General features: G+C 40.3%; 3 protein-coding genes and 1 pseudogene across 13 annotated transcripts in view; 1 reads left to right on the plus strand and 3 right to left on the minus strand.

The window, feature by feature from the left end:
* Nucleotides 1-4,809: 4,809 nt before the first annotated feature.
* LOC148868107 (Putative membrane lipoprotein) lies at nucleotides 4,810-6,861 on the minus strand. Its single transcript, XM_088973111.1, has 2 exons — nucleotides 6,100-6,861; nucleotides 4,810-6,008 (listed from the first exon to the last, which is right to left on the minus strand). The coding sequence occupies exon 2, from the start codon at nucleotides 5,906-5,908 to the stop codon at nucleotides 4,970-4,972; it is 939 nt and encodes a 312-aa protein (XP_088829237.1). The 5' UTR covers nucleotides 5,909-6,008; nucleotides 6,100-6,861; the 3' UTR covers nucleotides 4,810-4,969.
* Nucleotides 6,862-29,353: 22,492 nt separating this feature from the next.
* On the minus strand, nucleotides 29,354-30,841 carry LOC148868108 (acetylornithine deacetylase pseudogene; annotated as a pseudogene).
* Nucleotides 30,842-31,030: 189 nt separating this feature from the next.
* On the minus strand, nucleotides 31,031-37,312 carry LOC148868109 (heat shock cognate 70 kDa protein 2-like). Of its 3 annotated transcripts, none has more exons than XM_088969428.1 (4): nucleotides 36,806-37,257; nucleotides 36,200-36,736; nucleotides 34,261-35,994; nucleotides 33,049-33,286 (listed from the first exon to the last, which is right to left on the minus strand). In XM_088969428.1, exon 3 carries the CDS (start codon nucleotides 35,891-35,893, stop codon nucleotides 34,262-34,264), a length of 1,632 nt encoding a protein of 543 aa, XP_088825554.1. In that variant the 5' UTR covers nucleotides 35,894-35,994; nucleotides 36,200-36,736; nucleotides 36,806-37,257; the 3' UTR covers nucleotides 33,049-33,286; nucleotide 34,261. The 3 variants fall into 3 exon arrangements, with proteins under 3 accessions (XP_088825552.1, XP_088825554.1, XP_088825553.1); XM_088969427.1 differs by having other exon boundaries at nucleotides 36,200-36,271; nucleotides 36,806-37,136; XM_088969426.1 differs by lacking the exon at nucleotides 36,200-36,736 and having other exon boundaries at nucleotides 31,031-33,286; nucleotides 36,806-37,312.
* Nucleotides 37,313-54,997: 17,685 nt separating this feature from the next.
* ALB3 (63 kDa inner membrane family protein) overlaps nucleotides 54,998-72,089 on the plus strand; it is a 20,378-nt gene continuing 3,286 nt past the window's right edge. For 2 of the 9 annotated variants that reach the window (XM_088969431.1, XM_088969433.1), the window contains exons 1-11: nucleotides 55,067-55,593; nucleotides 61,035-61,145; nucleotides 63,013-63,087; nucleotides 64,642-64,702; nucleotides 64,939-65,012; nucleotides 65,104-65,208; nucleotides 66,364-66,471; nucleotides 66,566-66,669; nucleotides 67,680-67,829; nucleotides 67,925-68,054; nucleotides 69,578-69,722. In XM_088969431.1, coding sequence (XP_088825557.1) covers nucleotides 55,261-55,593; nucleotides 61,035-61,145; nucleotides 63,013-63,087; nucleotides 64,642-64,702; nucleotides 64,939-65,012; nucleotides 65,104-65,208; nucleotides 66,364-66,471; nucleotides 66,566-66,669; nucleotides 67,680-67,829; nucleotides 67,925-68,054; nucleotides 69,578-69,685 — 1,359 coding nt within the window. In that variant the 5' untranslated portion in view covers nucleotides 55,067-55,260 and the 3' untranslated portion in view covers nucleotides 69,686-69,722. Of the gene's footprint in view, nucleotides 55,594-61,034; nucleotides 61,146-63,012; nucleotides 63,088-64,641; nucleotides 64,703-64,938; nucleotides 65,013-65,103; nucleotides 65,209-66,363; nucleotides 66,472-66,565; nucleotides 66,670-67,679; nucleotides 67,830-67,924; nucleotides 68,055-69,577; nucleotides 69,723-69,817; nucleotides 70,546-70,801; nucleotides 70,890-72,089 lie in introns of those variants that run through there. The other 7 variants (XM_088969435.1, XM_088969437.1, XM_088969434.1 and 4 more) reach the window with 6 other exon arrangements.

A 72,089-nucleotide genomic window follows, 5' to 3' on the forward strand; every position in this document is an offset into this window, starting at 1 on the left:
ATCTCGACTTGATTGTGACTGACATTCCTTTGGACCGTTAATTTGACAATAAACATGTTAGTGCCCATTTGAGAGGGCTGAAGACTGTGGCGGTTTTTGGCTTTCTCCAATGTACACAGATATCTATAAGTTATACTTGATGAAAAATTCAAAAAGCTTCAAAGCACCTGAACCAGTTTATTGCTGATGTTAAATTCAGCACTTCCTCTTACTTGGATTGGATTGACCTATTCGTAATGACAATAGAATTTTAAGATCAGGTTGGGTTAGTATGAACCTACTGACCCAACCCAAACCCATGAAAAACCTAATACATATACAGTGAATCCACTTGATGCAGCCGCCTTCTTCTTTTGGGTAAAATACAAAATCCTCTAATGAAGTTTTTGACAATCATAAAAAATATTCCCTATAGTTTTATTTTAACAAATATCTCCTCTGAACTTTTGAGAAATTCGATAAAAACATCCCTTTCGTCATCTTTATAGATAGAAAACATTAGATTGATGCACTAGTTCTTTTAAATACCCATTCTACCTTTTTATAAATTATTTTACATACAAAAATACTGAAATAACCCTATTTTAATTCAATAAAAACATTAGAAGATGGTTGTTGAAAGATGTTTTTGTCAAATTAAAATAGGGTTATTTCAGTAATTTTGTATGTAAAATAATTTATAAAAGGGTATAATGGGTATTTGAAAAAAATTGATGCATCAATTTAATGTTTTCTGCCTAGAAAGGTACAAAAGGGAGGTTTTTGTCGAGTTTCTCAACAGTTCATGGGAGGTATTTGTTAAAATGAAACTATAGGGAAGGTTTGTATGATAGAAACTTCATATGAGGTTTTTGTTTTTTACCCTTTTTTTGGTTTAAGTGGGGGGAGGGGTGAAAAGAGTAAGGTAGCAAACAACATTTGCTTGTCAAATTCCAAATTCATATTTGACTCGGTTAAGGCTGATATGAATTCAATCCATTTATAATTAGAACAAATGATAACCGACCCTATAATTGACAAAATCCCATTGGTTTCTATTTAAACTAGTGAATGACCCGTATTAAGTATGGGGAATCATTAATGTTAAACTTATATTACTGAATTAATAATGTTAAATTTTTATTTATTAATATTTTAAATAATTATTAAAATTTCAATAAATATTTATTTTTTAAAAAATAACTTTTTAATAATTATTAGAATATGGATATTTTTACTTTGTTATGGTACTTAAAGGGTTAATGATTAATTGAAATTGATAGAATGCAGGCATAAGTGGTTGTGGATAACCACTTTTGCATTTTCTGCATTTTTTAGGAATTGATTAAAAATGGTGGTAGTGGGTTGTGGGATTTAGCAGCAATTTCATAGAAAATGCCACGTGTCTAGCTTTTCAGAAAAATGAGGAGCCCATGTGTTTGAATGGTGGGGGGTTGTAGCTTGGTAGTGGGATGTGGGATTTAATAGGAATTTCTCATAAATTACGTGTCTAGCTTTCTAGAAAATGAGAAGACCACTTGTCCAAACGGTGGTGGTGGGGTGTGGGCTTTAACAACAATTTCTCAAAAAAACACCATGTGTCTAAATTTGAAAAAGCCACATGCCTGCATGGTGGGGGCTGTAACCTGAAAGCCTTCCTTTATATATATATATACTTAAAACTTACACTTGTTTTATTAGTAAAGTTGGTTTAGATGGGTTGAAGACTTGAAGTTTCATAAATTTTCTTTTAATATATTTTATTCATGATATGCATTATCTTACTTTTGCTCAAAAAAGTCATTCTAGTTCATTTTATTAATTAAATAATATTTGGATTATTTTTAGTTTAGTTTATTAATGTTATTGAATATTTGATTGTAAATTTTATTCAAACTCTAACAAATTTGGATGTGCCTTATATCTTGTTTTATGTAATCCACCTGCAGCCCTACAAAAGAGTTCCAATTAAAAATATATAAACCTTTTCCCTCTACCATTTATCCTAAAATTAGGATTCAAAAATCGATAATGTTAATGGAAAGAGAGAAATAAAAAAACTGAAAAAAAATCAAACTAAATTGATGAGACCAAATCGAAAATTCTGATTAACTAAACTTGTCAGTTTGGTTTTAATTCTCTATTTTGAAAATCCGAATATATCGATTTAGTTTCACTTAATTAATATAAAAAACCAGTGGTTAACCGAACCAACCGTTATATATATTTATACATATTATATACACACATATATATATATATTATTTATTATTTATAATATAATATTATATATATTTATGATTTATAGTATATGTTTATTTAAAATATAAATTTTCAATTTCTGTTACCAGTTTTCGAAAAATCAATGCTACAGATTCGGTTTAGAATTTAGGCCCACGTTTCGGTCCCTACTACGAGGAACATAATAATTTATTATTTTCGTTTCATAGAGAAACAGACAATTTAAGAGAAAAATATACCTCCAACATAGCTAAAGTCACAGGAGAGTTGGCGTACAAGAATGTTTGAGAATTGTCGTTTGACATTGAATTAAGATCCTTAGGGAAGGGACACAATCAAAGCGTGGCGGAAACTGAAAATACATCTGTACAAGCAATTGAATCCGTCCATTCCCGCATTTCACATGACATGAGTTGTGTGCTTTACCGTTACGTGGTTGAAGAACAATAAGTAGTATGAGATGATTGTCCAATGCAAGCTCAACCCGGGTCTGCATAGGGGTGCAAATGGATCTGATCCGGTCCAATCTTATTTGGTTCAATTCGGATTACTCTTGGTCGGATCTTCATATTGGATCGGATTTGGATTATTTTCTATATGATCCAATATATTATATATTTATAAATATGTATATAATATGTTATTTATTTATTTATAAATATATTATTTATATTATATTTTATAAATTTATTATATTATTTATTTTTTTTATAAAAAATATGTATATATGATGAAAATATTTAAAAATTACTTATATTTTTTATTTTTTTATTTAAATTAGTATATTTTATTTTTTTTCTTTTAATAATTTATTAATTTTTAAAGAAACACAAATCAGATTCAAAGATTCGATAGGATTCAAATTCAAATCAAGTCCTATCAGATCTGATCGGATTAAATTCAATATAAACAATATTGGATCGGATCTTAATATACCCTTATTGAATCCAATCCGGTTCATTTGCATCCCTAGGTCTGCATCAAAATTTAGTGCGGAATGGGCTTAAGCGAAACTCTGTCTTTAGGCCCAAATTTTAAAGGTGGGCCTGCATTGAACTAAAGCCCAGCCCAGGCCGAAAATAGGCAGACAGACATTGTGACAGACACCAGGGTTCACAGGGCCGAAACTCCATTTTCAATCCTAACGTGCATGCGATGGCATTTGCTTAAAATTGAAAAGCATAAAAAGGGGGAGTAGGGGACACGGGTACAGGTACTCTGATTCTCGGAAGGTGCGCAACTTTCAGCCAATTCGCGTGATATTTCACACAAGACAATTTTCATAACAATGACATACCTTGTTGTTTAGGAAAAAGCCTTATGACATCCCCCAGCCCACGTCCCCCTATTTTCTCGCTTTCAAAATTTGTCACCTCTTTGCGTCTTCGGGTAGAGCTAATGTCGGTGGTTTTGATCTGCGTGTCTCCTCCGATGTTCTATCTGAGTTTTTCGGTGAATGAATTTTTTTTGAAATAAAAAAAGTGGGGAGAATGACTTTTCAGCCCACCTCTAGATTTTTTAGTCCCACCGTATAGTTGGATAGGTATCATGCCAATATACGGGCATATAATATACCGTCATATATTGGTGTTTAGGTGGGGTGCTTCACATTTTCATTGTTGTAGGTTTGTGAGGTGAGGTATAGTGTATTTTTTTGAAAAAATTTGTCTCTTTTTATCTATATAAATACAGAAATTAATAAATCCTTGTAACGATGCTTTATGTATGGATACGACATGATTTTGGACCCATCTGGCATGATGGGTTATTGCAGTACGGCATGGCCTGGCCCAGCCCGGTTGCGTATATATAATATCCATATATTATATATAATATATTAATATATATAATTTTATTTTTTTATTATATTATATTATTTTATGATTGTATATATTAAAATTCATATAAAATAAAATTTTAAGATATTTTTAAAATTTTGTCCTTTTTTAATTTATGTTAAATTTTCATTATTTTTTCTCAAAATTTGTAAAAAATATGACTTGACCCAACTTACGGCCTGGCCAGGCCCATGGTTCGACCAGTGAACCAGCCCGGTCTGTGGCATGACATAGGCTCGCACGGGCTCAAGCCATGGACCATGCCTATAGCCGACCCCTCAAAGTATCAGGGAGAGAAGCACAGCCCGCATTTTGCATGGGCCTCACGCAAGCCGTGCCATGCCGGTTCAATACGGCCGGATTTACGCCTCTATGTACGGGTAGCTCGCTTTTTAAGCCTCGGTAGAAATGGTGGGGACGTGGTTACATGGGAACATCATTACTCAGACTATGTTGGTTGGAGAAACAGCATAAAGAAGAATATGAAAGAATGGAGATAAAGATAGTGATGAGAAACTTAAAAGCAAGGTCATAAAGAATTATGACCAAACTTTTTTGACGACGAGCAACAGTACTACCACCACCCATGAATGATTGTAGGTTTCAGGAGAGATGGTGTTAGAAAAAATAATAGACAGCCCCACGAGTCCCCCACTGAGCACTGGGCACTCTCCCCGTCAAGTTGCAGAGAATGTTGTTGTTTACTTGAAGATAATTTGCAGAGGGTTAACTAAACACTAAACAGGAAATATAGATTGAAGAACCCAAATTATAAAATCTATACTAAAGACACATACAGGCATAATAATGAAAGATTAATTTAAAAAAAAAAAGAGAAAAGAAAGGGAAAAATCAAAGCCCATTTCATTTAATCCCGATCCATGGAACTCTGATGGAACATGGGTTTCTTGTTAGCTGGTCTGATTGTTGAAGGGGAAAGAAGACAGTGGTAGTACTTGTGACGAACTTGAATGGCTCTGTGGTAAATGATGATGGTGAGGAATCTCCTTTTCTTTGTTCTTACCAACAAAGATTGTGATAAAAGATCTTTCTTCCTCATCTGTGACGGTTGATGGAGTAGGAGCTTTCATCACGTCATCCTGAACAGGCCCAGCATTTTTCTGGGTCCTTTTCTCAGCTTCTTCCATCAGTTTTCTTCTGTACAATTTTTCCTCTGCATCCTTCAAGAACTTGAATTTTGGAGGAGGGGAAGACCTTATCCTATTCAACTCTGCATCTATTGATGCTTCGAAGAGAGGATTGAACCCATAGTGGTTATAACGGTCCATAGCGGTTAGAGGAGGAGCGAAAAGGGGCGGAGAAGATAGAGGAGTCAAAAATGGAGTCTCCAGTGTAAGGAGATCACTCAAACTCCTACTTCTTGATCCTTTCCGGCTTTTATCACCTCTAGACCTTCCGTCTTCAGACTCCAAATCCTCTGCTGTCTCTTCTTTGATGGTGAAGAGGAATCTTGGGGGGCCTGAGAGATTGTGCAACCTCATGAGTTCCGTTTCCATGCCGTCCTCTCCAAAAGATTTTAGCAAAAAATCCTTGTTTGAGCCTGAATGGAAGTGAACTTGATTCTCTGATTCATGGGCATGGGCATCAGTGACTCTCACAGTAGTCCAAAGTTCTTGTGGGTTCAGAGCCGTGGAGCTCAACGAAGATGGTTTCTTACAGCAGAATAGATAGAAAAGTTCTCTCACGGAGTTGCTATAATCATCTTCAATTTCTCTGTTGGTGGTTCTCTTCTTCCACCATAACAAGTAGTAAAGCTCTGCAACGAGAGCTAAGAGAAGACAGCCGAAAACCAGACTAAGACCGATTCCTAAACTGCTCAAAGATCTCATATTTGGCTAAATCACAGACACCAAAATCCTCATCTTCCTTGAAAGCCAATAATGTATCCCGACTTCGCCTGAAGATCGCAAAGACCAAAAAACCACCTACCTGCTAAAACAGCCGAAAGATCCAAGCTTTTATTGAAAATTACATTCTTCTAAAGACCACATGTCTTGATTATAATGCTCAAAGATCCTACCTTTTGCCTGAAACCCATATCAACAATATCACCCGTCTTTGCCAAAAACCTCAGTATCTCACCTCATAGGCCAAAATGCAAACATCTAGAGGGGGATGAGTGGATGAGGATTGAGGAGAGAGATCCTCTAACGCTGAAGAAGAATCTCATCTTTTACTTGAAAACCACTACTCCTGCAAAAATGCTTCATTCCACAAACCAGCTACAATAATGGGTGGGGCAGAGAGCCAGAGATCGGCAAGGCCTTTCAATTTTTTTGTATGGTTAGAGAGTCGCATCTCGCTAACTTCGAGGGCTTCTCACATGGGTGCAAGGTAAGGAAAAGGAAAAGGGCTATGTCATTTATTGAAAATTGAAATTGCAATTCTGCTCTCAAACAGGATGCAAAATTAAAACAGAAAAAAAAAACTGGAAAAATGAAAACCAGTGCTCATTTCTCTGCCTGGCCAATGATGCCTAATGGAGATATCAATCACGTCGACAGCAGAACTGTTATTATATACTCCCGATAATACAATAATAACGATCTCACAATAAACAAAGTTGTTAATTCGGATGACCCTAATGTCATGTCCTTAAGAGCATTGGATTCCCTGAAACTTTGATAGGTCAGAGAGAGAGAGGAAGTTTCTGCTGTTTCTACTTGGTTAGGGTCTGCCGTGAACAACGCTATAAGCCAACGATATGTTGCTGTGTTAACAATCAGCATGACTTGTGTGAATTTGGGACCTAATGTTAGGGTACAGTTGTCTGTTGTCCACCGCTGATAAACAACGCATCGTTGGCTTTATAGCATTTGGATTTTGGACTCGTTTCCATTTTCTAGTTAACTTCTGCGAGATATACGAGTCCACTTCCACTATAACGGACTTGGACTGAGCTCTAAAATTGTGGGCTTTTGGAAGCGGCACAGTGCTAGGGCCTAGGGGGCAATACTTTTGGCTCCTACCATAGTCAGAATTAGACCTGTTCATGGGCCGGGTAGCTTGACAGCTCGGCCCACACTCCAGTCAGGCTTGGTCATGTAATTAGGTCCACGGGCTTAACACAGTAAGTCTGGTTGTGTTTCAGGCTGGGTATGAGATTTGTCAAAAAAAGCTCGGCCCGGCCCGATTCAGTGTTATATATTTTATAAAATATATAATATGTATTTTATGTATTATATAAAATATAAAAATAATATAATATTTATTAAAATATATATTTATAATTTAATATATACATTTTTATTTTTTTCTTTATAATCTCTCTCTATATATGTATTTATATTTAGCCGCTAATAGTATGGGTTAAATTTCGGGCTCGGGCCCAGGCCTGGGCTTTGAGCTTTTTATGAGGGTCAGGCTCGGGTTCGAGCCTTAAAAAATTCTATTAAAATAGAGTGAAACCCCAGCCCAAACACGGCCTGGCCCGGCCCATAAACAGGTCTAGTCAGAATGTCAGATGACTCAGTCCAAAGCGAGTTCACATCTGTGCCCCACTAGGGGCGCCCCACAATGTCCTACAGCGCATCCCTGCCGTGTATTGAAAATATCTCCTGACGATAATATCAAACCTGATGATATCATCATCGGGAAATGTTTCCAATATAAGGCAGAGATGCATTGTGGGACGTTGTGGGTGCCCCATCGTGGAGCACAGATCTGAACTCGATCAAAGCGCCCAATCACCTTTTCATTTTCAGATCTAAACCCTAAACCCCTACATCTTAAATTATAGGATAAACCCTGAAATCTAAACATTAAACCGTTAAATCCTAAATCCTAAAATCTTAAAACTCTAAACCTTAAATCCTAAAATCTAAATTTTAAACAATGACTTCTAGTCATTGAATAAAATGTCTCTGTTCAGATGCTTGTCCTCCAAGCAGATAGAATCCAATAGCGGTGTTAGTAGTTAGGTGTCTTAAAATATGCCCACTTGCCCAGCCTTATAGTGTTGAATTTAAATTGACATGGGTAGATTATTCTAAACACGAACCCAACCTTTTAAACAAGCTAATGGATCACGATCTCGTATTCAGCGCGTGACAATTATATATATTGAATGAAAACAATGCTGATCATTTAAAGGTTTGTCCATATAGAAAAAATTAAAAGTGCTACATTTCAAAAGAAGTAAGCCCTTATCCATGATAATAATTGTTTAAGCAATACATAATTATATAATTAATTATTTTAATAATACACTACTCGTCACTGTACTGAATGAAATCCCAATTCAAACTAAGATGTAATTTGTACAGTACATGATATTTATAGTATTCAAATTCTCAAACCAACAAACAATTGCAAGGAATTAATGAGAGATAATGAAAATCAAATTATTGTAGAATCACTTAATTTAATGTATTTAATAATTTTCTAAACGTGCAAAACAACTTGATTTTATACAGATCTTATTCCAAGCTAACACGGCCTATTAGGATCTGTATTTTTGGTTTTAGTGGTTAACTGTATTCATTTTTTCATTCTACGATTAATTTGTTTTTTGAGTAAAACAAATTTTTTGGCCTTTCAAGCGTGATTAAACTCATAAAAATTATTCAACAGAATAAAATCATGTAGTAAATATATTGATGATTAATATGGACAATATTATACTTTTGGAATTAGGCTACAGCCTACAGCGAGACATATGTCGATGTCCGTTACCTAAATTTAATTGACAAAAGACATAATTGCTATAATAAATCACCAGTCTACCTATGGGTTTACCCAAAACTGGTTGGACACTTGGATGGTGGACCATACACCTGCATAGGTCCAAATCCGATCTTTTTTTTTCGGATAGTAGATCTGGGGTTCAACTTCATTGAACAATGGAGTGAAAATCGCAGAAATACAATGGAATTGAGATACAGTGTATGCGTCTGTTTGAAGTAAGCAAGCAAAGTACCAACCCAGACTTATTGTTATTGTAGTTTCTTTTCTTGCACTTTCTGCACAAACCAACTATTGTGTGACAGGTTTCTAGAATTAATGTACAACTCAATTCTCCTGATTGGTTGGTTGAAATACAAACAAACAAAAAAAAAAAAAAAAGGTTTTCACATAAACAGCTTTCAACAAAAAGGTTGAAAAACATAAATTGTTTGGCAAGCACAAAGAAAACATTTTTCATGCCTGCAATAACCATCAACAATGCTGACTTGGTGGGTATTGATTGAGGTTGAGGATTGATAACAGAAGGTTAGGAAGGTGGCTTTAACTTTTTGCTATTGGCCCGTAGGCAAAATCAGATTCCGTCCACACTGGAAACAAGCACAGAGGATTCCTCCAAAAGAGCATTTCAAATAAAAGGAGATCCATGATTTTCAAAACCGGGAACTTGTCAGGTGACTGGTTCTATTTTTCATCAAAATCAGATTTTGACCAAAAAATGTTGATTTGGTCAGCAAACCACTGATTTGGATGGTCGAACCATTTGAATCATTCAACAGTTTTGACCATTTTTTAACTTTTGAAATTTTTATCAAAATGGGCCATTCGACTCGGGAATCGAACCCTTGATCGGTTCATTCCTCAGGTTGTTTTTAAAAACCTTGGAGGGATCCGTCACCAATGCTTAAGAGATTGAGAGACTTAAAGCCTCTTCAGAGTTCAGATAACAGGTGAACCACCTTGTTTCCCTAACGATTGGTGTGACTTATCTTAGCTTCTTCAAAGTGCTGAAGGAAGGCCCTACAATTGGCAATTATGGGGGTTGACCAAAGCATGAATGTATATCTAAAGTATACTCAATAATTGATATTTGTAAAATAAAGAGCTTAAAAGTAATATTTTTTCATAATAATTTTATAAATGTTAATTTTTATGCTAAAAAAATTAATAATTGAATGAAGAAAAGTCCAAACATAGGTCAATAAACCCAATCCCAAGTTCCATGACCCAAGTATGAGTGCTGATTCGTTTCCTGCTTTACTTTGAATAGGGTCCGGTATTTTGGGCATATCTTTCTCTGCAGATGTCAAAATTTGATGATTTTTGAAGATATAGACAGTTAAGAGATAGAGATACAATTCATCTATTGATAACTTTTTTTAAATCAATCTCTATCAAGGCAAAAAATTGGGGGATAAGATGTAGATTGGGGTGAGCAGATTGAGGAGCCTTGTAGCACAATAAAAAGGAAAAATCTGACTTAAAAGAGGGGACGACTTCTAGAGGTTATTTTGGCATTATTTTCTCAGTCTTTCACAAAATAGAAGATAAGAGAATGACGTCAAAGCGTGGCTAAAGCTTCAACAAGGCTAGGGAGGATCTTGATTGATGAGTTTTACTTGTTATTTTACTTTAATTCCTTGAGAGATTTCAATGTTTAGTTTTGTTCTTGAGAGATTTATTTTATTATTTTGATAAACCCAAAAGTTATATTCTTCAATTTCCATATAAGATTAGTCATGCTCTTTTTATGTGCAATTTGTTAGAAAATAATTGATTGGATATATTTATTTTATGGGTTGATCCTTGTTTGCAATACTATCAATCTGATATATTGTTGTTCTTGGGTAGTTTGTAAGAATAGATCATTCTGTTCTTCATCGAAAATTGATTCTCTCGAAACAAATACTTTTATTCTTATCGTTGGTTTCAAAGTTATATTTTCCGATTGTTTGTTTGGGATGTGAAACTTGCAACTGAGTAATAAATAGGAATCAAAGTCGAGACCAGTTAAGCAAATTGATCAAGTGAATCTTGAAGCCTTGTTCATCACAATACTACTTTTCATCTTTTAATCATCGTTACTTTTATTCATATATTTTTGCTATTCCTTTTATTTTTAGAAAATCATTTTTTCCAAGTTATTCACTCTTACCAATAACTCATTTTGTTGGTTTAATTAGTTTCTTTGTGGATTCGACACCTAAACCTACGCTTCAACGATCGCTTAGCCAAAGGTTATAATTTTGGGCGAGACATGGGTGTTCTATAGTGTGGATGAGAAATTGGTGGGTGTCAACCAATCCACACCGCATCCTGTGGCAGGGACCAATCCACACCACATCATAGTCTACAGTTGTTCTGAACTGTGGGCAAATTGTGTAGATTGGACTAGTCCACACCCAAAGTGGCATTTTGTAGGCGTGGTATGGACTAGTACACACACTTTTTGATTCCATGTATCTCATATACATTTATGAATGATCTCCACCAACGTTTTAAAAAATGACCTGAAAACATAATTATTCTGGCCACTGGTTCCTGGGTCGACGGTTCGATTTGAACAGACGACCTGTTCTAACAAACAAATTAAGAAAAATGAAAATAAAAAATGGTAAAAAACCATTGAATGGGTCAACGGTTTGACTGCTCAGGTCAACGGATGGTTGACCTTTTTAATTATTTTTGGCCAAAAATCAGGTTTGGGGTAAAACGGAACCGCTTGATTGGACGGTTCCTGAACGGTCCAACCGTCTAGGCCAACAGCGGTTCAAAAACCTTGACCTACACAGTTAATCATAAATATCTAATTTTTACATTTTATATGATAAATATAATGAAAAAATGCATCAATGAATTAACATTAACCAATAAATGTAATTTTTTTTATAAAAATAATAGTAAAATAACTAAATATTTTAATATATATACATTTTAAATATTTTAAAAATATTATTTTATTGATAAAACTATTAAAATTAAAAAAAAAACAAGTAAAATAATTAATATTTTATTGACAAAAATATTAAAATGTGAAACATGGCTTCAGCCTTTTAGAGAGAAGGTGAAGTAGGGGATCAAAAATAGAGTGTGAATGGGCCCTAACCACGAGTTTTTACCGTAAATGAGAAATTGGGGTGCATAGACTGCATAACTATCAAAACGGGTATTTATCTCATAGACGGGACTGAATCACGAGATGAACATAATGCCGAACACTACCTATATTTCTAATTCTCTAAAGAAGTTGCAAAGAAACCTTGGAAAGGGACTGTATAACCACTAACGAATCTCCTTCAAGAATAATCCGATGAAGTTTGAGTTGAAAAACAATGAAGACCATGCAAGAAAGCCATAGCTTCCGCCTCCAAAGGAAAACTAATTAACCCAAACCGGTGTTTCTCCAGCACCTATTACTTCTCCATTCGAATCTCAAGATATGTCGAGGGAGGGTGTAGGAACACTTTCTCTGAAATTTTTGCTGTCAAAATAGTACTGTGTGCTGTCCCATAATCCTCAAGAAAACGTGACGTTTGCATCCACACCCGTCGTGGGTCTGGTGTAATATTTTGGGGTAATAGCATATAAAGGCAACTTTTAGGGTTTAATATCAATAAAAGTAATATATTTTAAAAAAAATTAAAAATAGATTAATTTTTTAAAAATAATATCAATAAAGGATAAAAATACTGTTTATTTTCTTCTTCTTCTTCTTCATCAGAGCTCGCCACCACTCACCAGTGTCGCCTCCCCCTACCTCCGCCTCCTCCTTCGGCAGTGTTGCCAGAGGTGGCCAGAGACAGAGGTGGCGGCACTAGAGGTTTCTTTGTCTAATGCCACTACCTCCGCCCACCTCCGCCTCTGCCTCCGGCAACGTTGCTGGAGATGAGTGGAGACAGAGGTGGCGGCGGCGGTGGGCGGTAGCAGATGGCGGATGGCGGCTTTGGTGAATAAATGGGAAGAAGAAAAAGATATACAATATTTTGACCCTTTATTGATATTATTTTTAAAAATAGTTAACGTATCTTTGAATTTTTTTTTAAATAAATTACTTTTATTGATATTAAACCCCCAAAAGTACTCTATATGCTAAAAACCAAGCGCATATCTTAGTTTCCAAATGCACCAAGCAATGAGCATCACTTCTTTCATCGATTGGAAATTCCAGTCTTGCCCCCGCTTGGTCAAACAACCATTGGATCCACTCTTTAAAAGTACAATGCACCAGATCCGAACGAATTGGGAGTCTAGATCCAAACCAAACTCTTACTGCGAATTCATACTTGAGGAATAAATGGTCGCTTGTTTCCTCTTGCATCCCACACAACGTGCAGCTGGGGTCTACGTTCTTACTCCAAACAGCTAGGCTGGCACGGAGCAGTAGTGCTCCAACTGAGCAGCACCATGCAAAGAGTTGCACTTTTGGTGGCCCACATTTTTTTCCACAACTTGTTCTCATATGATGACGAAGTTGTATCTGCTCTGTTGGTTAGTTCTTTATACATGGAGCTAACTATTAACTCCCCATTTGTAGTTTTAATCCATACCAATTTATCATTGTTGTTCTCCCCGTAAGAGCTCATGGTATTCTCTTAATTGAAATCACTGCAACTTTATCAAATAGAGTGGAATTCTCCAACCGGATTTAAAAGTGAAATAGATCTTAATTATCGGATCACAATCGATTCCAACCCAACTCAACGTGTAAATGACAAAGTGTCAATTGGCCCATTGGTAAGGTCTTTTGCTAATTGCAATAGGGATTTGGGGTCGTATTTCGCTTGGTTTAGAGGGTTTATGGGATGAATTACTGTTAGAGGGGGATTCAAATTTACAATAATCTCTCTCCTCCCTTTTTTGTTTTTGTCCTTTCTTCCCATGAATGATTTTTTGTCTCATATTTTTTGGGAAAGAAGTGGGAGAGGAGTATATTTGTAGTTTTGCTCCATTTATGGGTAGAGACTCATAAGAGGAGAAAATTATAGATATTTCATGCATGTGAGGGGGGTTGGGGATGCTTTTCACACGCGCGCACTGGGCGCGAACAAGGGCGTGGGTGTATGTGTACGTGCGATGCACTGAATCATTTATTTTTTTTCGAATTACACATTTTCAATTTTAAAACGTGTCTCTTCAAATTCAAATTTAATTTATAAATAAATTGCTTTCCTTTTTTCTTGTCTCTTCTTCCTCCTTGTGCCTCTTCAAACAGATGCATTGTTTTGAAAAGGCTATTGCCTGAAAGGACACGTTTGTGTCCATTTGGATCTGAGAGCACTCTATAAAAGGAGTGTTGGCCGACCCAATCAAGAACACACACCATTTTTCGACTTTCTTTTCTCTGAAAAATCTGTGCATCAATCTTTAGTTGTTCGTGGAGGTCTGATAAATGAGTGTGCGCCTACCAATGGCCTATGGGTTGTTTTATCTTGGTGACCGATTTGTGATCACCTAATTGCACCGTAGGGAGCAAATACGATTTTAAGGAAAATGACCAAGTGGCACGACTCAACCCTCCATTTTTCTGCAATTTTCAATTTCGAATTCTTACAACAACTTCAAACCAGTGCAACTTCGGCTTAGAAAACAATTGCCGATAAATTCCATCTGCTCTCTTTACTATTTATACAACAATAACCCCTATTGTATAGCTTCTTAAAACATAAGAGAGAGAAAGAGAACACAACATATAAAGGCTATGCTATGTTTTACCATTTTTTTCAATATCAATATATCACTTTATCACTTGGGTTTCAATAACATTTTAGTTGGTGCGATATATTATTGCACGCGCATTTAATCAGCAAGTAGCAGCCACCACCCCAGTTTCAATTAAAAAAAACCAGTTTTAAGGTGAACAACTTTATGAGATGATATAAGAGCTAGCTTGATAAAAAAAGGTGTGATATGCGATAGTGCTCTTTTTGGTGTTTTCTCGTTCAATATGTTGATATAGTATTGAAAAACGCCTATATAACAGCACCAATAATGATATTAAATAAAAATAAAAGAGTAAACATTTTATGAAAAACACAGGCATGTCAATATACCACCATTTTCTCAAAAAAAAAAAAAAACTCTCAAGAAACAACAATGATTTCAAATGCCGTCAAAATTTTAGGACCAGGTGTGAATGGGCTTATATTCGTCCAAACTTACTTCAAGGAGAATGAAAACAAAAAAGTGCATGACAGGAGAATTGAGAGACCGGTTTTTTTAGTAAAACTCGCTGTGCAAGCAACATAGGAAGCAAAAACAGAGCGTCATTTTCCTTTCATAGGACATGTTTTACTGCATCACTTGCATTGCAGTGAAGGAAGAATTCGGCTTCAGTCAGGGCAAAGCCGGTTTGAGCACCTTCTATTGCCTTGTCTCGTACTTGTGTTCTTTATTTTATGGAAAGATATTTTTAATGCAAAGATAAAAAAGGCTGTTAGAACTGTATGAACATAGCTTTGCCCTGATAGAAGTCGAACTGGTGAAGCGAGGGTATGTTTGGCTTGATGGAAAATTAATCTGACAAATCCATAGTCTTCAAAAAGGGAATATCTATAATGCCCGCCGTAAATTTTGTTAAAAACCCACTGATTTGTTAGCACTCCTATGATGCCTGTTGATTGATTATCAGTTTTTCCAGCATCATACTAAAACCCCTTCTAGAAATAGATGGTTAACCTCTTTCCCTTTAATTTGACTTTCATGTGATTTGGCCAATTGCCCCCCCAAATTCCCGCCATTGGCCTAATGGCAAAACTGGATTCTGTGTTCCTGTCTTCCTGATGCCTCATTTCATCGATTGGGATAAATTCCCCCTCATCGAACAGTACAAAAGTTGGAGCCCATGATGCTGCTTTTCAGAATTGGATGATTAGAGTCATTACTCATTAAACTGTATTTTTATCATCACGCCTTCAACACAATAACCCTTGTCATTAAGAAAAACAACAAAATAAGGATGAAAAGGTAACAGAGGGGCCCATGCCACAAGAACCTTTAATAGTTAGCACCAACTTGGTGATGTTAGGTGGGCCTTCATTTGTTTTCATATCATTTAGCATGAGGGCCCACGATGGCCCACACTGAGGTCCTTTGTTTTCGCAAGGGTCACATTGTTTTATCACCACAGAAATGCCAATGACAAAACGACAGCCAGTTTCTGGTTTAAGGTATTAAAAATGGAAGACCGTGAGGAATCTTCATGGTCTAGACCAGGGCCAGTTTGCATTTTAATGTTCTAATCTCCCCCTTCCCCAACACACACACACGACCCACTTTATAAGTTGCTTTGATCTTGTGAATGTGGCTGATTGAACTGTCCACTGAATTAAGGACTGCTTTGGACTGGCCACCGTGTTCAATAGGCTGTGTTTGTTAGAGTTTTTTTTTTTTTTGCTTTCTAAAAGGGCTTTTAAATAATTGCTTATGCCTTATTTTTTTATGGATAAATACATTTGAGCGTTTGGCTTCTTAAACCAAATGCCACTTCGGATTTTTTTAGTGCTTTTGGCTTCTAACAACTAATTAGCCCAATAAACACTTAATATAAACACTCCCAAACACAACCTTAAGCCCATAGCCACCGGTACTCTCCCTCTCTCTCAATTTAATATGTGATGATGAATATATAAATATTATAGTTGTTTTCGTTGCTTACCATTTTTGTACGTTTTTGCAACATTTTATCTACTTTAGTATTTGTTTATATTTTTTTCTTTGATCTAAATTTTTATTTATAATGCAAGGTACCAACCAGTGGGTTGGTAACACCTCCTTCAGGTTGTAGTGGAGACTTGGGAATGAACCGTGTTTGGATCTGTTTATATTTAGACTGAGTTGAACTGGTCCAGACTCAGGTTGGGTTGATTTTGATTTATGTGAATTTGGGTGAAGTGTCTTGATACGAGGTAAAACTAATTTTAGTCAATATTTAATAGAAAATTAATACATTAATTATAAATTATTTCACTCAAATGAAGAACGTTAAAAAAAGACGCTAATCCAATGATTATCCATAACTTAACCCAACCCAACCTATTTAAATTGACCCAGTGGGTGATCAACCCATTTCCAACCCGCCAAATAAATAGACGGTTTGAGTGAATTAGATACTAGTTGAGTTGGATGGGTTAAGCAGGTTGGGTGAGAAATTGGAAAATTGCCACCCCTAAAAACATGTATAAAAATTAAGGGTTCATTATGTTTGGTTTGAAAGAAAAAATAGGAAAAATAAGGAAAAGACAAGAAAACCTTTACAAACTCTATATAGATTTTCATACCTTTCCCTACCTTTTCCTTTAAACCAAACATAGCAATCTGAATCGGAATGATTTCCCCAAGGCCCTAACTATCCAACTTAGTACTTTGCTCAGGCGATCGCATCCAGTGTTATTTTGTATCCAACATTAGGGTTCAAATTTGAGTTGGGTTACGCGTTGCAATAATAGGGATGTTTGGATTCTGGCCAGCTCTTGTAAATTGAAGAAAATCCCTCGTTATCTATGAGAACCTGACTACAGACTACCCCAACCTTTACGTTTATTTTCAAGAACAGTGTAAATAAAACATGAAAAAAGAAAAAAAGAATTAGAAAAAAAAAAGCTAAAAGAAAGAGACCTGCGTGTCCCTCCATGTTCTTCCTACACCATATGCGCAAATATAGTAGGTGTTTGATACAAAAATGTTGTATTGGAACTGTATTTTAGGTTGATCAATATAAAATTATGTAAGATTTTTTACCTGAAATATTTTGAATTGATCAACACAAATTGCTATTTTTATTTAAAATGTTAAATTTATATTTCTCAGACACATAATATACATTTTTCTTATTGAAATGACACTCACATATAATGTGGCAACGCATAATTCTCATAAATTAGTATTGATCAACCCACAAAATCAACTGCAATGCCACGGTACCAAACACCTCCATGGTGATTTGGAAATAAACCAGAAGCCCATCTAAAATCTTCAAATAATTTTTCAATGCCAAAGTATTCATCGATAGCCCCCCCCCCCAGCAGAGACCTTCCCTACACTGCTTTCGCCATGCAAATCTGGCTGTTCAGAACTGTAACTTGAATTGAGACTATTTAGATTGACCATGTTTTCAATCCCCATTAACACTATACTACACCTTATATTTATCCATCGTATTTTAATTTAAAAACTGCCTACAAGGCCACAATGGCCTCTTTGGCACGTGGTTAAGGCTTTCATACTGAATTTCCTTTCAATGATACAAGCTGAAGCTGTAGAGGTGAACAAACACGGGCATTCGGTGCCCCCGTAAAAAAAAACCTATTACGTAAAAAATTCCTGCATCATTGTTGGATTGGAGATCAACCCATCTTAATACATTGCTCAGAGCATTAGATCAGACCGAGATCGTTTTGGCTGTTGGGGGCTAACAGCTGGTGAGAGAGTTTTTAGAGTGGATACGTTCACCTATTCACTCTCGTATCTTTTATCTTTCATAGTGGTATTTTCAAGAATGTTGATGAGGGCGGATTCCATACTCCAGTGAAATTATGACACCTGGCACCTCATGCCAATTAAGTATAGCTTCTTGACAACTAGGTAGCTCATCTTTTAGGGGTAGCTCGGCACTTACAGGTAGCCTGGTGTCTTACGAAGAGTTCTCCACTTAGGGGTAGCTCGGCACTTACAGGCAGTTCGGCATAGGTAGCTCGCCACATAGGGGCAGTTCGGCACCTACAGGCAGCTCTTTACTTGCAGACAACTCGCCACTTACAAGCAGCTCGTCATAGGCAACAAGCCACTCCACAGGCAGCCTGGCGTCTTACGAAGAGCTTGCCACTTAGGGACAGCTCGGCATAGGTAGCTCGCCACTTAGGGGCAGCTTGGCACCTACAGGCAGCTCGCCACTTACAGACAACTTGCCACTTACAGGCAAGTCGGCATAGGCAACCGGCCACTCCATAGGCAGCCTGGCATCTTACGAAGAGCTCGCCACATAGGGGCAGCTCGACACTTACAGCCAGCTCGGCATAGGTAACTCACCACTTAGGGGCAACTCAGCGTATTGCAAGAAGATTTCCTACCTGACAACCATACCAGCCAAATCTGGAGACTGCGCCCACGTCTCTGGCCAGGCGGCGTCGTGCCTGTTAACTCTGACAATGCCTCATGTCTGAAAGGGACGTACCCAGCAATGGTTACCTGTGCCCACTAGCTCAGCCCTGGCAAGTAGTGGCTACGACAGACCAGATCTACCAGGACACCGCTATATAAGAGCTCCGACCCACCACTATCATCTTAAAGCTCTCTACTATCAGAGTGCTAACTTAGCCATCGGAGTGGCCCCACCGGGTAAACACCCCTGGGTCCTCTGATTCAGTTCTCGCAGGTTCATTGGCTCCCGCCGACTACAAGGAGGAGCAGATCATCTCATGCAGAGGGCAGTCGAGTTGCACTACGCAAGGAGGCTCGCCAACAAGGCAGCGCACCCAGCAGCTCATCCAAATAGCTCACCACCAGGGAGCTCGTCACCAAGTAGCTCACCACCAGGGAGTTCGTCACCAGGTAGCTCACCACTAGGGAGCATGTCACCAGGTAGCTCACCACCAGGGAGCTCGTCACTAGGTAGCTCACCACCAGGGAGCTCGTCACTAGGTAGCTCACCACCAGACAATTCGCCACCAGGGAGCACCATCATCCTCTAAGTCATAGGCCACCTGGAAGCAGGTCAAATGACGAAGTATTTAGCCAAAAATTGATACATCACGAAAAAAAATTGGTACGTGACAAAAAATAGTTACATCAATTGGCGCCGTCTGTGGGAACACACTACAAAAAGCTAAGTTCTCATCTTACAAAAAGCTAAGTCCTCTCCGCCCAAAAAGCTATGTCCTCACTTTTTAGAAACTGAATCTCTCGCTTTGTAGTTTCCATTTTGTATGAACTCAAAGACTATGTAGGGAGCTAACAGCCTAAGTAGCTCTACCAACTTTACTTTTAATTCAGATGAATCCTTGTTAGTCCTCTTTGTGAGATTTCCCCTACAAAGATGAGCTCTTCGTGGCTTCCGCAGAGTTGGCAGCCAACAGACTGCACAGGCGCCCTTGCTGGTCGAGCCTTCCAAGGCTCCCGTGTGAGCTGGCGACCTAAAGTTAGTAGTGCTGCTCTCGAGGGTTGAGCTCCTAGTAACTCCTTGTAGGAGTATGTGACCGGCATTAAGAGGCTGGCGCAGTGCAATCATAGCTCAAGGGCACCCACCTCATCAGCTCGGTACCTCACAGGTAGCTCGACACCTGGCCAGCTCGGCGTCTTACAGGTAGGTCAGCACCTGGTCAGTTCGGCACCTCATAGGTAGTTCGGTACCTGGTCAGCTCGACACCTCACAGGCAGCTCGGCACCCGGTCAGCCCGACACCTCACAGGTAGGTCGGCACTTGGTCAGATCGACACCTCATAAGCAGCTCGGCACCTGGTCAGTCTGACACCACATAAGCCCCAGTCGCCTGTTTGGCATGGGCAAAGTCAAGAAGAGTGGACTACAAGTCGCTCCCAAAGCCTACGGACAACATTATTGCTAAAAAACCCCGCCGCCTCTATGGCATGAGACACAACTACTTAAGACCCAGTCACCTCTTTGACATGGGAAAAGTCAAGAAGAGTGGACTACGAGTCGCTCCCAAAGCATACAGGCCACATTATTGCTTAAGACCCAATCGCTTCTTCAGCATGGGCAAAATCAACAAAAGTGGACTATAAGTTGCCCCCAGAGCCTAAGGGCTACAGTACTGAACTGGCGGAGACCTCCTCACCTTACAGGCAACTCACCACTTACATGCAACTCCCAGAGCCTAAGAAATTGGATAAGCGCTTACTAGCTCATCAACTTATGGGCCAAAAGGAGAAATCTACTCCCTTCATCGAGTTACTCTCAACTCGAGAGTGGGGGACAAATGATGAGGGCCCTCCAGTGAAATTATAACACCTAGCACCTCATGCCAACTAAGTGCAACCTTTTGACAACTAGGTAGCTCGCCACTTAGGGGCAGCTCGGCACTTACAGGCAGCTCGGCATAGGTAGCTCGCCACATAGGGGCAGCTCGACACCTCCAGGCAGCTCTTTACTTGCAGACGGCTCGCCACTTACAAGCAGCTCGTCATAGGCAACAGGCCACTCCATAGGCAGCCTGGCATCTTACGAAGAGCTTGCGACTTAGGGGCAGCACGGCATAGGTAGCTCGCCACTTAGGGGCAGCTCGACACCTACAAGTAGCTTGCCACTTACAGACAACTTGCCACTTACAGGCAGGTCGGCATAGGCAACTGGCCACTCCACAGGCAGCCTGGCGTCTTACGAAAAGCTCGCCACTTAGGGGCAACTCGACACTTACATGCAGCTCGGCATAGGTAGCTCGCCACTTAGGGGCAACTCGACGTATCACAAGAAGATTTCCTACCTGACAACCGTATCAGCCAAATATGGAGACTACACCCACGTCTCTAGCCAGGTGGTATCGTGCCTGCCAACTCTGACAACGCCTCGTGTCTAATAGGGCCGTACCCTGCAACGGTTACTTGCGCCCACCAGCTCAGCCCTGGCAAGTAATGGATGTGGTAGACCAGATTTGTCGGGACACCGCTATATAAGAGCTCCAACCCCCAGAAGGGAAGAGGATGAATTATGGAGGTAAGCCCTACACTCTAGCTCTCTCATTTCTCTAATATCATCTTCAAGCTCTCTACTATCAGAGTGCTAACTTAGCCATCGGAGTGGCCCCGCCGGGTAAACAGCCTCGGGTCCTCTAATTCAGTTCTCGCAGGTTCATCGGCTCCTGCCGACTACAAGGAGGAGCAGATCATCTCATGCAAAGGGCAGTCGGGGTGCACTACACTAGGAGGCTCGCCAACAAGGCACCACACCCAACAGCTCATCCAAGTAGCTCACCACCAGGGAGCTCGTCACCAAGTAGCTCACCACCAGGGAGTTCGTCACCAAGTAGCTCACCACCAGGGAGATCGTCACCAAGTAGCTCACCACTAGGGAGCTTGTCACCAAGTAGCTCACCACCAGGGAGCTCGTCACCAGGTAGCTCACCACCAGGGAGCTCGTCACCAGGTAGCTCCCCACCAGGGAGTTCGTCACCAGGTAACTCACCACCAAGGAGCTCATCACTAGGTAGCTCACCACCAGGGAGCTCGTCACCAAGTAGCTCACCACCAGGGAGCTCACCACCAAATAGTTCACCACCAAACAGTTTACCACTAGGGAGATCTATCATCCTCTGAGTCACAAGCCACCTGTAAACAGGTCAAATGACGAATTACTTAGCCAAAATTTGATACATCACGAAACAAAAAATTGGTATGTAACCAAAAACGGTTACATCAAATGTTATCAACAGCATTGGCAGCCAAAGTTTTTAGCATTAGACCCAATGTTGTTTTTCAAAAAACTTTGACCGTTGAACCAGGCTGTTGAAAACATTCTTGGGAATGCCATGTCACTTTTGCTGTTGTTGGCACCCAACAGCCAAAGTTACCTGGTCCTTACTTGTCTACGTGCTCCCCACGCCCATGTGCTTCCTTCACGTTGTAAAAGGTATCCAACTAATTTATCAAGGCCAACACACGCATCACTTTACCATCCTTTTATGGTTTTATAGAATTGGCCGTGTTGGTGCCCACCTGGACAAAATGAGAGATCTAGAGACCAATGAATTCTAGCATAGTCTAAGAGTACAACACGCAGAGGGGACATCTGTCAGGAAATGAAAAACAATGTAAATGGCCCCATTGCCATTGGGCATTGCACTACTTTTTCTCTTTCTTTAGAGGAATCTTCACAACCCATGTAAACTTCCTGTTTTCCTGGTATCTTTACAATATGAACAGGGGATGTTCCTTGAGACAGGTGCTCAGATTCTTTTTGTTTATCCAAGTTGCTTTTTAAGGGCTGGATTGGCCCTACTCGATTTATAGAAATGTGCTTAGCCAAGTCAATCAAAACCTTGGACACCTGCAGCTTTGATTTAGGAAGCTATCTCGAGTTCAAGTGTTATAAGGCTATGGGCCTTACAGTACTTTTCTTTTGATAAATGGGCTTTGCGTTACTTGTCCCTTCTTTAGTTGTCAGCTATTCATGCCAGGCATCACATCATCACTGAAACTGATTCTGTGGTTTTTATGGTGATTTTGTGGTTGTGATTTGTAAAACAATCTACTGAATGGTGGCCACAAGGCCCTCGACCATCCAAAACCAGGTTGAGGTTAGTCTAGAAGGAAATGTTATATGACACAACCCATTAAGCCCTTCCAACTTGGACAGTCCAGCTACAACTCAATCCCATTCGAGTTTTTTAATTAAGGTTTTAAAAACTGACCCGGAATCAATATCGTTCTGGCCACTGGTTTTCAGGTTTGACAGTTTGATCATCCAGTTTGAATAGATGGTATGTTTCAACTTAAAAAACAAAAAATAACTAAAATGAAAAAATGGCTAAAAATTATTGAATGGATTGAATGAATTGCTGACTAATTCAACGTTTTTTGGCCAAAGACCAAGTATACGGTAAATTAGAACCAATTCCCTAAACGGTTCCTAAGCCAAACCGATCATCCAGGTCAGCAATGATTCGAAAGCACTATTTTATACAGTTCAAATTTCATACACACAAAATCCTCCTCGCACCCACCTCATAGCATGTTGCAACTGCACATCTAGAACATTTCTCATATTTGTATGTTTTCATTTTTGGGGAAATGCTTCCAACGCACAGCTTCAAGTGTTACGAGGATTTTGTAAAGAAGAAATCTGAACTCGGTTTTGTATGGATTGGGCTTTGGTTTTTGAGATCCACCATAGCATAATTAATACTTCATGTGTATACAATTACATCTATTTATTTGTATTTATATTACAATATTAATATTCTACAATATATTTATAATATTATATTCAGTGTAGAGTGTATTTATAATTTATTTATTATATAGAGCACTATATTTGCCTCCAATAATGTGACAGATCAAAAAATTTAAATTCAAATAACATATATCTTATATAATTAATACTTACTTTTACACATGAAGAGCGTGGAGGATATGGGTGTGTATTTCATTATAAACTAATTGAACGTCAGCCCAAACCCAAACCACTCATTCAACCAAAAAAGAAAAAAAAAATGAAATAAACGTGTAGTTATTGGTTCTCTGCAACTGCGACAGGGGGGCCATGCTTGGCCGCAAGCAACACGGGACCTAGATGGCAAAAAAAAAAAGACAAAGGCTGTCACGGGCGTCTTGGGTATTAATTAAACCAGAACCTTTGTATTAACCGAAACAGCTCTGATTAGTCTTTGTGCCTTACTCGTTACAGGCTTGTTAGACACTTTGACTTGCTTGCTACCTGAACGGCTATCAGCCTGTCATTCATCTACCTTCTAAAACACACATCTCAAGAAACCATATTGCCTCAAGGTAATTAACCAAATCCCAAATCTGAACTAATTAATCTCATTTCCTGTACAAAATCTACGTAATGCGTGTATTGGGGATGCGAAACTTGGCTGCCCAGAACTTTGATATGGTCAAAACTCGATCAGATCATAGTCCCGGCCGGCCAGTTTCTGTAACTCATGATCAGATGGCCTTTCGGCATCAACATTAGGCCGCAGGTCTCGCTACCAAGCTTTACCGGCGGCAGTTAAGGTCCACCTTGTGTTTGAACTCAAGCAGATCGAGGTCGATTGCACATGAGTACGACGGAATGGTAATATATAAGCTGTAATTAGGTTGGGGTGTATAAAATACATAGGGCGACAAAGCTATGAGTCTATGACCCCAGCTTTACATCCAACATTATCATAGTAATTAAGCGATGGAGAAGTGCGAACAAATAGCTAGCTAGGCTCGGCAGAGGCGCGACAAAGTGGACAACTGGAGTGAGAATGGAGCCACATATCTATGCAAGGAGCATAGAAGCTGTGCTTGCACAAGGCTAGCTGCCGAATATCTTGGTCATCAGCAAAAACCGACAAGCACACGGAACACTCGTTCAGACTCCTGTACATTATACATTATGGGTGTCCTTCCTGCGTTTAAGATCTGCAGCTAATCCCCCATTTGGATTCTCAGTCTCATTCCCGCTGTCCGCTGATCATTTCTCCTGATGGGTCGTCTGATCTTCCACCAAGTCGTCGTAAAGGATGTTGCTGACACCACATGACGAACATTAGGTTGTAAGCTATGAGCAAGACAGCAATCAATGCAATCACCACCAGACCGTAGTGGAAGTGGGTGGTGGAGCTCGGTTTCAGATAGGGTACTGCTGGAGGAGGCAGAGATGCACTGAGATCACTATGAGTGCCTTCCATGGAATGTATAATGTTTGTTTGATATTATTACCTGCAGAATGGTAGCTCTGGGCACTCGAGATCGATGTTCTGGTAATTGTTCCGACCGATGTATATGAATATGTTGGAGTAGAAAAGTCCTCTAATCTTTATAATTAGATTCTAATCTCTTTAGCTATAATAATTGAAGCGAAATGAAGGCTCAAAGACAAAATTAAGTACACTATCACGGGGAAGCCATGGAATACTGATCCAAATGAAAATAAGAGTAATCGCAGCTATGACAGATATGTTCTTGGTTATCCAAAATAAAAACATATAAATAAACAAAACAAACAAATAAATAAATAAAGATTGAACATGTTATGGCCCGTGCCTGCATATAACAATAAATTAATAAAAGGGTACGTGGTGGTTTCTGCAGAGTGGAGTAATGGTATCAGTGAATCAAATTAAGTTGGGTTAGTGCTGCATTGATGAATCCCCCAAAAGCTAAGCAAGCTATAATTAAGATCAGTTTCAATGAAACAAATCCTTGTGAAAAACAAAAAAAAAAAAAAAAGCAAATCACTTTCACAACCAAGAACAAAGGTCAAGGTTTCCTGCACAAAAGAAACCATATCGTTTACAATATGGTTCAAATAGAACAATTCTGTATTAGAGCCGAGGCGATCACGAAGCTCCTATGCATAAAGCATAAAAAGAACAATATAATGGGATAATTTCTGTTAAGCTGAACTGCATGTAGATTTAGCTTGACAATTAGTCGAGTATATCGTTTCCGTTGTTTGAGATTACAAGGGTGATGTTACCGACCGAAAACAAAAAACATCCGAGGGTAACAAGAATGAGATGGAGAGAGATGATAGCAACAAAAAGTAAAATTAAAATCTCTTCATCTCTCTTTTTAGTTAGAATCTTAGAGAGAAATGACAGCAATGCCGTAAGAAACCCCAACCCCAGCCTTCCTTATCCTCCGAAGGCACCTCAACGATACCCGAGGGTCCTGCCTCATTTTTAGAATCTGGTTCACCATCAGCTGCGTTGGCCATCCCCTGAGTAATGCGCAAAGTGGTTATGGTGCTAATGTCGAGCTCGGGGTACGTGTTCTTGATCATCCACTGGCTTAGTTTAAAACCCCTTCTGTACGAGTTCACCATCAAGTCGTCAAAGCGCGGCGAGGCGATATAGTCATCGACAGCCTTCTTCTTAGCATCCTCGATGCCCTAAGAAAAGATCTCAGTTCTCTCCCTAATATCCTCCTGAAGGTATTCGACCTGATGCTGCAAGTCCAACCTCAGGTCCGCCATGTGCTTCACCACCACTCCCATGGCCTCGGTGTCTCTCTGAGACCTCGCCAGCCTGGCGTGTGCAGCGCGAGAAGCCGCTTTGGCAGCACGGGAAGCCTCTTCGGCAGCTCGTGCCCGCCTCGAGCTCCTTTCCGCTTGGGCCGCTAAAGCATGGATGGAGGAATTCACCTACCAAAAGGAAAAATAACGACAATGTTAAAAAAGTAATAGCAAGAAAACTAATGACAAGGAGCCCGACAAGAAGTCGCTGACTTACCACCATGGCATAAGTGGCAGCACGCCCGGCTACGTGGTTCAAAGGAAGCTCGGCCCACGCCGCGGCCTCCTCAGGGTAAACGGCCTCCCTACTTTTTTTAAGAGCGTGGTTCAGCGACAGCACGCTCCTGAACTCGCCTTGGCCTCCCGAGCCTGAAGGCCCAGCCCGGGTATAAGCAGCCTCAACGTAAGGAGCCCCTGTAAAAGCAGCCTCGACGTAAGGGACCCTTGTCGCTTCTTGTACTAGAGGGGCCATCTCGGGCTCCCTAGGCGGACCCATTGGTGGAGGGCTCGGTACCTTGGGCTCCGCATCTCGAGGCAGTTCGGCACGATTCCATTTGGTAACTCACTTCCTCCTCTTCATGGCATGAAACAGGTTCCCACCGCGAGTCTTTTCTGCGTCCATCACACCTACAAAAAGAGCTCGGCATCAGAAAAACGAAAGAATGGAAAGCAAAACAAAGGCAAGCCTCTGAGCAAGGAACCTACCCGAGCTCAGGTCGGCTTGGATGAGCTTGGCCTCCATCAGATAATGGTGGCATTTTAGCCCGAGCCGGGCCCAGTCCCAGAGGCCCTTCGTTGTCTCCCTATCTAGCGTAACACCGGGGTCAGGGGCAGCCAACCCCCATCCGGTTTGGAATGGCCACCCCGTTGCACTTCGTACCACGAAGTAATCCCGTTTCCATGCCAGGACCTTGTTGGGAAGATCTTGTAAAAGCTTGAACCCCGGGCGAGGAGATAGGTAGTACGCCCGCCTACGCCTGGGAAGGGGACCCGCTTGCTTCTTAAGCATGAGAATAGAAGAGAAGATCTCTAGGTCTAAAGGCAAAATGTGTTTGCAAAAGAGGGAGATAGTCCCAACCAAATTGCGGATAGAGTTTGGGTGGAACTGACCGATGATGACGCCGAAGTGGTTCATAACCTCGACGATAAGAGGGTGGAAAGGTACGCGCAGCCCAGCGATGAGTTGCTCCTGGAATATCACGATCTGGTTCGGACCGTGTTCCCAAGGGAAGTCGCCCGAGGGTATAAAGTAAGTGTACTCCCCAGGCAGGTTGAACTGGGTGATAAGGGAGTAAGGCCCCTCAGGCGTCATGGTTGAGGACCCTAAATTGTCTAACGTCCGACCTCGACGGAAGGAGGACACCAAACTACCCGAGGCGACTCGTCCTACGGATTCGAACTCTTCCTTGAGCTCTACCCCAGGCTCCGCCTCGGGCTCACTAAGGCTATCGAAGGTCGTAGCTCAGTTCGTGGAACCTGCATCTGACCCCCTCAAGAAGCTGTCTAAGCTATCCGAGCTAGACATCGGGAGGAAAGGAAAACTAGGAAGAAAATACTGACTCACTTGGAAAAAACTAACGGACTACGGAAGGTTGATACGAGCTAAAACTTGGACGCGAGCTCAAGAAGTGAACGCAGGAGAATGGCGATGGAAAGCGACTGGGGTTCCCCCACTATTTATACCCACAGTGACTGAAAACCGATGACCCTGATCGAGGCAAATCCAACGGCTCACGATCAAGCTGACTGCACGCCTCCTAAGACCAAGACATGACTGGCCACACATCTTTGGAAACCGAAGCGGCGCCATCGCATGTCTCCCAGCATTGAAGGCAGCAATGGCGTGTTTTTTGAATTTGAAATAACACCTATCGTCACGTCTCCCAGCATTTAAAGATGGATTGACGCATTTTCTGACATTTTGGCGCTCGAGGAATCCGAAAATCTCCTGACATACGCACACTTCACGCCATCAGTCAACCGGTTTGAAGTACGGGTCAAATCCACCCGTTACATCGCGAACTCCCCGCACTAGGGCAAGACCCTTAGCATGAGGAGTAGGGGCGATTGATGGAGGAAGATTTGGCCCGACCTCTTGGCCACCCAACACGTGGAAGCAACCGAGGGTGACCTGGCAGGAGCGACAGCTCAGCACGGTAGTGTGGTCAAGACGTGAGCTCCGAGAGGAGGAACCAACGGTCTGAGCTCTCCAAAAGGAGCCTGAACTTTCCCATTGACCCTGAGCCTTACGAAGAACGCAAAGGGCAACAACTCGAACTGGCCCACCCCAGGGCAGTTCGGGCCACACTTCTGTCCGAACTCAAGACCACCTCGCACACCACTCTGGCACTTCGTCTCCAGGCCGACGAACTGAACAATCGTACCTGACACCAAAGGAGTGTGCATCCTGAGGCAGCGCGCCTGACTGACTTAGGATCTGACACTTGACAGCCGCACTTCAATGGCCACCTGCCACCGCCACCTCCAGATACAGAAACGGCTCCGACAAAGAGAGCAGTGGCCCCGAAGACTACTTGTTTTCTTCCCCGTTTCAAGCACCTTTTGCTCCAATCAGAGGCAAGATCGTTGACAGCTAGGACCAACCGGATCGCGCTCCATCACCTTCAATCTGCTGTTTGAACATCAAAGCCTCCATCGTGCAATTCTTGAATCAATGGCAACTTGGCAAGCTCTAGTGATTGAATAGGATTTTACATATGCCCAACCACATGTTTGGTTGCTTTACATGATTGAATAGGATATTCCCTTAATGGGAGAATATCGTTTCAGCAGGAATGAGAATGGGATTTGATTTCGTCCAATCAAACAGTCCATTCCGATTCCAATTCCAGACCCCTATTTCTGCAAAGCAAATAAACCCTGAAAAGTGAATGTAAATCTTTCCCTGAGGAGGTTCACTTCGGAGAGCACATATTTTGCGACAGGTCATAATGTTGGCACACATATCCCTGCACCTTTATAATCACATCTACCAAGGATTTAATCTCACAACCCCTGAAATAATACAATCAAATGGAATCTGATTCACACCTCCTCCAGAATAGCACCATTGAGATGGTTTCATGGTTGAAGGTGTTGCAAGCAAATCCATAAATCTGTTCCTTGGGATGCGGAGGGAAGCCTCTATTATAGAACCGCATCTGAATCTCCCTAAGTGCTTCAATTCCATGGCTAGCTCCAAAGGATTTATAGCCTTGTGATTGTGAGCCAGACCATGGAAAAGTTTACCTGTTGTCAGGGGTGTCAATTTAACTGGATTTTGTCCGATCTGATTTAGTTCAATGTGAGTTCATTATAAATGGACTTAATCTAGTTTAGTCCAATGAATATTTTGGATTATTTTAGACTAGTTCAAAGACTATTCGGTCTGTTCAAATTCTTATTAATTTAAATTAGTTTCAATTCAAACCTGATCCATTAATAATTATGTTCTTATCTTCTATCAATGGACCAGATATTGGTTCAATCCAATATAAATTCATTATGAACAATCATGTCCAATCCAATATGTCATATTGGCCCATTCAATCCATCTAAATATGTCCAACCCATCCAAATTGATTTTGATTTGGAAGAAGTCCAATCCAAAACCGATCCATAGACACCCCTACCTGTCGCTTTAAGTTTTCAGGATACCATACCACGAGCACCAATGCAAGGTTCATTATCTGCGGTATCGATCAAAAACAGAGGACCTTACTTAAGCTTAATTATTAAGCGCAACCCATCTTCTACAAGAGCATCAACTGAACTCCCACAGTCCCACCCCCAAATTCGATGATGAGTTCTCTTCATTTTCCATAAAGACAGCCACCACAGTTGACTTGATTACTTCCAACTCAGGTTTTGTCTTGCCCAGCATTCTCATGAGTTCAGTTACTAGTGCTGCATGCATGCCCCAAATTATCGGTTGTTCCACGACCTCGGAGTACAACTCCGTCAATGCTCAGAGAAAAAGAGGATCAAAATCCAATTCATTCGGATTGGCCGTGACAACGTCCATGTGACAACCCACAAACGAGAGGATCTTTCCGAGAGCAGTCCCCACTCCCCGGGTACTCGACCATCCAAGACGTGTCTGACTACTCCATCCTCTTCTGGTCTCAGTTCTGAATTTCTGATAGTTTTCTCTGAACGCATTTGGCGTCTCCGATGAGCTTAGAGAAAAGAGAAATAAACGCATCCTTGTCGAGTTGACCCAGTACATCCTTCACAATGGAAGACCCCACTACATTCTGGGCTTTTATTGTTAGTAAGCAACTAAACACCTTTCCTATATTCCATCCAGAAACCTCCCAGTTTCCAGTACATTCGGGGCTTTTTTGATAGTAAGGAACTAAACAGCAGAAGTGGTTCCTCAAAATGCTTAGCAGCGGGAAGAATTATAAGAACATAGAAAATCCTACTCAAGAAAAAAGAAAATGACTGAACACCAAGGAACTAGGATTTTAATCCAATCCGATTCAAATTAAATCCAATTAATTCGAATAAAATTAGTTCTTTTTCTTCGCTCTAACCCAGTGGTAGTCTGGTCTGGTCTATTCCATCAAGCATCAGCCACTTTCAGTATCTTTAGGTTAATAGCAGATAAGGGCAACTTTTGGGCCCTATTATTCATTAAATTGAGGGTAAAAATAATATCAATTAAATTGAGGGCAAAAACACTGTTTATTTTATTCCTCTTCCAATTTATTCTTAACACCACCGTTCGCCGTCATCAGCTTTTGGCAACGCCTCTAGCAACGTTGCCGGAGAAGACTCGTCAAAGAAACCTCCTTGTACTCCGCTCTCTTTAAATCTCAATTGTGAATACGATTGGAAGTAGTAAGGAGATATCCCTTGTTCATCTCTTCATTTTATTTCCCAAGGTTTCTGTATTTTCGGTTTTGTTGTCTGTGTGAAGTGTGAACAAGGAACATGGAGAGAGATATTTCATCAGATTCTGTTGCTAAGCATCTGGCCTTCTTTTGCCTACCGCTTCACTGGACCGGGAAACGAAGATGGTTTCTTCAACCTCAACATCCTAGGGGCGGCGGGTTTCCATTTCCTCACTGCATCTGGCATAAATCAAGGAATTACTCCATTTGATATCGGAATCCCACGAATTTCGACGTCAGATCCTGTGGCTTTCAGCTTCTTCAGTGACTCTCTCGCGCCTCCTCGGAACAAAAATATCATTTATTAAGATGCAGACGGAGATCAACCACCGAAATGCTCTATCAGCTTCATCAACTCGCAGAAGATAATACTCCCCAAACCCGAGCCATTCGATGAGCAACTGATGAATCCCATCGAAATGTGCAGCTTCATATCAGAAAGCTTCGATCAAACTCTACCTCTTTGCGATTGGAGATTTCGTCGGTTACCGGAGCTCCATTCTATCGAACAAGCTTCTAAGGATCTGAGAATTTCGACTAGTTCTCATATGCAGCAAAACGAGTTTGCCATCGACGAATCTTCTCTTTAGGTAAATCTCCAATCGCCGTCATCAACCGACTCTTACACACTGGAAGCTATAGTGAGAAACTTCACGTTACCGAACCTTAGTTCTGTTGCTTGGCTACAGGCGCCAAATCGAAACCCTCCGTCATCGGCTGTAGTGCACATGAGCACATTGGCTACGCAGCAGCGGAAGAAGATCGGCTATAGGACGAGGTGCCTGCAGAAGCTGATGCCATGGGACAAGAAGATGAGCATGGCGACGTTACTAGAAGAGGCGTACAAGTACATAGAATTCCTGAAGGCGCAACTTAGAGCATTGCAAACCATGCCAGGTCAATCGAGCATCGAGTGGGATGTGCTACCAGGAAATGTTTGGTGGGTTGGAGAAACTGAACCAACAACAACTACTACAGGTGCTAGTGAATTCTCCCGTGGCACAGACCATCCTGTACTCCAAAAGACAATGTGTTTTCTCATGGGAGCAGCTGCTTTTGCTAAATAAGATCACTTGAGAACAAAATATTCCAGAACAGTAGACGTTATTGTTAGGTTCTTCTTCCTGTTCTTGAGATCCTTAAAGCGGCAGTGTTTGAAAACGAGATGGGCAGAGGTGGCAGAGTTGGGCAGAGGTAGAGTCGGAGCCATTGCCGAAGGTTGCCGGAGGCGGTGGCGGACGGCGATGGACTGCAACGCTGATTTTTGCCGTTAATTTATATTATTTTTAAAAATATAATTTATTTTTTAAATTTTATTATAAATATTATTTTTATTGATATTATGACCCAAAAGTTGCCCTTATCTAATTATTAACCCATTTTTTAATCTTTAAGTCAGTGCTTGGTTTCAAGAAAGATTGGGAAAAAAAAAGAAAATGTAGGAAAACCTTTACAAACCTTATATAAACTTCCCTATCTTTTTCTTCTTTTTCCTACTTTTTCCTCCAAACCAAACATTGCCTAAAGGTTCTCTATTTCTGCCTTGTAAAGCAATAGATGCCACCTCATTCCATTGCATACTTTGTGTTCTGTAATGGCATTGAAAGCAACCTCCCTTCGGTAAAATCAAGTAATGCAGGAACGAGAAGGCAGATGCTTCCAATTTTTTTACAGTCTGTTTGGTTGCCAAGAAATAGTGGGATGAGAAGGAATGAGATAACAAAGGAAATTTTATTTTCTCATTTTGGCATCTTATGTTTGGTTGTTGAGACCAATTATTCTGCAAAATTTGTTTTCCAGTGTTTAATTGTTGAGAAAATTTTGCAAGATACTTGATTTCATTTTCCTTCAACCATTAACAACGGTGGAACATGAACACCCATGGTTGGCTCCTATATTCTCCTTCAATCATTATCAATGATGATGACAAAAGTTTAGCAAGGTTTAGATCTGCATATCATGAAAAAAAAAAACTTGTTAGATCTGCAACGATGAGAACAGAAGTTTAAGCAGATCTACAAACATTTGGCTCTCAAAAGGAAGGCTAAGAAGTCAGGGATGCAAAGAAAAGCACCGAAGTTTTAGAGAAAAAATACAAAAAAAAACTACCGCAGAGAAACCGCACACAATAAGGTCTGAAGCTCGACTTGGAAGATAAAAAATAATGAATTTTCAAGGAAAATATACAAAATGGCTAAAAAACGTGAATCAGAGATGGAGATGGAGAATAGAGGTCTTAGATTCGTTAAAGGTGAAAAGAACAGTGGTTGGAGATTTGATTGTAAGACCATGTGAATGGAGATGTCGACAGTGGTTGGAGGTGAAAGGAGGTCACCTTCAACATTTGTCTCACAGACTTATCATTGTTTTCATTTCTCAGCAGGGTTACACCTATCTGGCGAGAACCAGCATCTATAGTTTTGGAATGTAAATTCTCATCCCATTCCATTGTTTCAACTAAAACAAACGACAGAAAATAGGAATCTTATGCAAATATTCATATTATCTCATCCCGTCACAATAACCAAACATACCATTAGTTGGAAAGTTGCTTAAAAGTTGATAAGTATAAATTTCTTTCCCCAAACATTGGTTTTGGGTTAACGGCGAAATTCATTCAATCCGTTTGCAGCAAAGATCCACATAAAACATGGTGCTGCTATAACTTCAAACCACCAATGCCACAGCTCACAAGGGAAGCGAACAATTGAAATTGAAATTGAAATTTGAAAAAATATCAGCAAATTTAAGTAGACCAGACCTACTGGTTTAGCAATCAGAACATTTGAAATTAAAAAATCAAAAAGCCAAAAATGCATAATGGAGTATTTTCAAAACTAAATATAAAGAAGGGAAGTATATAACTAAGTATGAGGAGGGACGCAAAAAAAGGCTACGCAAAACTGGAAATAATAGTCGATCACCTTAGTCGACTTCCTCGATCTTGGGCACAGCACCACTTCCACCAGCCGAAGGACCATCATCGCTCATACCTCCGCCCATGTCACCACCAGCACCCTGGTACATCTTGGCGATGATGGGGTTACAGATGCTCTCAAGCTCCTTCATCTTGTCATCGAATTCGTCGGCCTCGGCGAGCTGGTTGCTGTCCAGCCATTGGATAGCTTGCTCGATGGCATCCTCTATCTTCTTCTTGTCTGCTGCAGCAAGCTTGGAGGCAATCTTCTCGTCCCTCACGGTGTTCCTCATGTTGTATGCATAATTCTCCAACGCGTTCTTCGATTCCACCTTCTTCTTGTGCTCCTCGTCCTCAGACTTGTACTTCTCCGCATCTTGCACCATTTTCTCGATCTCCTCCTTAGACAATCTACCCTTGTCGTTAGTAATAGTGATCTTGTTCTTCTGCCCAGTGGTTTTGTCCTCCGCGGAGACGTTCAAAATACCATTTGCATCAATGTCAAAACACACTGTGATTTGAGGAACACCCCTGGGAGCAGGTGGGATGCCGGAGAGCTCAAACTTACCCAACAAATTGTTGTCCCTGGTTCTCGTTCTCTCTCCCTCATAAACTTGGATCAACACTCCAGGCTGGTTGTCGGAGTAAGTAGAGAACACCTGTTCCTTCTTGGTAGGAATGGTGGTGTTCCTAGGAATCAAAACAGTCATGACACCTCCAGCCGTCTCCAGACCAAGAGATAGAGGAGTAACATCGAGAAGGAGAAGATCCTGAACCTTCTCATTGCCCTCTCCACTCAGGATGGCTGCCTGGACAGCAGCACCATAAGCAACGGCTTCATCTGGATTGATGCTCTTGCATAGCTCCTTCCCGTTAAAAAAGTCCTGCAACAATTGCTGGACCTTAGGAATCCTAGTAGATCCACCAACAAGTACAACATCGTGAACGCTGCTCTTGTCCATCTTAGCATCCCTCAAACACTTCTCAACGGGCTCCATACACTTTCTGAAGAGATCCATGTTGAGCTCCTCAAATCTGGCACGGGTGATTGTAGAGTAGAAGTCGATACCCTCATACAAAGAATCAATCTCAATGGTGGTCTGAGCAGTGGACGAGAGAGTCCTCTTTGCCCTCTCACATGATGTCCTGATCCTCCTCAGAGCTCTAGGGTTTCCACTGATGTCCTTCTTGTGCTTCCTCTTGAACTCCTGAACGAAGTGGTTCACCATTCGGTTGTCAAAGTCCTCGCCTCCGAGGTGAGTATCTCCTGCAGTGGCTTTCACCTCAAAGATACCCTCTTCAATGGTAAGAAGGGAGACATCGAAGGTTCCACCACCAAGGTCAAAAATGAGGACGTTCTTCTCGCCAACACTGCCAGCTTTCTTGTCAAGACCGTAAGCAATGGCTGCAGCCGTAGGCTCATTGATGATACGCATGACATTGAGACCAGCGATAACGCCGGCATCCTTCGTGGCCTGGCGCTGAGAGTCGTTAAAGTAGGCAGGAACTGTGACAACGGCGTTCTTCACGGTTGATCCAAGGTAGGCCTCGGCAATCTCGCGCATCTTCATGAGGACCATGGATGAGATCTCCTCGGCTGCAAACTGCTTCTCCTCACCCTTATAGGAAACCATAATCATGGGCTTGTCACCAGGGCCGGCAATAACCTTGAAGGGCCACAACTTAATATCGCTCTGAACGGAAGCATCAGAGAATCTCCTTCCGATCAAACGCTTCGCATCTACAACAGGGAATTGAATTTTGAAATAAAAAACAGGAAATTTACATTTATAGAAAACAAGAGAAGTTAACCAATAAATCGGAGTGAAAAGATATCAGGAACACTCTTATCGACTAATTGAGGAACATAACCAAAAATATCAAACTAGAAACCCCTAAAAACATTATAAGCAATAGGAAAACATAAGGCACGTTAAGAAATATACCTTACAAGAGTTAGCAAAAGACATTCACGTCCGAAAACGAAATTTGAGACCTAAGTACCTAACAATTCTGATCTACAAGCAAAATAATACACATAAATTCAAACGGGCATTCACAACGGAAAACGAAATTCGAGGCCTAACAATTCAGATGTAAAAGCCAAAAACGTACAAAGAAGTCCAAAAATAGGAATTCTAAATTATCCCATTAAATACATTTCATGTTCAATACATGATAAGCGTAAGTGCGTGCGACGGGATTCTCTGCAAGCAAAAACTCCGCATACACTGCGAAAGCATGAGAATCCAGCCGCACATTAGGAAGATTTCCGGATTAATTTAACACACATGTAGAGAAGATATTCCCAATATGCGGCTGGATACTATGTTTGCAGAGTTTTTTTGCTTGCAGGAGATCCGGGCTCGAAGTGTCCGGTGCTCGACGAAAACTACAGCGTGAATCCAAAGTATATAGGGATTAAGGAACAGGTTGAACATTCTCCAATCACGCAAGCAGAGCCCAAAGATATGCATTTTAAGCTGCACAGAGATTGAAAAGTTGCGGCATTTAGCTCTAGAAAATTAGATATGAGAAAGTTCGGGACCTACCGAATACAGTGTTAATAGGGTTCATGGCCACCTGATTCTTCGCCGCATCTCCGATCAAACGCTCGGTATCGGTAAATGCAACATACGAGGGGGTTGTCCTATTCCCTTGATCGTTGGCAATGATCTCGACACGATCGTGTTGCCAGACCCCGACACATGAGTACGTCGTTCCAAGATCGATTCCGATCGCTGGACCTTCACCTTTTCCGGCCATTTTCCGGGCTTGGGTGGATCAAAGAATCACAGAAGAGGGAAAAGAAAAAGGCACAATGGACGAGTGTGAAGCCGAAAGAGATCATGAAAGAATCTCTTGCGCTATGGTTTACAAATTGTTTGGAGATACAAAATTTGTACCTTATATACTTCGCGCTTGATTTCCAGAACATTCGAATCAAAGCTTTCCAACCGTCCGATCAAAAGCGACGAACGGGTTAAGAAACTTTCCATACTTCGGCGGAAAACCTGATATTTCAGTTCCTATAGTTGTTTTGGAGAATTTTCTCTCCCATCGCGGGAAACCACGTGCCACTTTTAATAGTATGTTATGAAACTTCAAAAATTAAATCTAAACCGTCCATCAAGATTTTTAAGAATATCTATTCTTTTAGGTTCTAATTTTCCGTCAGTTGATTGGGCTGGGCTCGCGGAGACGTAAGGCCGACTATGCATCTGCAAGGCACCATAAACAATAAAAGTCGTCTTCACACAAGTGGGAACATGCGAACCAGAAGAATTTCACACGAAGCTTCGATCCCGATAAAAACGCCCCACATAAACATGCGAGACCTTTCCAATTCACGGTTGGACTGTTCTGTAACTTGTAAACGTTTTTGGGACGCTTTCTGTACGGGTAAATGTGAATTCCGGTTATTATGGCCTGGGTCCACCAACCGCCCAATATTTGTGGATCCAATAAGAATCAATCCAATTTGGTACCTAATTGTCATAAATGTTATAATTTTTTTTTTTTGAATTTACGAATAAATAAAATACAATGCTAAATGAAATAAAATATAAATATAATTAAATACAGTTTATTTATATTTATTAAATAAACGTTTATACTTTATTTGCTCTTAAAATAGAGAAACACAATAATTGCAACCTTTTATAACAATAGATGCTACTTCAGCATAATAGTGAATAAATTCAGCCGTTTGTGGAAGTTTCAGAAAATAATTTCTACTAACGACTGTAAAGTTCACTTTTTATATTTTGAACGTATACACAAGAGTAAAAAGAGAAAAAATATTGAAATAACACCTATGTGACATTATCAATAAACATTAACATACTAAAACTAGACTAACACAACGAATCCAGTTGGCGATGTTACAAAAACCACTCGGAATCTCCTGTCCACATATTGTTTCCTCATCCGTCCATTCCCACACAATCCTAAATTCCTAATTCCGTATTGAGAACATCTTAATTAGTTAATTACGGTGGTATTATTTACCAAAAAATACGGTATTCGATTCACACTTCAATTTTTTGGTAAATTACAAAAGCCCCTTGTTAGAGGGTCAGTCACAAATAACCCTTGTATTTTTTATTTGTAGCAAACCCCCGTATAAACCCACTTGAATTTTTAGTTGACGAAGATTGTAAATGCAGTTGACAAAAGGTGTTAAATGATCAAAATATGTTTTCGGTAATTCAAGGGGTGTGAACTGAAATTTTCAAAATCATAAAAAAAATAAAAAAAGGAAAAAGGACAAAGCCATTCCCCTTTATATTCTTTGTCCATTGTCAATTTTTCTCATAAACCCTGACCTACATAAATATAATGCGAGGGAACAACTTGACAACAAGTAACCATGATATCTCCACAACATGTATTTCAAAAAGAAAATGTGACTTGGGAGGTTTAAGCCGTAGTAAACTATTTTACAAATTGAAGAATTAATAATCCATCCATCACATATAATTATAATTTGTATAATATATTTATAGTGTTATTGGGGATCAGTGCGATACATGGGATTTATTAAGAAAAAGCTAAATAATAAAAATAGTTATTTATTAAAATACCCTTTATAGTTTTATGGATTTACTAAAATCTATCCTATAGTTAAAATTTTACTAAAACACCACTTATAATTTGTAAGGGAATTAATCAATCTTCTGTCATATAATAGTGGAAAATGACAGTATTGACCTTAATGTTCATTTAAATAAATTAAATAAAAACAAATAAAAATAAAAATACCATTTTTGCAATTTATAAGGCACGAACAACCACTCTATTGGTTATATTTGGTTAATTTTATTTTCTGTAAAGAAAAAAAGGTGATAAGGGTATTTTTAGAATAAAAAATCATAGGCCTAATGGCAAAACAAACATTCCTTAATGAAATGTTGATTAAGTAAATAAGTTGTAAAATGTATGGGATGTTTTAATAAAATGAAATCTATAAGGTAGGTTTAAGTAAATATATAAAACTATAAGATGTATTCTAGTAAATGACCCTAATAAATCATGTAAGAGTATACAATTATTTTATATTTTTTAAATTTTTAAATAATTAATAATTATTTATATTTTATATACTACTTTTAATAATTTTTTTATAATATAAAAATAATATTAATTCAGTTAGGTTTATTCATCAAATTGATGAAATCGACCAACCCGATCAACTTGACCTAAGTTGGTCAGTTATTTAGTATTTTAGGTCGGCTTTGGTTAAAAAATTTCCCAATTTGACAAAGTTGGGTTAATTTCACTTTAGCCATTTGTAAACTAACAAAAATCGAACGACCAAACCATGGATATATATATTATTTTGAATATAATTTTTAACATGGAAAAGTGGAAAATTTTTCATATTTCTTAGTCTAAAATGTTTTATATCATAAATCTAATTTTAAAATTTATTTTTTAATAATTGCACTAAAATTTTTAAAATTAAATTTATTTTTTAAGTTTAAATCTCTTGAACCGACTAACCAAACCAAAAAATAAACCCAAACGATACAACTTGAGTGGGTCAGTTTTCACAAAAGGTCAGTCAGATTTAGTTGACCAACTCTCCAACTTGACCAAGTCAATTTGGTTGGCCAAATAGCCTACAACTGAACCGAACCAACTCACAAATACTCATAATTTCAGCTAAATTAATAGTCACATCTCTGATAAACAGCAATAGTTTAATCTCCAATAATTACTAAAAATTTATAGCAAAAATACACAATTATTGAAAATATATTGATAATGAAAAAATACAATAAGTACTAAAAATATATTAACTTAGTCAATAAATAGTATAATCTCAAATAATAGTTTAATCTCTAATACATATTAATCAATAAATTATAACAAAAATACAATAAATTAAATATCAAATTTAATAATAGTAGTTTAATCTCCAATTATTATTGATATTTTTTTCGTTAAATAACAAAACAAAATAAATTTATAAATAATCTTTGAAAACACATTTATCGCAAAAAACAATAAATAATTACTGAAATACAATAAATATTAATTTTAGTGTATATAATTGTATAATAAATATAGATTAAGAGTTTAAAATTATTATAAATAAATATTTTTTTGAAAGTTATTTTCTCGATTTATTACTTGATATAAGTGAAATTAGTTATTTACAATATTATGTGAAAATATTAAATTATTATTAATTTCAATGTTATGTTACAATTATTTTTTTGCTTTAAATAATTTTTTTTTAATTTATTACATAATTTCGTTATTTTAAATATCTAAAATCTAGTTATGATAAATATCTAGTTATTTAAATATTTAAATAATCTATAACATATTTAAAATTTTTTGTTATTTGAATGTTATTTATTTAAAGCTATTACATATTATTAAATATTTGAAAAACATTTAAATTTATGATCTGGAAAAAACATAATTTAAATTGTTAGTACATAATTTCGTGTTATATTTTGTAAATATATAAAGTTATTTATTAGATAATTTCGTTATTTTAATTATTTAAAATATAGTTATGATAAGTATTTAGTTATGTAAATATTTAAATAAAATATATATTTAAATTTGTTGCTATTTGAATTTTATTTATTTAATGATATTACATATTAATAAATATTTGAAAAACATTTAATTTGATAATCCAAAAAACATAATTTAAATTGTTAGTACATAATTTCATGATATATTTTATAAGAATATAAAATTATTTTTTGTGCTTTTAATAAATATTTTAATGTTATTATATAATTTTGTTAGAATATTTAAATAGTTTTTAAATTTTTAAATCCAAACTTTCTTTAGATAGATATAGATAAAAAGTAGGGGAGATGATAAATAGGAATTAGAGATAATTTATGAGATACACTCTCTACTAAATTAGAGATAGTTTAGGAGATAAATATGAATTAGAGATTGATGTTGCGCAATCTGACTGCTCCTAGCTGGTGATGACTTAGCTTCCAGTAGACGACAGATGTGGAGAATTAGCACAGAAAGAATCAGAGAACCCAAGGGTGCTTACCCGGTGAGGTCGCTCCGATGCTTAAATCAGTATGTGCAAGCTGAGAATAATTAGAGAGCAAGAGAGCTAGTAAGCAGTAAAATGCACGTACCTTGGGCCTCGGGAAGGAGGCCTTTATATAATGGAGTCCTCGCTGGCTTTACGGAGTAGTTCCGAGATCTTCGCCATGATAGAATTTGTTTCCGCGTTACTTGGAGATAACGTTATCAGTTAATAAGGCTAATCACTTCCGCCCTGATCAAACGAGGAGAAAATGCTTAGCTGTTACGAGGCGTGATCCCTCGGAATTTGGGGACCGATGGAGTGACATTCGGGATTGTATCGAGGGTAGATTGGTATACCCGAGCTAGTTTCTATCTTGAACTGATGTTCCCGAGCTAAGGCTCGTACACCTCGAACTGAACTATGTACTGGTGTCGCGACCTAGTACCGAGGTGCCCTTAGCTTGCAGTGATCTTAGCTCGAAGAATTTTAGTTCAAGGTAGTGGAGTATTACTTTGTAGCGAGCTGACTATACCGAGTTGTCACCTATGTTGAGTTACGTCCCTGTGTCCACTTATTACAAGGTTAGGCCAAATCACCCTTCATCATAGATAATTCTGGAGAAAGTGGGGGAGGTAGTTTAGGATAAATTTTAGGAAAAGAGATTATTTAGGTTATTGGAAAGTGCATCTCATTGATTGTTTCAAAAATGACAGGGAATAAGAAATGAGAAATTTTCTTGACCGCTTCGTTTGAATATATATAGATGTGTCATGTGGTGTATATATATATATATATATATATATATAGATAGATAGATAGATAGAAATGTTATATTATCATGGTTCAAGCTCCCATTTAATCATGGTTGAATATATTGACCCATGAATCTCTCCCCTTTTCTAATCATTATGTACTAGACATAGGATTGGAAAAAGAGGTGTAGTACACAACTATTTATCGAATTCACATATATATGCTCCTACATAATGCGTCCAAAAAATGCCCCACATGTACATCTCATCATGCATTGAGAACATCTCCTGTAGTTGTCATTGGGAGTTGTTCCTAATACAAGATGGGGATGTGCCATGGGACATTTTTGGGGTGCATTTTGTAGGGGCATATTTGAACTTGTATTTCTCAAAACAACAATTGGAATGAAGAAGCCATTGAGTGTTTGTTTGATGTGGTGTAATCTCTCTCTCTCTCTCTCTCTCTCTCTCATATATACATACATATATATATGTATGTATATATGATTACACCACATGAAACAAAAGCTAAACCAAAGAAATAATCATTTACTAAAATACCTCTTAGAGTTTCATGATTTTACTAAAATCTATCCTATAGTTAGCATTTTACTAAAACACCACTTATAATTTGCAATGGATTTAATGAGTCTTCCATTAGATGACAGTGAAAAATGATAGTGTTGACCCTAATGTTCATTTAAATAAATTTAATAAAAATAAAATAAAAATAAAAATACCATTTTTGCCTTTAATAAGACATGGACAATTACTCTATTGGCTATATTTGGTCAATTTTGTTTTTTGCACGAAAAAAAGTGTTAAGGGTATTTTTAAATAAAAAATCATGGCCTAATGGCAAGACAAACACTCCTTAATGAAATGTTGATTAAGTGAATAAGTTGTAAAATATATGGGATGCTTTACTAAAATGAAAACTATAAGGTCGGTTTAGGTAAATATGGAAAACTATAAGGTGTGTTCTAATAATGATCATAATAGAAACATATAAGAGTATAATTGTTTTATATTTTCAACTTTTTAAATAATTAATAATTATTCATATTCTATATACTACTTTTAATAAATTTTTATAATACAAAAATAACAGTAATTAAATTTAGTTAGGTTTATTCATTAAACTTATGAAAACGACCAACCCGATCAACTCGACCTGAGTTCATCAGTTTTTTAGTATTTTAGGTCGGCTTTGGTTCAAAATTTTCCCAATTTGACTAAATTTGATCAGTTTCACTTTGTCCATTTATAAACAGACTAAAACCGAACGACCTAACTACATATATATATATATATATATATATATATGATGTAGGGTGATTTGGCCCGACCTAGTAATAGGGGTACACGTGGACACGGCCTAACTAGTAGGGTGACAGCTCAGTCCGACACACCAAATCTGCAACGGATCGAGCTCGAATAACCGAACCACCTCGGGACGAGTTCACCTCGGTGCATGATTGCATCAGGACCACCTTGATCCCAAGGAACCTTGGCATTTGTACCAAGTCGGATCTAGAGGGCACTAGTTCGGGTAATACTAACTGACCACTGCATGGCAACCCCGAAGATCTCGCCACCATATTCCATGAATCACGGGATCACGCCTCGTAACAGCTAGAATTATCCCCCCCTCGTCCAATTCGGGCGAAAGTTATGAATCTTATCAGTTGGCAGTGTTATCCCCAATTAACACGGAAACAGACCTCATCGTAACGAGGATCCCGGAATTGCCCCGTGAAACCCGCGAAGGCTTCACTATATAAAGGTTCCACCCCGCGGGGGTGAAAGGTACGTGTAATCTCTGCTCACTATCTCTCTTGCATTCTAAGCTATCAGCTCGCAACCAAGTACTAACTTAAGCATCGGACCGATCTCATCGGGTAAGCAACCCCGGGTTCTCTAATTCGCCTTTTGCATATCAACTAAGTCCGTCGTCTACTAGAAGCCAAATCACCTCCAGCTAGGAGCAGCCAAATTGTGCAACATCATTTGGTGTCGTCAGTGGGAAACAGTACAAGAAGCCCTTTTCCTCGAAAAGCATCCATGGCATCCTCCAGTAACGCCGGACTGAATGGTGAAATGAATGTCTCTGGGGGGAAACCTTAGGTCCCAGCTGTGTGTATCGGACAGTTCACTGTGCCTCTCTCTACATATGGGATTCCAACACTGAACATACCTCAGGTCATAGCACCAGTGAATGCCCCACTCCCTCCTACGGTGGGTGCAACCTTTGCTGAACCCTCTATAATCTCAAGCTTAAATGCAACAAGTCCAGCAATTCCAACAGTACCAGCAACGGGTCATGCACCACTTCTACCAGCAGCAATATCAGCAACAGTTCCCTCCACTACCGCAGAATCAACAACTGGTTCCACCTTGGAATCCGGCCCTACAGCAAAGTAGATCCCGCCATCAGAACGCGCCCCCTCCTCGCCAAGGATAGACTTCCCAGGTTCCACATCCCCTTGGGAGCCAAGTCTCGTCTCGCAGCGGGAGGGACAAACAGACTACTCCTCCTGCTTCGGAGAACGTCAACAGATCGGGAGACACTTAGCCCGCCAGGGTCGTTTCACCTAGGTCATCGCGTCAAGAAGGTCCGTTCATGGGGAATTGGTTCGGGGTTCTAGCCATGGGCTTCAGGCGAGGCCCCTCTATCCACAGCAGCCAGCACTAGTAGTTTGAACTACCCCGTGTCCGCATTGCAGCCGATCACGCTTAAGTTACCAACACAAATGCAGAAAAGAAGCAGTAGAAGCGGCATCGTAAGGCACGCCGTGCTATAGTTCCAAGCCAGCTCGTTGGACCAAGTCAGCTCGAACAACCTAAAGGTAAAGAGGAGGTGAGCTTTGGAACCATGAAGATCGCTCCCCTCCTCTCCATGCCATCTCCTTTGTCCTCCGAGCTCCTGGCCACCTCGATGTCGAAGGACTTCAAAGTACCTCCGCTGGATAAATATGATGGGTCATTCGACACAAATGATCATTTAGACTCCTTCCAGTCCCAGATGCACCTAGCTGGGGCTGATGAATCTTGCATGTGCGTTGCCTTTTCTATGACCTTCAAAGGAGTAGCTCGCACGTGGTACAGGAACCTTGCACCCAGGACTATCAAGAGTTCAGCGCATTTTGTGCAGATGTTCACCTCACACTTCATCACCAACAAGAAGTGCGTGAGGTCACAGGAAAGCCTCCTCATCATAATCTAGAGGGAAGGAGAGTTGATTCGAAGCTACATCAAATGCTTCAACGACACTTGTCTACAAATTCCCGACCTGGATCCCGTTGTAAGACTCATAGCAGTGAAGAGAGGTATCACTCACAAGGAGTTCAAGTGGCATGTGGTAGCAAACAAGTGCAAATATATCACCGAGCTTCTCAAGCTCGCTAATCAGTTCATTGGGATAGAATAGGAGATGAACCAAAAAATGAGAATCCAGCGGGGAAGAGGAAACGAGAAGGTGACACCTCGAACAATGGAGACAATTAGTGAAGAAAGAGCAAGTCACCAACCAGGGGAGGGAACAAGTCAGATCAGCGTTCCCGAACTCCTCCGGAAGAAAGGACGAACTACACGCCCCTCAATGCGAAGCGGGGAGAGATTCTCATGGCGATCAAAGACACCTCTTATGTGAAGTGGCCACCCCGGTCGAGGGGAGATCCTAACACAAGAAACAAAAATGTATACTGTCATTTCCATACGGATGAATTCTTCAATCTCGTCGCGGATACTTTAAAATTTTTGTACAGAAAGATAATAAAAATTAGACAGATCGGTAGGGGGAGCAAAGGAGAGATGCTCCTGAGTTCAGTAATAGACAGAGTGAGCAACCGTAGAGACAAATTCCCAAAGATAGACCAATCCGTGGGATAATCCATACGATTACTAGCGAGTCTATTGTCGTAGGCTGCACCTCGGCAGTGGGGAAGACCTCGGTTCACAAACTAGAATGAGAATAATAGAATCCTCCAAAGCGACCAAGGCTCGAAGATCCCATATTCTTAACAAAAGATGACGCACGCGGGATTCAATACCCCCATGATGATGCGCTAGTCATAAAGATGAGGATCAACGACTTTGAGGTTAAGCGCGTCCTAATAGATTCAGGGAGCTCGGCTGACATCTTGTTCAAGGACGCCTTCGACAAGCTCCAGCTCTAGGAAAGCGACATCAAGCCCACAAGTACTCCTTTGGTAGGCTTCAGCAGAGAAGAAGTCAGGCCCCTAGGGCGAATTTCAGTACTTGTGGAGGTCGGCACGTGGCCTAACATCACAAGATTCGAGCACACTTTCCTAGTGGTTGCGACTCCCTCCCCGTACAATGCCATTGTAGGTTGGCCCATCACCCTTTCACTTCGTGCACTGGTGTTCATCTACTATTTGGCTATGAAGTTCCCTACGGACTTCGGAGTAGGGGTAGCGCGAGCCAACCAGCTCGAGTCTCACAAATGCTACGTCGCCGCCCTCAAAGGGAAAGCCAAGGTAACGGATGACCTCGAGCTAGAGCGACCGTAAATCGATGAGCGAGCTACACTGACAGAAGAGACAATACACGTCCCTGTTTCAATAGAAGATCCAACTAGAACTCTCAAGATTGGTGCATCAGCCGAGAAACCTCTCCGTTCTCAGCTGGTAAGTTTTTTAATTAAAAAAAGTAGATATATTTGCATGGTCTACAACAGAGATGCCTGGTATTGATGCAAAGATAATAACTCATAAGTTAAATAATGATCCTGTAGTCAGGACTGTTAGATAGAAGAAACGCAGCCTCGCCCCGGAGAGCTGGAGGATAGTTGACGAGGAGGTTGGGAAGCTCCTCGCAGCCAATTTCATCAAGGAGGTCCATTACCCAAGCTAGGTAGCTAACCCCGTTCTGGTAAAAAAAGCCAATGGTAAATGGCGCATGTGCGTCGATTATATTGACCTGAATCGGGCTTGCCCGAATGATTGTTTCTCACTCCTTAAGATTGATCATCTAGTGGACGCGACCTCAGGGCACGAGTTGCTGAGTTTCCTGGATGCATACTCAAGATGGACCCTGCCGACGAGGAAAAAATGGCTTTCATAACCAAACTAGGATTGTAATGTTACAAGGTCATGCCCTTTGGGCTAAAAAATGTTGAGGCGACCTTCCAAAGACTTGTAAACAGAATCTTTGAGCCGTGGATCGGCAATAAGGTTGAGTGTTATGTAGATGACATGGTCGTCAAAACCCAATTTTCAAATTGTTTAATAAATGATTTGCATTGTGTTTTTGAAATTTTGCGCAAATATAATATGAAGTTAAAAACAAGTGTGTCTTCAGTGTCACCTTGGGTAAATTCCTGGGTTACATAGTTAACCAACATGGCATCGAAACAAACCCTGAAAAAATAAAGGCCATCCTAGATATGAGGCCACCTTGTAAATTGAAGGAGGTTTAGAGGTTGAACCTCATTTTTTCATGTCCAAGTTGACAGATCGTTGCCTGCCTATTTTCAAGGCAATTAAAAAAAAGTAAGAATTTTGAATGGACTGAAGAATTCCAATTCACCTTTGACAAGCTAAAAAATAAATTAGCTAGCATCCTAGTTCTGACCTGACCCAAGGAGGGAGATGTTTTGAAGTTGTACCTCTCCGCGAGTGATGAGGTGGTCAGCTCGGTACTGATAAAAGAAGTAGATTGGGTTCAACAACCCATCTACTATGTCAACAAAGTTTTGTAGGACGCAAAAACAAGGTAGCCAGAGATCGAGAAATTGGTGTATGCACTGGTCATAGTAGCTCGGAAGCTTCGTCTGTACTTCCAAGCCTACACCATCGTTGTTCTCACCAACAAACCCTTGAGGCAAATCTTACTCAAGCCCGAGGTATCTGGCAGACTAACAAAGTGAGCCATCGAACTCAGTGAGTACGACATCTAGTACAAACCTCGAACAACAATTAAGGCCCAAGCCTTGGTCGACTTCGTTGTAGAATGCACCTTCAGCACCGTAGTCCTCGAATTGATTGAGCTCGAGCACAGAGAGGAAGCTTCAACCAGTGCGGCACTAGTCCCGGTTAGAGTAAAGACAACTTAGGACGAGGAGCCTTGGATCCTCCATGTAGACGCCTCATCTAATCAGCAAGGAAGCGGAGCCGACATCATTCTTTACGGGCCAAGCAAGGTGAAGTTGGAGTACGCACTTTGGTTCGAGTTCGTAGCATCCAATAATGAGGAGTACGAAGCACTAATAGCTGGGATCGCTCTAGAAAATGAAGTACAAGCGAAGAACGTCATCATCTGCAGTGACTCCCAGCTCGTGGTCAACCAAGTCACCGGCGATTACGAAGCTCGCGACCCCACCATGGCTGCTTATCTAGCCAAGGTCAGGGGAGTTCTATGCAGCTTCCAGTCATACTTCATCAAGCAGATTCCAAGGTCCAAGAATGCTGAGGCCGATGCCTTGTCCCGATTAGCCAGCACGAATAGCAACACCATGAGGACCGTGTATATAGAGAACCTACCTCGGCCCAGCATTCTCGGGGGGCGGGGGGGGGGGCAGAAGAGGTCACTCCTGTTGCACAAGCAGAGCTGAGATAAATTGACCCACTCGTGACCTACTTGCAGATAAACGGACAGTTGTACCGAATATCTTACATGCTCCCCTACTTGTGCTGCTTTCAACCCTCAGAGGTCGAGTTTGTTCTCCGCAACACTCATGAAGGCCTGTGTGGCAGACATTTGGGGGGCAGAGCCCTCACCCAGAAAGCGCTACGACAGTGGTACCACTGGCCCATGATGAAGGCAAACACACTCGAGCTTGTCAAGAAGTGAGATAAATGCCAAAGGCACGCCAACATCCACTACCAACCTACTGCCGACCTAAAGTACCTCACTAGCCCATGGCCCTTCGCACAACAGGGGATCGACATTCTTGGTGCATTCCTGCCAGTGACAGGACAAAGGAGATTTCTGGTGGTAGCGGTGGATTATTTCACGAAGTGGGTGGAGGCGGAACCCCAAGCAACAATCACAACTCGAAGCATACAAAACTTCTTTTGGATGAATATAGTATGCCGCTTTGGGCTACCTCTGGTGCTTATCTCTGACAATGATAAACAGTTCGAAGACATCATGTTTCAAAACTGGTGTGCCGAGATGGAGATACAGCATAATTTCACTTCGGTAGCACACCCTCAAGCAAACGGGCAGGCGGAAGTCACGAATAGAGCTATACCTCGTGGGCTAAAAGCCCATTTAGCCCGAAATAAAGGACTATGGGTAGATGAGCTACCTAGTGTATTATGGGCCTATCGAACTACCGTGAAGACTGTAACGGGTGAAACCCCCTTCAACTTCACCTATGGTACAAAAGCGGTAATCTTAGCCAAGATGAGGTGTCTACATTATGCCTGGAGGCATACGACGAAGAGACAAACGATGACGAGCTCCATACCAACCTCGACCTGGTGGAAGAAGTATGGGACCTCACATATATCCAGACCGCAGCCTACCAGCAAAGTTATGGTGCCTGAGCCCGATGTCGGTAAGTTCAGACCGAATTGCGAAGGTCCCTACCGAGTAAAGCGAGTACTCGGGGAAGGTACGTACGGGCTCGAAACCTTAGAAGGAAAACAAGTACCTCGAACGTGGAACATCAACAATTTAAGGCGATACTACTTGTAATCGTCGAACTGGAGAGCAAACTGCGAGTCACTCCAAGAAGTCCAAGGACTAAAAGTGTCGAGCTGATAAAAGACCTCGGCATCATATAAGTCCCAGTCGCCTCTTCGGCATGGGCGATCAAGTCCTAGTCACCTCTTCGGCATGGGCATACAAGTCCTAGTCGCCTCCTCGGCATGGGCATATAAGTCCTAGTCGCCTCTTTGGCGTAGGCAAAGTACTTCTAATGCCTTAAGGCATAGACAACTCGGGTGTGAACCCTACGATGTCTAGTCTACTTCGGCATATATCAACAGGTTGGGCCTGTTAGGGACAACCGACATTCAAGTGAGCAGCCCGAGCGTGGAGAGGTCAGGTATATACCCTGCAACGTCGCTCACCTCGGCATACATTATGTAAAGTGCCCCTACTAATAGTCCAAGTAGATAGTTTGGGGTAACAAACACTTAGATAAATTTTTACTTTGGTTATCCTTACTTGTTGTCCAACTCGGTAGCTCGACAATTCAGGTAACCTATACACTTGTTGCCCAGATCAGGAGTCATTTGCACTTAGAATATTTTTGCACAAGGATTGCTCAGAAAAGTTTGTATTTCATTAATGAGCTCGGTGGCCTCGAGGCATACATCCAAAACACATAAAGAAGAAAAAGCCAGAATCACTCATGAGGATTGTTAGTTGGGTCGGTCTCCATGTGCTCTTCCACATCCTCTTGACCTGAAGGGCCTACCTATTCGACTTCATCGTCGCTTTCCTCCTATGATGAGTTGGGCTCTTCGTTCACCGCCTCTGCCACCTCAGGGGTAAGACCTGACGTAGAGACAACTATGAGATCAAGATCGGGGAACTTTTGTTGCACCAAGTACCTGCATACCTTGAAACCAGAACGATAGGAGCTCGATCCATATTCAACCTAGAGATTGTGGAACTCAGAGGATTCCTTTAAGCGTTCGATAGCGTGGCTTCTTTCTTCAGCTTGCGCCTCTTGGATGGCGGTCTCAAAGATCTTAGTCCGCTCCTGGATCATCACTTCAAGATTCTCGATCTCTCATTGAAGATTTGCCTTCTCCTCGGTCAACGTTGAGATTTGCTCCTGTTGCTTCATTTTTTTCTTTGGTCAATGCGGAGATTAGTTCTTGTTGTTTCTCCTTCTCCTCATTCATGACCAAGATTAGCTCCTGCTGGCTTTGAGTTCCATTTTTGGCCTGAAGTATCTTGCCCCGAGCTATGTCTAGTTCATGATGAAGTTGTTGTGCCCTTTCCTCGGCATCCCGAGCCTGCTTTAGGCGGATCTCGGACTGGCACATTAACGGATGATTGGTAGAGTTCACCTATCAAATAAAACTGAGGTAAGTACATTTGAAATTGACAAAGAAATAAAATGTATAGTAAGATACTTACCACCATGCAATAACTAGCAGCTCGGCTTCCGAGCATGGTTGTAGACATGTTAGCCCACTCCGCGACCTCGTCAGGAAAGATGGCATATGTGCTCTTGCCCGTTCTGAGCCGAAGAGTCATTATGCTCTCCTTGGAGGACTTGCACCCCAGTGCAGAAGTGCTCTCCGGCCTGTGAAGTTGGATGCTTTCCTGCTCGGGTACAGAAGTGCTCCCCGGTTCATGAGGCTGAGCACCTTCCTCCTGGTCATCATCTAGGTCCACTATAGGGGGTTGAGGACGGACCTCCTCCTCGGGGAGCTCGCCAGAGATTGGCTCCACGACAATGACTTCAGATGGGGCAGGGGCTGAAGGATCAGCCTCCTGACGAGAAGCCTTCCTCTTCTTCCCTCTCTGAACGCTCTTGAGAAGGTCCTTGGCATTAACCTTCGACATGGTAATTGCAAAGAGCAAAAGGTTAGTCGCGAATTAAAGAGAACCTTAAAGTAAAAAACCAAGGTGGAAACCTACCAGGAGGGCTCAGACCAGCTCACACAAGCTTCTCCTCGGCCAAGAAATCTTTCATCTCGAGGTCAAGGTCCCTCCACGAGTTGATAACTGCCCTAGTTTTTGCATCTAAGCTCACCCCATAATCCTTGATATCCACCCTCCAGTGACTTGGAAAAGACCACACTTCAAGATTTCGGACAATGAAATATCTCCTCTTCCAAGCCGAAACCTTGTTCGGGCAGCCGAATAGGATTTTGAACCCAGCCGAGGAGAGATGTAATAACTTTGTTTGACGTCCCCACGCAGACAAGAAGAATTTCTCTTGATTGCACAAATCGAGCTAAAGGTATCTAGGGACAGAGAACGGTTATACGTGTGGAATAAGGAGATAGTACCAACTATAATCCAGATGGAGTTTGGGTGTAGTTGGTCCATGGTGATGTTAAAAAACTTTACTACCTCTATGATGAAGGGGTGAAGTAGGAAACGCAGCCTGACCGCGAGCTGCTCCTCAAAGACCGCGAGCTCATGGTGATCGTGAGCCCAGGGATATTGACCTAAGGGAAGACTAAAGACTAAGCCACACGTGAAGTTTTTCGTCACGTGAAATCTCTTCCCCAGCTCTCTCATCCATGGCTACTTCCTCAGTGATCTTCTAGAATGAATTATTTCTCTTATTCTCTCTCGTCCTCCTCCCTCTGTTTTATCAGTCACCGCCGTTGCAACTCTGGGCAGCGGCGGTTTCTCCGTCCGCCCGCGCTCTCCCTCTCTTTTGTTCCTTCCCCTTTTTCGTTCTCTACTCATTCGTCTTCTCGCGTCCCCTCCCTGTCATCGCCGCCAGTGGTCGACTGGACTGATTTCCCCATCTCTTCCAACGAACTGAAGAGTCGACCGAACACCGTTCATCGTCCCTAACATTTGACACTCAACATAGTGACAGAAGCAGCAATGAATAAAATGACCCATCCCTTCTGTATATTGTTAATTGATTTCCCCAACAAGAACAGAGGATCTAGCAGCAACGCCGACCTGTTTTTCCTTCCTGCTTTTGGTGATTTCTCACCATTTTTGGATTTCCTCATCATTCTGCATCATTCGTACTGGTGTGTTTCACATTTTTGGATTTCCCCGACTGCTCATCGATTCTACGTTCTCCATATTCTTCACCGGCTGAGCAAAGTCACAAAATAATATCCATCATTCCAGCTGTCCCTCTTCTCAGCTTGGGAAAAACTTGCATCCAAGGAATCGTTTCTTCTCACCATGCTCCCGGTTACAATTCGTGGAGATCATTTCTGTTCCAGCTAGCAGTATCCGACTATAGCAGACTGAAGCTCCTCTGCTCCAGTAATTGTGTTCAGGCCAACATTCAGCCCAGGTAAGCCTTATTTCTCACTATGTTTTCTCTTTTTTTTTAATCCTTTTTTCTTTCTTTCTTTGTGTTTTGCTATGGGATGACGAGGATCTGTAGAAGTTACCAGAGACGGTGATGAAACTCTGAAGAGCTGTTCTCTGTAAATTCCCTGGCCAATAACGAATGTAAAAGGAGAAGGATTGAAATGCGCCCTTGTTTATATGTTATTATCGTTCTTTTGTTTTTCTTTATTTAGATATCCCTCCATGCTTCAAATTCTTCAGGTTCCTATTATTCGCCGTTAATTATTTACTCATTGTTTTGGGTCAATCGAAGTCTTGCAGTATTTTCATTAGGGAATGATGTGATTAAACATTGCATTTTCCTATAGTGTTTGCCTTATCAACTGTTTGATTCGAATACAATACTTTTAATACTTCAAATTAACTGGATTTATCGATTCAAAGATTATTTCGGCTGAGTCTCTCAGAACCGTAATGGATAATAATAACAAAAAAAAAATGAGAAAAGTAATAATGAAAAGAAAAAGGGAATGGGAGAATGAAGAATGGTGATGGGCATATGATACCAGAACAAACTCTGTTTGTAGATTATGAGAGGGAAGAGTGATTGGCCGAGAGGATGTGATTAACTCAAACTAAAGAATAAAAAAAAGGGACAAGGAATAAGTAATATAATAAAAAATTGGGAAATGTGGAATCGATAGACTGATTTAATAGACTCGGACATGTCATGGGAGACTTAGGGGAGATAAATGGCGGAAAGAGAAAAGTAATAAAAAAACATACAAATAAAAAAGGAGAGAAAAACAAGAAGTAAAAAATGTGAAAATAAAAAAAAACAAAATAATAATAATATGTAAAAATTAAAGATGAAATGAAATGGGGTTCCATAAGAAAATAGCACAAATAATTGTTTAAATAAATTTTAAAAAATAAAAATATAATATGTAAAAATATAAAATGAATAAAATTTTTTAATTCTGAAATATTTTGGGAAGAGTCCGGCTTCAACTAGGGCAAAGCCCGTTCTAACAGACTTTATAGCCTTACCTTGGGAATATCTCCGTACTTAAATTATTTATTTCATGAGAGATATTCCTAAGGCTGTGTTTAGAAGATGTGTAAAACGTAATTAGTGTAAAAATACACTGATGATGTTTTACACTGAACCTTAAATATATATGACCACTATATTTTGAAATCGATGTCAAAAGTTATTTAAGTTTTATATCGATATAATCGATATAGTTTTTACATTGATTATTGATATAAATCTTTAAATATAATGAGGTTTTACATCTATCAATGTAAAACTACACTCCACCTAAATGCTCAAAAACTGAATCAAAATATAGTTTTACATTAATAATGATTACACTTTTTTACCGAATGCATACAAAAATGAATCGTAAATTTTACATCGATTCTTGATTTATATCACATCCAAATACAGCCTAATGCAGGTTGGAAGGGGCTGCTGGAACGGTGTTACACTACAGAAGTTGAATTCGATTGGTGACAAAGAAATCAATGTTTATCATCCTCAACCAGTTTTGTCAGATTTAGATCCGAATCATTTATCAGACCATCATAATATATAAAAGCCCGTGCACAGTACGGATAACTCCGCTAATATTATATTATTAACGAAATGAATTAATAATGATTAAATATTGTATTTCATTACCAAAATTCCAATCAGAAACGAAAATTAGTTGTGTGGAATCGGATCATCCTTAATATGGAATTGGATAGGGATGGATCCATATTTCATCAAATAATAATAATAGTAAACGGATCGAAAACGGATCACTCTTAACGGATAAATTCGAACGTGAACCGCTTGAAAATCAATTTAACCAAGCGGCAAATAATTGATGAGTGTTTTTTTTTTTCAAGAATAAATTGGTGAGTTTTTTTTTTTTAATTTGATTTCGGTCGTTACTTGAAGTAGCGTAGGACCATCGGCCGGTGAAAGACATGGCCACGTAACCTATATTATCACGCCCATTTTAAGATTCTCTCTTACACGACGACGTAGCATTGTCATCCACCGCCCAAAGTGATGGATGGAAGGTTTTATTTTTATTCCAGAAATCCCCGAAGAAATTGACTCATAGATTGTGGTTGTCCCAAAAAATACGGATAATACGTGAAAAATTTCTTGCCCCTCCTCTCCCTCTCTCCTGCTAGGCTGCTAGTGCTGGTCTGCTAGGTAGACGGCCCGCGTCTTCCGTCTCCACTCTCCCTCCATCTTCCTCATGATAATCTGAATTCAGCTGCAGAGGCCTCGAAAATATTGACCATGGCGAAAACCCTAATCTCGTCTCCCATTCTCACCACTTCCCTTCCCTCCCTATCTCGCCATGGCATCCACAGGTTTCCTCGACGGAGATTCGGATATACCAGTGTGAAATTCAGCTTACATGAAGTCCCTCCCCTTCACTCCTTTGATTCTTCCATCGATTTTCATGGAATCGTTAGCCGAGCTGAAGGTCTGTTGTACACGCTCGCTGACGCCGCTGTTGCTGTGAATTCTGGTTCCGATGGCGCAGCAGCCGGTACGACTGATGCCGCGGTTCAGAAGAGTGGCGGGTGGTTCGGGTTCATCTCAGAAGCCATGGAATTTGTTTTGAAGGTAAGTTTTCTTTAAAGAATTCAGGAATATGTATACTTCTGCCCCCTTTTCCTTTTGATGTTTAATTCGAAGAAAGTGAGTGTTCTCGTTTAGTTACTAGCTTCGTTAGCGATGATGCGCAATCCGGCCACTCCAAGCTGGAACTGACGAGGCTTCTAGCCGGCGACGGGCAAGAGATATCTGCGAGAATGACGAAGGGACATGGGGTTGAACACCTGACGGGGACTTTCCGATGGTTAACTTAAAACTCGGTAACGAGCTGAGAAAGAGAACGAGAACGCAAGAAGATGAGAGCCAGAGAGTGGTGAATATGGGATACCTTTTGGTCTGAGGGGTCGGAGTGCTTATATACGTCTGATAGGTTCGGCGGGGTTGATCCCAAATCCCTGCTGTGGCGATCCGCTACCAGGTGTACCTCGGAGTGGCTGGCCGAGAGCAGGCGGGCTACAACAACCGTTGCATTGTACGGTCCCGTCAGGGGGAGACAACCTTTAGGCACGACGCTGCAAGGTGGGAGACAGGGGCGCAGCCTTCTGAATTGGCAGGCGCTGTGCCGTCAGACAAGGACGCGGGAGCAGTGTGGCAAGTACAATTTTGTCGGATGAGAAACTTCCCATAGAACCCCGAGCCATCCCTTAGCAAGTTACCCTGTGACGAGTTATTGGTGGTATGCCGAGGTGATTCTGCCTGAGGCGAGTTGCCTCGTGGCGAGCTACTTGTAAGTGCTGCAAGGTGGCGAACTCGAGCTGTCTAATTGTCAAGAGGCTGCACTTAGTTGGCATGAGGTGTCAGGTGTGATAATGTCATTGGAGGGCCAAATCCGCCCTCATTATTTGCCCCCCACTCCTGAGCTGAAAGTAACTCGGCGAAGGGAGTATATTTCTCTTTTTGGCTCGTAATTCGACGAGCTCGTAAGCACTGGTTCAATTTCTTAGGCTCTAGGAGCTGCTTGGAAGTGAGGTGCCCCTGAGGCGCTGAGGTCTCTGCCAGTTCAGTACTTTAGCCCTTAGATTCTGGGAGCGACTTGTAGTCTGCTCTCCTTGACTTTGCCCATGCCGGCGAGGCGGCTGGGTCTTGTGCAGCAGTGTTGCCCATGCCGTAGAGGCAACTGGGTCTTAAGTAGTATTGTTGCCTATGCCGTAGAGGCGACTGGGTCTTAAGCAATAATGTGGCCCTTAGGCTTTGGGAGCGACTCGTAGTCCACTCCTGGACTTTGCCATGCCGAAGAGGCGACTGGGGCTTAAGTGTCCATGCCAAGGAGGTGACTGGGTCTTAAGTGCCCATGCCAAGGAGGCGACTGGGACTTGCTTGCCCATGCCGAAGAAGCGATTGGGTCTTAAGTGCCCATGCCAAGGAGGCGACTGGGACTAGCTCGCCCATGCCGAAGAGGCGACTGGGACTTAAGTGCCCATGCCAAAGAGGCGACTGGGAATAGATCGCCCATGCCGAAGAGGCGACTGGGTCTTAAGTGCCCATGCCAAGGAGGCGACTAAGACTACCTCACCCATGTTGAAGAGGCGACTGGGACTAGCCTGCCCATGCCGAAGAGGCGACTGGGTCTTAAGTGCCCATGCCAAGGAGGCGACTGGGACTAGCTCGCCCATGATGAAGAGGCGATTGGGATTTATGCGGTGCCGAGGTCTTTGTCGTTGTCTCTCATCTTCTTCTCGTTGGAGCTCCGACTTTTTGATTCATTTCCTCTTTAGTCTCGATGAATTGGTTAGTGAGCTTGAGGAATGCGGTATGTCCTTGGGCTTGTTCACCACTATGTGCCACTTGAACTCCCGATGAGTGACTCCCCTCTTCGCTATGGCGAGTCTCACAGCGGGGTCTAGGTCTGGGATCAGGAGGCAGGTGTTGTTGAAGCGCTTGATGTAGCTCCGGATGGACTCTCCCTCTTTCTGGACTATGCTAAGAAGGCTTTCCTGTGACCTCGGACACTTCTTGCTAGTAACGAAGTGCAAGGTGAATGCTTGTACAAACTGCGCCTAGCTCTAGATTGCTCCGGATGGGAGGTTCCTATACCACGTGCGCGCTACTCCTCTGAAGGTCGTGGAAAAGGCAACGCACATGTAGGCTTCACTGGCCACGGCGAGGTGCATCTGGGACTGGAAGGAGTCCACATAGTCATTTGGGTCAAACGACCCGTCGTACTTGTCTAGAGGGGGTACCTTGAAGTCCTTTGGCAAGGGAGCTGCTAGGAGATCGGGGGAGAGGGGAGATGGCACCGAGAGGAGAGGGGCGGTCTTCGCGATTCCCGAGCTCGCCCCTGTCTTACCTTCGGGTTGTTCGGGTCGACTGGGCATCGTGAGCTATTCAGGGAATAGTGCACGACGGGCTTGGGCCGTCGCCGCCTCTGCTGCCTTTTGGCTGAGTCCGCGCTAGTGCTGGTTGTTTCGGTGCTGCTGGGTCGGGCCTTGGCCCGGTGAGAGTTTGACTGAAACTGGCTTTCGCGAGCTGAAGGACTTTGCCCAGAGTTTGTCGCCAGGACTTTGAATCGATTGCCCGTCAACGAGGCTTCCGGTTGCATGTGCTAGGACGGACTGACCTTGGTGGGGCGGGCGCTTCCCGACTTGCCTTGTTGCTGCGAGGCGGTGGGGGCTGTTGGTTCTCTCCTGCTCTGGGACGAGGCCTGGGAGGTCTCCCCCCCCGTGGGGAGGTCGGCTACTTCAGTGGCGATCGAACGGATGCTGGTTCAGCGGTGTTATGGGGCACGCAGTTGGGTTGGCTGCTGACTCTGTTGTAGCACTGGGAACTGCTGCTGGTAGAAGTGACACAAGACTTGTTATTGGTAATGCTGAAGTTGCTGGACTTGCTGCATTTGGGCTTGCATGACTCGTACACACTGCACTAAGTCACCAAGCTGGCTTTGCCCCACTGCGGGGGGGACCACGACGGGTTCAGTGAAGGTGGTGTTCACTGCAGAAGGGAGTGGGGAGTTCACAGCTTTGGCGACCTGGGGTAGGTCTAGCGTGGGAACTCCGAAGGTGTTTAGGGGTATAGTAAACTGTCCAATACGTACAGTGGGAGCTTGGAGGTTCCCCCCAGAGGTGTTTGTTCCGTTGTTAAGCCTGACGTTGCTAGAAGAAGCCATTGATGGTGGTGAAAGTTTGGTAGAGAAGCCTTTTGAAACGTTTCCCACAGACGACGCCAATTGATGATGCTCAATCCGACCACTCCTAACTAGAAGTGACGAGGCTTCTAGCTGGCGACGGTCAAGAGATATCTGCGAGAAGGAAGAAGGGACCCGGGGTTGAACACCCGACGGGGACTCTCCGATGCTTAAGTTAGAACTCGGTAACGAACTGAGAAAGAGAATGAGTACGCAAGAAGATGAGAGCTAGAGAGTGGTGAATATGCGATACCTTTGCCTCTGAGGGTTCGGAGTGCTTATATACTGGCGTCTGACAGATTCGGCGGGGTTGATCCCAAATCCCTGCTGTGGCTATCAGGTCGTACCTCGGAGTGGCTGGCCGTTACTGTCAGGGCCGAGAGCAGGCGGGCTACAGCAACCATTGCATGGTACGATCCCACTAGTTGGGAGACAACCTGTAGGCACAACGCCTCTAGGTGGGAGATAGGGGCGCAACCTTCTGAATTGGCAGTCGTTGTGCCATCAGACGAGGGACGCGAGAGCAGTTTGGCAGGTACGGCTTTGTCAGATGAGAAACTTCCTGTAGAATGCCTAGCCGTCTCGTAGCGAGCTACCTTGTGACGAGCTACTGGTGGCGTGCCGAGGTGATTCTGCCTGAGGCGAGCTGCCTGGTGGCGAGCTGCTTGTAAGTGCTGCAAGGTGGTGAGTTGCTTGGTGGCAAGCTCAAGCTGTCTAGTTGTCAAGAGGCTGCACTTAGTTGGCATGAGGTGCCAAGTGTCATAATGTCATTGGAGGGCCAAATCCGCCCTCATCAGTTACCATTATATCAAAAGGAACCAGAATTCAGATGGGACGTCCTCCTTTTTCCTTTTGTTGTGTTTGAGTTTGAGTTATTTGTAGGCTAAGTATAATTGTTTGAGACAGAAATATGTATGGCTATAATAGTAAAGATGCTTTACTATTTCAGCTGTTCGGAGTTTTTGAACTTAATCCCTCACGCTGTAAAGATGCTATTGCATGTCCGTTAGATTTCTAGTTTGAAATACGTGTTTGTCATTACGTCATACTTTTATCTGCTATAGCAGTTTATCCAGATGTGGATGCGGAGTTAAAGAGTCCATGTTGGCATGGGACTTGTATGCCCAAGCCAAAACAACATGCAAAAAAAAGAAGATATGTGACTACAGAAATATAATTACTCCATTTTCCTATGCGATATCCTTAGCGGGCACTAAGACATGGTACAAACTACGTTGGAAACAGGGTATATAGTATGTGGTATTAAGGCTGCATTTGGCATTCCTTATTTTAAGGACTTATCTTCTTTTTACAATTAAAAACTCAGTGTTGATAGGGACATTTTAACTGTAAAAAGGAGATAAGTCCTTAAAATAAGGAATGCCAAATGCAGCTTATGAGACACTGACTTCACCAGCTTAGCAAGCTGGCATGGGCTAAAGATCAAAATCTTGACCATTGCAAGAAAATTAACTAAGAATTGGGAGGACACCCCACTGAATTATGATAGAACATGGATGCTGTGCGTCAGAAGTAGAGTATTTAACATCTGATGGTCCATGTAAGAATTTTGTTGGAATAACAAAGAATTGGAATTTTTATTGGACGATATGATATAAGTCATTAGTATAATCACAATTTACATGTATTGATAAATTAGTGTTGTAACTTGTGCATTTTCTCACATTATTATCAATCCCAAGGCCATTGGATGACTTATTTCCAGCATAGCAATTTCTGGCATCAATTACTAGCATGTGTCTGTCACTCAGTCTAATGGACCATCTTTGTTGTATATTTACCTTTTGAGGCAAGTGCTGGGAAAAAATACAAGTGTACTTCTTAGTTATTAGTTGGGAACCAACTTTCTTTCTGAAGTGAAAATTCAGGTTTGGATTCATCCTAGTTATTAATTGCATATGTAGATTCCCCTGGATTGTAATCTTCCTATATTTGCTTTTGTTAAGTTGCTAACTTTTATAGAGTTTACTATATTTGGTCACTTCATGCACGTTGAAAGAAAAGAATGAACATTTTAATTCTTATGTGATATGGATATTTGTGGATGTGCTTACAGTTTGCCCATCCATGGGCTTTTAGTGTTGGCATCTTCATCTTTGTAATAAGATACAAAGAAGATTTAATGAATTAGACAGAAGGTAATTGGAAGTTATGTTATAATAATAGCAATTAATAGTGCATCCCAATCTTGTAATATTATATATTTTGTTAAAGTTGTTAATTTCATGTTTATGTTTTAGCAAATTAGAACTATTTAAGAAAGACCAAGAGAATGCACATGGATGATTGTTGTATTTATTGGTTATAGGTGCTGAAGGATGGACTTACAGCTGTACATGTTCCTTATGCATATGGATTTGCAATCATATTGCTCACTGTTCTTGTTAAAGTGGCTACACTCCCTTTAACGAAAAAGCAGGTGTGGTTCCTCTCTCACTGCTATAATTATTTAAATAAAGTACTCATTTCTAATAACTATATATCTAGGATTGGTTATTGATAAAAAAACTATGCATCTAGGATTTATTATTTGTATGTAGCTTGCATAATCAAAAGTATGGGCTGCATACTGTACTCAATTAAACATTGGGCTCACAAGATGAGGTGTTAGGTGAGATTTTGAGAATAACTGGGGGTTACATCAAGTTGAAAAGGATGGATGAGTGGAAAAATTGAAGGACCCTAGGAGTAAAAATTGGGAGTGCTTCTCCATGGGTTTTTTGTGCTTTTCATCTCGGAGATGCCAAAAGTAAGTAAAAAAATATTTGTCATAAAAGCTCAAATGGGCTTTTTGCATAAAAAACCTGTTTGAAAAAGCAGAAAAAAAATCCATTTGACTTTTTATGTTTGCAAGAAGCTATTTTGGACAAAAAGCTGGTTAGCATACAAACATTAAATTAGTGCTTTTACACAGAGCCCATTTCAAAAAATGGCTTTTTCAAAAGCCCGTTTAGGCCAAAAATGAGTTGAGCACTCATAATTTTACAATGGATATGACACTGAATAGAATGGATTGGCAAAACAGGATTCATGTAGCCGACCCCATATAGTCAGGACAAAGGCTTAGATGATGATGACATCAAGTTGAAAAGAATGTTGTTTATAGAAGTAGAGTTGGGTTTCATGTGCTTCTGGGGTGCTATGCCATAAGTCATTTTACCTAATCATGTTGATCAAAGAAATAGAAGAGTATTTGAGAACAAATCTTGCTCTAGAGACAAATTAACACTAAGGTGTGGAAAAATGATTATGGATTGGGTTCTAATCCTTCCAGAATTTGAAGGAGTTTCTAAGGAAAACCTTGGTGCTGGTTTTTGGAGCCTCCTTGAATTAATCTAGTTTTTCTCTTGTTTCTGTAGTAAAGGTCTTTTCAGCTTTGTAGAAGTTCTCTGTAGTGTCAGAATACAATGGGTGAGCAGGTTGGCTAATTTATTGGCTGATGTCTTAGCCAAACAAGGGGCTTCTAGGGCCTTCCTTTATAGGGCTGAGTTGTAATTCTAGTTTTGAGTTGTTTTAGCTCAAGGGTGTGGCTGCATCTCATGCCCCCCTAGGGAAGCTTGTAACGGTTTTGTTCTTTTGCTAATAAAATTTCTGTCACTTAAAAAAAAATGGTATTTTCAGCTTTTTTGTAGCTTTGATTTTATTCTTTTGGTGGTCTTTTGTCTCTTGATGTACTTTTTCTCCTTTTGTTAATAAATTTTTCTTTTTTATTTATTACCAAAAAAAGTTTATATGACAGGAGCAGTAATTGTTATGCTTTGGGTTCTCAACAACTAAGATGTTCATATTGATCTAAGTAGAACTTATCTCAGGAATAAGATCAGTTGAAGTGGGGATGTTGAAATAGATGATTTAGAAGACTAGGAAAGATATTTGCCACGAAAAAAGAAGAAATGTAAAGGCTAGGAAAGATAAAGTCAGAAATTAATGCATTGAGGAGAATCCAGAAATAGAAATTTCAGTGACAGAGAGTGAAAGCTGATTGCAATAGACTGATGGCAGAAGTGGTTTGGTGAGTTTGAAGGCTCTAAATATGAAGAGAGTCAAGAAAAGGATGTAGAAAAGATTTGGAGAAGCAAAATTCGATAAAAGACTTATTTATCTATAGGTTAGAATGTAATGGAATCCTCTTGCCAGGCCTAAGTGGGATTGGTTATGAAGATGATGATGATGATGATGAAAAGTCTCTATAATTTATTATAACAACTTTTTCTTCTTTTTTTCTTTCTTTATTTTTTTAAACAAATATGCCTTCTTATGATTGTTTTTCTTTATTTTTTTGGTAGGTTGAATCGACATTGGCAATGCAAAACCTTCAGCCAAAGATTAAGGCCATTCAACAAAGATATGCTGGCAATCAGGTGAAGTACTTTTTCTGTTGTATACATGGTGTGAGGTCATGAATCTAAGCTTGGCCAAACAACATGTCCTGCATGCTCACTATTTGAAAGAGGAAACTGCCTCTAGATCAGAAGAAAATACCACTAGCATTTCAATTTGGTTTCTGAAAGTGGCCATTAAAGCAAGGGAATCGTATTAAACTCCCAAAACTTGCATTATGCAATGCTTCCATATGTCTTCTGCATATTTTCTCTACTTGTTATCAATATAGAGTTCTTGGAACTGTCCTCTTACATCTGGTATATACATTTCTTGGTGAATATTGTTTGGATCATGTGCATGGTTTGTGGAGGCATTTTGTTCGAAATAAATATCTCATTAAACATGTTGAGAGATTTCCGAAGAATTTTGGGAATTCATTAGATTCATAGTTCTCCTTGTAGATAGTAGGGATATTATTTGGTCTTATTGTTTATGTTACCAATTTGGGGTATTATTGTTTTTTATGTACCTTTTAACATTAAAGTATATATGTGAATAGAGGGAGGGACCTTTAACAATTATAATACCAATTTGAGGCATTATTGTTTTTTACGTTACCTTTCAAAATTGAGGCTTGAACCTTTGGGCTTGATTCGAGGCAGGGACCTTCTTATGCTCTCTCTCTCTCTTGGATTTTTTTTTTTTTGAAATTCTGTTCCAAACCTTTATTTTAAAAAACCTTCTTTTTCTTTTGAAAACCTTTTTGATTTTTAAACCTTGTTGTCCTTTTGATAAGAGGGATTTAAAAATACTTATCTAAAAAAACGTATTAACACTTTTATAAAAAGAAAACCTTTTATTTCCTCAAAAAACTTTTATTGAAGGCTTCTCTCTCTCTCTCTGCCAACATATTAAGGGGAGAGAACTAAGATGGTGGAGCATCAGTGTTTTCGATCTGTTGTTGACGTGGATGGTTTGACCGTTCAACTTGTCACTCAAAATAGAAACCAGGTTTGTTTAACCCCAGAAGTGTTAAATTTAACATTACCATTGGATCGTTCAACCCATTTACTGGCCGATGGTTCAATTGTTACAACTCCTCTACTACCTTTGTTTAAAACATCATTTTAAAATAAGTGAAAAGTCTTAACAAATTAAGAATAAAAAAGATTGGAGCATGTGAGAAAACACTAACTATGAGAGGAGAGAAAAAGAAGATAGAAAGACGGAGAGAGAGATTAAGAAAGAGGTGTAGGGGACATAGCAGATCAAAAAGGAAAGAATGAGAGACAAGAGAAGGGGGAGAAAGAGGATAAAGCATAGTGATACACATCATCAACTGGCGATGGGAGTGGCAGCTGCGGCACCTCTCCTTTTATTTATGATACTTGATGGTTTAACATAGGATAATACCAATTATAAACATCCTTTAGCGCTGTTTGGTAGTTGTGCTTCTTGCTATCTATTATTTTTGTTATTTTTTCATGGCTATTATGTTTAGGTAATACAAACCTTCAACCATGGTTTACCTGCTTCTTGGGCATGAATTTTGGTGCCTTAACATTTCTGCCTTCATGCTATTTTCCTTTCAGGAAAGAATACAACTTGAAACATCACGTCTCTATAGGCAAGCTGGCGTGAACCCATTAGCAGGTGTGTCTACAATTTGTCAATTGACAATCTTTTTCTCTGTGTTTATATCTGGGAATTAAATTGAATATATTTAAACCAGTTGCTTCTGAATATTTTCTATTTCCTATAGACTTTGATGGCTATGAGCAATTCTTCCTCTCCATTTTATTAACAGTTCATAATATCTATTCATGGTGTTACTGCAGTGCTAATACCTCCCAATAATCTTCTAAGAATTTACTTTTGTTGCTGAACAGGATGCTTCCCAACTTTGGCCACGATACCAGTTTGGATTGGTTTGTATCAAGCTCTTTCAAATGTGGCAAATGAGGTACAAATGGATAATTCTGCAACACTTTTCGAATAGTTTTTTCAACTTATTGCAAAATAGTTCTTGCTGATATTTGCAACTCTTTTTCAAGGGATTATTGACAGAAGGTTTCTTTTGGATTCCCTCTTTGGGGGGACCGACCACTATTGCTGCTCGACAAAGTGGGTCTGGCATTTCCTGGCTTCTTCCTTTTGTGGTAAAAAAGGCTTTATGTGTTTAACACCCACAAATATAAGCTATCTATTCTTCTTATATGTTTCTGCTTCTTAATTCTCAATTTCAAACATGATGGGAACCATATCAATGTCCTGCTTATTTAGTCTCTTTGTCACCTTGTGGAAATGAACAACTTTTGCTTCTGTTTTGCTTGGCTTATGTGCTTGTCACTCTTACCTTGGTCATATGTTAGGTCTAATTGGAATAGTCCTTGCACTGACTCGGACAGTCCTAAACCTATAATTAAGAGCTATGAATGGTCAGATTGCTGGGTTTGATTGCTCGATCTTTATGATTTTTGTGTGGCCCACTTCATTTCTGCCTTGATTCATAGTCTGCTTATGATACAGTCATATTTGTCAAGGTGTTTCCTAGGTGACTAGACACCTAGCTTTGGGCATATCACTTTGAATGCCTTGGCTTATAGCAACAAGGCACCCACCTGGGTGACAAAAATTTTAAGGCAGGTGCCTTATCCTAATATATTTACTTTGGCAACATCTTACTAATATTGTTGTTAATAAAATCACTTATACTTTGTTTTAACATTTTAACTTTGAAATTTAAAATATGTAAGGGTTTTGAGAAGAAAAAAATGAAAGAAAGAAGAGAAGAGAAGGATAAAAAGTTATCTTCTTTTATCTTTTTACTCTCTCTCTTTCACACACACATTAAATGAAACAGTGGCTCCACCCTTGTTCCTTTTCTCTTTTGCTTACTCCCTATCTGAAAATTTTATCATATAACATTATAGCCTTCTTTAATTTCTATTTTGAAAATTTTATATGAAATTGCTCTATTACATACTTATTAATAATACTGTTTTTTTATTAACAATATATTTAAAATATTGTTGTCTTTTAGATGTGATGATTTTCCATGTTACCAGAGGAAACTTAATGCTTTCAATAAAGAGAATTGCTACAAAATTGGTATACAAAATTAGGGAACGTTTTCTATTTTATAAAATTGTTATTGCCTAGGCGCCCACCTAGGTGACTAGGTGCCCCACTGTTGCCCAGAATTGCCTAGATGCCTTGACAGCTGTGGATGCACTAAATAACTAAACTTGTAGTAAAGTTTATGCATGTTGTCTGGATATGGATAACAAGATACATAATTATCCTTCCTACAGGATGGTCATCCACCATTGGGTTGGCATGACACTGCAGCATACCTTGTTTTACCTGTCCTCCTTGTTATTTCTCAATATGTCTCAATGGAGCTCATGAAACCACCTCAGGTGCAGAATCAACTTGTTAAACTCTTTCTAGACTGTTTTTACATTTTGCTTCTTGAACATATCAAAAACACTAACTTTTTTCCCCTTTTCTCAGACTGATGATCCAGCTCAAAAGAACACGCTTCTCGTTTTCAAGTTCCTTCCACTAATGATTGGTTACTTTTCTTTGTCAGTACCATCGGGATTGTCAATTTACTGGTTGGTGTCTAATTAGCAATCACTGTGATTATGCCATACAGAAAACATCTACTTATGACTACCTTTGCTAATTTCATTTATCTGTCATCCATTTGCATGATTTTTTTTTCTTTTCTGGAAATTTGGTTCAATTTACACAAAATAGCTATAAACAATTAATGAGCTTCTCATGTCTTTGCACTTCGATGCAACATACTTAGAAATAGTAGAAAACTGCTGAATCAAAGAATCTGTAAAGAAAAGAGAGATTTCTTGAAGAAGAAGAGAAAGAGAAGAGAAGAAATTGAGAAAGAAAAAGAGAGGAACCAGTCCTGGCCGCCCTCCTCACTAGTATTTATACTTTTAATTAAAAAGGGTACAACGACTAGTATGCCCTTATAGGGCGGCTAACACATAAAACTGCATATATAACTCAAAAGAACCACTCATAAGGGACCTAACAAGAGTGCTGTGGTCCCCACTTCCTATCTAACCAATAAATAAACAAAAACAACTACTAAATCTGCACAAATCTACCCTAAAACCTCAACAGAAATAAAACCTGATCAAATGCATTGTGTTGGAGATTTGAGACCCATTACTGAATGGGGCACATCCTATGAACTTCCAAGGCCAAAATAGCATACTGGACGATTTATTGGAACATCTCTGCCCAAAGGAAATGTGAAGCTGAACAGTTGAAAATATATTTTAGATTGATATATGCCCTTCTAGATTCAATGACCTGGAATTGTTAAATCTTGCATTGTTATCTCACTGATGCCTGCCCTGTGCCACCATGTGTCTATGGGGATTATTATACTTGGACGGTTGGACCAAGATATTGGCTTGTTTTGGCCGTATATCATTGACACACCAGCATGATGCTTAAGAAAATTTTCAATTTTGCATAGATATACTCTAGAACTTTGTGTTTGGGTTTATTATTATTGTCATTATTTTTTTGGGATAATGGATGTTCTTGTATTACTTAGCCATTATGCTGCTTATTAATATTTGGGATTGGACAGGTTCACAAACAATGTTCTCAGCACAGCACAACAAGTATGGTTACGGAAATTGGGTGGTGCAAAGCCTGTTGTGAATGAGAATGCAAGTGGAATAATTAGTGCAGGACGTGCAAAGCGCTCAACTTCTGATCCAGTACAGACTGGTGATAGGTTGGCCATATTCTTCTTGCGTATTTTACTTAACTTTCACCTGGTTTACTAACTGCCATAATTATAAAACTAACAAATAAAAATTTAACAAATAGAAGATTTGGGCAATCGAAGGAAGAAGAGAGGAAGAAAAAACTAAGCAAGGCTCTGCTAGTTGAAGAGGTTCAGACTATGGCTTCATTGGAGTCTGATGATGCCTCCGATGAAAAAACAATGAAGGATAAGGTATATTCCAAGATGTACTATTTACATGATTTTGGCATGAGTCAAATTTGGTGTTACTATCATGCACAAAAGAGTTATTCTTCATTGTCTATTACTGTCTGCATTAGAAAAGTACCTGAGAGAAGTTGTCATCTCCACGGCTGCTGTAAACATAACTGACATACAGCCATGCAGTTGGGATCTGTGTTTCCTACAATCCTGTAAAGTGTATTTGTTATGCTTATCTGATTTGGTGCATAGTAGTATTGCAGATCTCCTTTTGTGGGATCCATCAAACAGAAGGTTCCAAGCTCCCATTAGCCTCATTTTCCATTACTAAGTGCAAGGCCAACCACTCCTGTCTAGTTGATGCATCTCAACCTTGGGATGGCCCTTCATGAAGTCAATCATCTATCTACATGTCATCTTTCTTGTCAGATTTATCCTAGTTTCATTTTATTTTTCATCCTTCAGGGCCTTTAGTTGGCACAAGATTATCATCACTGTGGTGTGGCACATGACAGCTACTTCTCTCTTTCTCCTCCCCCTCCCCCTATTTTCTTGTATTGTTCCTTCCACTTTTACACTCAATTAACTGATTATGCCAACATACCCATGCTAGCTGCACTCAAATCTATGAATGTTGTCTGTTGATTGCAAATATTTGATCCACAAAATATGCTTGTATTTTTTGGTTTCCTAAAGATTTTTTTTTATTATCTGGTTGATGTGCATCATTTGTACAGTAGTCTTGGAAAAATCTCCACCTTAGGCATCCAGTTCATGTCCTTTTTTTACTTTTTAATTTTCCCTAGTATGAACACCATGCATCTTGTGAGCTTTAATTCTCACAACGAAAGGGAACTAATTACTCTCCAATAGGGGAATCAAGATATGTTTCCATCATTGGATATTCATGACCTCATTCACTTGGCAAGAGTGATGGCAATCAGAAAGTGGGCGCCACCATCTCTACTAAATTCTGTTCTGCATCATTCACGTAGTACCAATAATCTCCACCTTAGGCATACAATTTATGTTTGATTTTTTACTTTTTAAACATTTTTCCTAGCATTAGCGGAATGCATCTTGTGAACTTTAAATCTTACAACGAATGGGAACCAATTACTCTCTAATGGGGATCAAGAAATGTTTCCATCATGGCATATTCATAACCTATTCATTTGGCAAAAAGTGGCAGCAATAAGGTGCTCCACTGCCTCTGCTAAATTCTGTTCTGTAGGTTATGGTTGTAAATCATGCCACTGTTTACAACTAGTCTGACAATGACATGGCTGCTAGATTCTACCTCTTAATTTATGTCTAAGACAGTCGATAAGTAATAACAAAGAGCTGAGTTGAACTCATGATTTGTGCAGAAAAACAATAACTGAGCTTTTGCTATGACATTGTTATAATTATTCATGGTAATAAAATTTGATCAACTGCATTACTATGATTTCTTGGAATTTTGGAAGGTGCAATGTTTATTGATCTTTGCTTTATTCAAGACTTTGCTCTGAATCTTGTGAACTAACTAGCAGGATGATAAGGTTTTGGAAGAGGCATATGCTTCTAGTGGTAGCAAACAGCTTCCAGGTTATTCAGGGCCAAGGAAGAGCAAGCGATCAAAGCGGAAGCGTGCTGTATAAGTGTCGTGTATATCATTCATTGCGGTGTAGTTTTCTGGTGAGTCCTGTATATCTCAATTGACTGTATCTAAATTAATATATAGCAGCCATTTTTATCTTGGCTTATTCATTTTAGTGCAAACCACAAACCAGGAAATTCAACTAGAAATCCCATTCCCAGTGTCAAAAGAAGGGGAGAAGAGTAGAAGAAACCTTTTTATTCGTGGTATCAGAATAGATTTTTGATCTCGGAGCATTTGTTGCATTCTGCTCTAATAATTCTGGAATTCTTATAGATTTTAGTTTTCTAAAGGATAAGGATGTTTTGTTTGGAGGCCTGTCATGCAAGCAATCTGGGTTGGTGGACTCTATAGATAGCCCCACTTTAGAGTCGTCCATTTGTTCCTGTCTGCTCACCCCATACTATATATTGGACTTTTCCAGTGACTATGGTGGCCATCTGAATCTTTCAATTTTAAATGAAAGCAAAAAGAAAGAAAGAGGGCAGAAATAGCAGTCCCTTGCGCTGGAAATTGGTGTGATCAAGCCGGTTTAACATGGAACCCCTTCATCCTGCTACCTCATCTGTTTTGTAAGAAAATATATCAAAATGACGCTTGAATGTCCTTGATAGTGTAGCGTCCTTCCAATACCAAAAGCCATGATCAGATAACAATGACTAATGTAGCATGAAGTTATGCCAAGGCTTCCAGCATGTTTGCTAAACAGAGAACATAGTTATGTGATTGTGTCAGGGTAACAGAGATACTAGCGAAGTTTCTTATGCTCTCCTTCCTGTGGAAAAACTGGGAAAAAGAACGAAGTTTTTTTTGATATGGTAGTAGAAACTTAAGCAATACTGCTCATTTAGGACTGCTGAAGTTTTTATAGTGGTGCAATGGTCCAATAATTATGTTAATATTAAGATAGAGAAATTGTTGAAATGGCTCCTCAATCAAAATGTTTTGACAAAAAAAATTAAAATTAGAAAGTGTGACATGCTTGAATATTCTTTGCAAAACTTAAGAAAGGAAGAATATATTGTCCATTGAGATCTCTCAAGTCTCAACTTGCAATTTTTTTGGTATTTTCGTCCAAGAAGTTGACTATTCTTTTTTTTTTCTTCCCCTTCTTCAGAACTTTTATGTTTTAATTATATTACCAGCGATTTGTACATGCGAACCATGGCTGCTTAGTTTGACACCAAAAGAATGGAGCTAGAAGTTACAGGTAGAAACAGGAAGTTTATCATTTGAGGATTTACTGAATTTGAACGTTCAAATTAAACTAGAAAATGATCTTCCTGAATGGGGCGGGGCCACTGTTCTGACCACCCTTTTTTTTTTTTTTTTGAGAAAGGGTAGAGTAACTTTATTAAAACTGATCAAGAGATTACAACTGCAGCCCCACAAAAAGAGCCGAACACACCAGAACAAAGCTCAAGAGCAAATTACAAGTCTAGCAAACTTCTAGATCTCATCTGAGCTCCCAGAACCGAGGTCTGGAGACCTTTAGCAGCTGCAACCCAAGAGACCAGTTTGCCAAAAGTGAGAGATTAAACAGTCTGAATCTTTAGCTTTAATGCTTTATTATAGAAGATCCTTCTATTTCTTTCAGACCAGATGGTACTAATCACTGCTGCAGGAATGGCACTCCAGAACACTTTTAGCCAGCTTGGATAAACCTTGTAGATCCCAAATCCATACCAGATCCATAACAGAATTAGGCACGACCCAATTAAGATCCAAGGCAGAGGAAATGCCCTCAAATAAGAAACAAAGCAATGAATGAACAGGTGGCTGCTATCCTTTTCAGCTTGACCACACAACACACACAGCGGATCCTGAATCTGTAATCCTCTTCTAATCACTCTTTTTGGTAAGGCACCTATCTAGACCCGCTGCCCAGGCCAAGGCATTTACTTTGGAAGGGGCTATTTAGTTCCAAATAGTAGCCGCCGGAACAACCAACTGATTACTTAAAATCCTATCAAAAGATTTGACAGAAAACAGCCCATCAACACTGCAATTCCAGCTCCATAGTGTCCTCATCCAATAGGTCTAGGGATTGCCTTGACAACAGCTCCAACAGCTCTGAGACTAGATCAATTTTCCGGTTTTGAAAGGGTCTTCTGAACTCTGAAGGCCTCCAGGAGAATGTGTCATCTCTAACTTCATAACAGTCGGCCACTAAGCTATTCTGGTTCTTAGCAATTTGGAACAGCCGGTGAAATAGCTCCCCTAAAGGCCTGTTACTACATCAGTTGTCCTTTCAGAAATTCAGCCTTCGATATTACCCACATTTGGAGTCAAATCTCTGCTCAGAAGCGGGAAAGCTTCCATGACTTTCTTCCACAGAGAAGTGAGGGAACACCCCAGAGAAAACAATTAGCTTCCTCCACCAATTGTCTTTTTCTTTTTCAAAT

The sequence above is a fragment of the Nelumbo lutea genome, chromosome 2 (genome assembly GCF_056320005.1).
Source record: "Nelumbo lutea isolate HS-2025 chromosome 2, American lotus-T2T, whole genome shotgun sequence".
Classification (NCBI taxonomy): domain Eukaryota; kingdom Viridiplantae; phylum Streptophyta; class Magnoliopsida; order Proteales; family Nelumbonaceae; genus Nelumbo; species Nelumbo lutea.

Coding starts and splice junctions, on each gene's coding strand:
- LOC148868107 (XM_088973111.1), bottom strand. CDS start 5,908: ATGAGATCTTTGAGCAGTTTAGGAATCGGTCTTAGTCTGGTTTTCGGC.
- LOC148868109 (XM_088969426.1), bottom strand. CDS start 37,019: ATGGCCGGAAAAGGTGAAGGTCCAGCGATCGGAATCGATCTTGGAACG. Junction 35,995..36,805: donor CCCTATTAACACTGTATTCG/GTAGGTCCCGAA, acceptor TCCCTGTTGTAG/ATGCGAAGCGTTTGATCGGA.